Below are 70,188 nucleotides of genomic sequence, written 5' to 3'. Positions count from 1 at the left end.
TATCTCTGGTCCCTCTCGGTAATGCACATCACTATAAGCCTTGCAAGCATTGTGACTAATGAGTTAGTTGCGAGATGATGTATTACAGAACGAGTAAAGATACTTGCTGGTAACGAGATTGAACTAGGTATTGAGATGCCGACTATCGAATCTCGGGCAAGTAACATACCGATGACAAAGGGAACAACGTATGTTGTTATGTGGTTTAACCGATAAAGATCTTCGTAGAATATGTAGGAGACAATATGAGCATCCAGGTTCCGCTATTGGTTATTGATCAGAGACGTGTCTCGGTCATGTCTACATAGTTCTCAAACCTGTAGGGTCCACACGATTGAAGTTAGATGATGATCGGTATTATGAGTTTTGTGTTTTGATGTACCGAAGGTAGTTCGGAGTCCCAGATGTGATCGCAGACATTACGAGGAGTCTCAAAATGGTCGATACGTTAAGGTTGATATATTGGAATGTTATATTCGGACACCGGATGAGTTCCAGGGGTTATCGGATAAATACCGGAGAAACCGGGAGGTTACCGGAACCTCCCGGGGGGTTATTGGGCCTCATGGGCCCAAGTGATGGAAGAGGAGAGGCTGCCAGCTAGGGGCGCGCGGCCCCCCTAGCCCAAACCGAATTGGACTAGGGGCCCCCTTTCCTTCTTCTTCTCCTCCCCTTCCTTCCTCTCTCCTACTTGGACTAGGAAAGACGGGGGAATCCTACTTGGAGTAGGATTGCCCCCCTTGGGCACGCCTCCTCCCCTTGGCCGGCCCTCTCCTCCTCCCCCCTTTATATACAGAGGAGGAGGGCACCCCATAGACACAATAATTGATCTCTTGATCTCTTAGCCGTGTGCGGTGCCCCCCTCCACCATATTCCTGAACTCGGAGGTGCCGTACGTTCGGTACTTGGATCGGTCGGATCGTGAAGACGTACGACTACATCAACCATGTTGTGCTAATGCTTCCACTTTCGGTCTACGAGGGTACGTGGACAACACTCTCCCCTCTCGTTGCTATGCATCACTATGATCTTGCGTGTGTGTAGGAAAATTTTGAAATTACTACGTTCCCCAACAGAAGTCTCGCAAATATATGTGGCGGATCCATACTACATGCATGAGTCCTTCTTGATTCTCGGCGACTTTGAGCGTGAAACTGCTAGGGAGTACCTCTAAAACTTCATGGTACAGAATAAGGACCAGGAAATTGTCCTCTTGCCTTATCATCCAAAGTAAGTCAGTTCCGGATAACCCTTTCGTACATTTCAATCATTCCTTCTCGCTCATATGGAGAATAATTTGAGGTGTCTTTTTCCCTGTAGCAACGGGCGCGTCGTCCTTATCGTTCTTTACCCGCGAGTCTCCCACACCGTGTATTTTGACCCTACCAGAGATTAGAGAAGAAGGACTACCACACATAATGAATATTCTTGATGATACTCTCCAAGGCTTCAGCATTAGGGGTGGCCACCTGCAGATCAGGAAACAAAGGAACAAGAAGTTGGGTTTCTCGCATAAAACTAACTTCTGCTACATCCATGTCCCAAAACCAAGCAAGAAAGATGGATTCTACCTCCTCCATCTCATGATTGAGTCCAGCACGGATCATCAAAAGCTTCGCATGACAACCAGAAACGATGATCATATCCGCAAGTGGGTAGAATCTCATGGAGAAGCGGATTATAAACTTAGAGATGACTTCTTTCGCATCCAAAGGGACATTGCGATGATCATCATGAAAGAAGTCGTCGATGAGTGATACGTCTCCATTGTATCTACTTTTCCAAACACTTTTGCCCTTGTTTTGGACTCTAACTTGTATGATTTGAATGGAACTAACCCGGACTAACGTTGTTTTCAGCAGAATTGCCATCATGTTGTTTTATGTGCAGAAAACAAAAGTTCTCGGAATGACCTGAAACTCCACGGAATATCTTACAATAAATAATAAAAAATCCTCGCCAAAAATGAAGACCAGGGGGCCCACACCCTTATCATGAGGGTGGGGGCGGCCCCCCCTAGGGCGCGCCCCCTACCTCGTGGGCCCCCTGGAGACCTCCCGACTCCAACTCCAACTCTATATAACTGCTTTCGGGGAGAAAAAAATAGGAGAGAAGAAATCATCACGTTTTACGATACGAAGCCGCCGCCAAGCCCTAAAACCTCTCGGGAGGGCTGATCTGGAATCCGTTCGGGGCTCCGGAGAGGGGGATTCGTCGCCGTCGTCATCATCAACCATCCTCCATCACCAATTTCATGATGCTCACTGCCGTGCGTGAGTAATTCCATCGTAGGCTTGCTGGACGGTGATGGGTTGGATGAGATTCACCATGTAATCGAGTTAGTTTTGTTAGGGTTTGATCCCTAGTATCCACTATGTTCTGATACTGATGTTGCTATGACTTTGCTATGCTTAATGCTTGTCACTAGGGCCCGAGTGCCATGATTTCAGATCTGAACCTATTATGTTTTCATCAATATATGAGAGTTCTTGATCCTATCTTGCAAGTCTATAGTCACCTATTATGTGTTATGATCCGTTAACCCCGAAGTGACAATAATCGGGATACTTACCGGTGATGACCGTAGTTTGAGGAGTTCATGTATTCACTATGTGCTAATGCTTTGTTCCGGTTCTCTATTAAAAGGAGGCCTTAATATCCCTTAGTTTCCATTAGGACCCCGCTGCCATGGGAGGGTAGGACAAAAGATGTCATGCAAGTTCTTTTCCATAAGCACGTATGACTATATTCGGAATACATGCCTACATTACATTGACGAATTGGAGCTAGTTCTGTGTCACCCTATGTTATGACTGTTACATGATGAACCGCATCCGACATAATTATCCATCATTGATCCGATGCCTACGAGCTTTCCATATACTGGTTTACGCTTATTTACTTTCCCGTTGCTATTGTTACAATCACTACAAAATACCAAAAACATTACTTTGCTTTCGTTACTCTTTTGTTACCATTACCATCACTATAATATTACTTGCTACTAAACACTTTGCTGCAGATACTAAGTTTCCAGGTGTGGTTGAATTGACAACTCAGCTGCTAATACTTGAGAATATTCTTTGGCTCCCCTTGTGTCGAATCAATAAATTTGGGTTGAATACTCTACCCTCGAAAGCTGTTGCGATACCCTATACTTGTGGGCTATCAAGACTAATTTCTGGCGCCATTGCCGGGGAGCATAGCTCTATTCTTTGAGTCACTTGGGATTTATATCTAGTTATCACTATGAAGAACTTGAGAGATCCAAAAACCAAGATCTATCCCTCAACTACGAGGGGAGGTAAGGAACTGCCATCTAGCTCTGCACTTGATTCACCTTCTGTTATGAGTAAGCTTGCGACACCTAAACCTGCTTATGCTATTCGTTCTGATATGTCGCATGTTATTGATGATGCTACTTCTGCTATACATGATACTTATGATGAAACTACCTCTATGCCTGATACTACTATGCCACTTAGTGATTTTCTTGAGGAACGACTTGCTAGGGCTAGAGAGATTGAAAATATTGAATCTGATTATGAAGATGAAAGTGATGATGAAGAATCACTTGTTACTCTTAAGGGTTATTTATTTAATCAAGATGCGTCTTTAGCTATTTTAGCTTGCAAAGATAGATATGAACTCAAAAGGTTATTAGCTAAATGGAATAAGCAATCTTTAAATGCTAGGATGAGACCTGACCCTGCTTTTGCTACTTCACCTATCTGTGTTGCTGATAAGGATTACGAATTCTTTGTTGATCCTGATATAATTACTTTGGTTGAATCCGATCCTTTTCATGGCTATGAATCTGAAACTGTTGTAGCACATCTTACTAAATTAAATGATATAGCCACCCTGTTCACTAATGATGAGAGATCTCGCTACTTTTATATCCTTAAAATATTTTCGTTCTCATTAAAGGGTGATGCTAAGATATGGTTTAATTCTCTTGATCCTGGTTGTGTGCGTAGTCCCCAGGATATGATTTACTACTTCTCTGCTAAATATTTCCCTGCTCATAAGAAACAAGCTGCTTTAAAGGAAATATACAACTTTGTGCAAATTAAAGAAGAGAGTCTCCCACAAGCTTGGGGGAGGCTTCTCAAGTTACTTAATGCTTTGTCTGGTCATCCTCTTAAGAAAAATGAAATACTTGATATCTTTTATAATGGACTAACCGATGCTTCCAGAGATTACCTGGATAGTTGTGCTGGTTCTCTTTTCAAGGAAAGAACACCGGATGAAGCTGAAATCTTATTGAATAATATGTTGACAAATGAAAATAATTGGGCACCTCCTGAGCCAGCTCCTGCTCCAATTAATGATCCTATTCCTAAACCAACTCCGAAGAAGAGGGGTATTCTATTTCTCAGTCCCGAAGATATGCAAGAGGCAAAGAAATCTATGAAAGAAAGAGGTATTAAAGCTGAAGATGTTAAGAATTTACGTCCTATTGAAGAAATACATGGTCTTAATTTACCGCCTGTCGAAGAAACATATGATCTTAATCCTTTATTTATTGAAGAACCTCCAGACCCCGATAACCCGACAGAGGTAGTAAAGGTAAATTCTCTCTATAGATATGATAAAGCTGAAATCCCTCCTGCTAAAATTGCTAGTCAATGCTTGGATGAGTTTGATAATTTTATGTTTAAACAAGAAGACTTCAATACTTATTTTGGTAGACAATTAAAACAAGATGCTGATATGATTAAATACGGTGACTATATGGCTAATATTAGAGGTGAACTTAAACTTGTTAGCAAACATGCTTCTATGGTTACCACTCAAGTAGAACAAGTACTTAAAGCTCAAAAAGAATTTCTCAATGCGATGAATAGTAAGAAAAATGATTATGTTGTTAAAGTGGCTACTAGAACTGGTATAATGACTCAGGAACCTTTGTATCCTGAAGGCCACCCTAAGAGAATTGAACAAGATTCTCAGAGAAATAAAATTGATGCACGTAGCTCTTCTAAAAAGAAGAAAAAGAAAAATGATAGAACTGTGCAAACTTCTAGTGAACCTATTGCTGAACCACCTGATAATCCAAATGATATTTCCATTTCTGATGCCGAAACTCAATCCGGTAATGAACATGAACCTAATGAAAATGCTAATGATGATGTTCATAATGATGCTCAACCTAGTAATGATAATGATGTAGAAATTGAACCTGCTGTTGATCTTGATAACCCACAATCAAAGAATCAACGTTATGATAAGAAAGACTTTGTTGCTAGGAAACATGGTAAAGAAAGAGAGCCTTGGATTCAGAAACCCATGCCTTTTCCTCCCAAACCATCCAAGGAAAAGGATGATGAGGATTTTGAGCGCTTTGCTGAAATGATTAGACCTATCTTTTTGCGTATGCGATTAACTGATATACTCAAAACCAATCCTTATGCTAAGTACATGAAAGATATTATTACAAATAAAAGAAAGATACCGGAAGATGAAATTTCCACCATGCTTGCTAATTATACTTTTAAGGGTGAAATACCAAAGAAACTTGGAGATCCAGGAGTACCTACTATACCATGCTCCATTAAAAGAAACTATGTTAAAACTGCTTTATGTGATCTTGGAGCCGGTGTTAGTGTTATGCCTCTCTCTTTATATCGTAGACTTGATTTGAATAAGTTCATACCTACTGAAATATCTTTGCAAATGGCTGATAAATCAACTGCTATACCTGTCGGTATTTGTGAGGATGTGCCTGTTGTGGTTGCAAACGTTACTATTTTAACGAACTTTGTTATTCTTGATATTCCCGAGGATGATAGTATGTCTATTATTCTTGGAAGACCCTTTCTGAATACTGCAGGGGCTGTTATTGATTGCAACAAAGGCAATGTCACTTTTCATGTTAATGGTAATGAGCATACGGTACACTTTCCGAGGAAACAACCTCAAGTTCATAGTATCAATTCTATCGGAAAAATTCCATCGATTATATTTGGATGTTTTGAATTTCCTCTTCCTACTGTCAAGAAGAAATATGATATACTTATTATTGGGGATGTGCATATCCCCGTTGAGGTAACTTAGTGTTATTCGAAATTTCTCCGGTTTCATGTTAATCGGAATGAGCTTGTTAACAAGACTTGATCAACCTTGTTAGTGGATTCCTTTTGACGAGCATGAGATGGATGAAACTAGAAGCATAGCCTTCTGTACCCTCTCTATACTTTCTGTTATTTAGTTGAAATAAAATAAAAATAAATAATTCCCTGTCTGTTATCTGATTATCCGTGCAATATAAAAATACCTCGAAAATAAAAGTTCTCCAAATGCCCTGAAAATTAAATATGATTTTTTATAGAATATTTGAGGATTTATGGAACAAAGAACACACCAGGGGGGCAACCACCTTGCCACGAGGGTGGAGGGCGCGCCCCCCTGCCTCGTGGGCCCACGGTGGCCCTCCTCCACTTATTCCTGCACCCATCCTCTTCTTCTTCCTCCCACAAACACGAAAAACCAGCTCAAACCCGAGTCCAAGCTCGTTTTGCTGCCATTTTCGATCTCCTTGCTCAAAGCACCTCTCACAAAACTGCTTGGGGAGATTGTTCCTTGGTATGTGACTCCTCCATTGGTCCAATTAGTTTTTGTTCTAGTGCTTTATTCATTGCAAATTTGTGTTGCTTAGGTGACCCTGTTCTTGAGCTTGCATGTCAAATTTATATGGTCAAAAGTAGTTTTGATGCATGATATAGGCTCTAGGCACTTGTAGGAGTAGTTGCTATCAATATTATTGAGTTTGGTTTACTTTTATTTTGAAGTTACTAAAAATTTCAGAATTTTTCAGAAAATGATGAGGAGATTATTGAGGGGCTCATCGAGCCAAAGCTTGAAGGAAAAGGCACCGAAGCCTAAGTATAATTTGCCGCGCACCGCGGAGGTTCGGGCGTGTGAATGGCCTTCCGAGGATTTCTTGAGAGCAGCCGGGATTTATGAAGATTTTCATGAATTGGCTCATGATGCAGGCCTCACCGCTTTCCTCCACGACCAATGCGATCAGTACGTACCTTGTTCCATTGACGGCTATCCACGCCTACCGGAACCCTGCACCAGCCGAGGAGCCAGAACCGGAACCACAATTTGATCCTTCACGACAGTCTAACTATCAGTGGGATCCGGAGATGATTGCCAGCCAGTGGCAATCGGAGCCTTCTTCTTCCTCATCGCAGTACGACCCCAACAACTATTATTATGGATATCAGCCAGGCCAGCCGTGGCCATAGACCAACTTAGGCCAAAAGCCTAAGCTTGGGGGAGTACGTATTTCTCACCGACATTACATTTATGTTCACACACACTTATTGCTAGATGTCGTTGTTCATACTTTTTCATTGTATCATCCATGCTAGTTTATTTCCTTTTATGCTTTCTTCTTGTGTGTTTAATAAACCTTAAGAAAAACCAAAAAAATTAGTTGTAGCTTTTAATTAATTTACTTTCCATGCTTGTAGTAGTAATTAAAAAGAAAACCCAAAAATATTTCCTGTTCTTCTTTTGCTTATTGGGAGCTTTCCCGTGTAAATAGTTTTATTTCTTTTCTTTCCTTGGGGGTTAGTAGGAGAAGACCATGATTAAATTGTTAAAATGGCTCTTATATGCATTATTGTTTATCTGACAAAAGAGCCCATATTGCTTTGTCTTCTCCTGTTTATTGAATGCTCGCAGATTCCAGCTTAGTCCAATGCATGTGCACTCTTATTATTATTCACATCGTTCGGTCGTGCAAGTGAAAGGAAATTATGATGATATATTATGGACTGACTGAGATGAGAAAAGCTGGTATGAACTCGACCTCTTTTGTTTTTGTAAATATGATGAGTTCATCGTTCTTGATTCAGCTTGTTATGAATAAACATATTTGCAATGACAATTAGAGATCATAGTTGCTTGTGCCATGCTTGATTAGCTATGAGTTATAATGGTTTACCTTGCGTGCCAACATGCTATTAAAATGGTTATGATGTGGTATGATAGGGTGGTATCCTCCTCTGAATGATTTAAGTGACTTGACTTGGCACATGTTCACGCATGTAGTTGAAACAAATCAACATAGCCTTCACGATATTTATGTTCATGGTGGATTATATCCTACTCATGCTTGCATCCAATGTTTATTAATTTTAATGCATGTACATGGTTGTTGTCGCTCTCTAGTTGGTCGCTTCCCGGTCTTTTGCTAGCCTTCACCTGTACTAACCGGGAATACTGCTTGTGCATCCAAACTCCTTAAACCCCAAAGTTATTCCACATGAGTCCACTATACCTTCCTATATGCGGTATCTACCTGCCGTTGCAAGTAAATTTGTATGTGCCAAACTCTAAACCTTCTAATAAATATCCTGTTTTGTATGCTCGAATAGCTCATGTATCAACTAGGGTTGTCTGTATCTTCCATGCTAGGCGGGTTATTCTCAAGAGGAGTGGACTCCGCTCCTCACTCACGAGGTAAATGGCTGGTCACCGGGATGCCCAGTCTCATGCTTTATGCAAACTAAATCAAAATAATTGCAAACAAAACTCCCCCTGGGACCTAATGTATGTTGGAGGCACTCGTTGTTTCGAGCAAGCCATGGATTGATGTTTGTTGGTGGAGGGGGAGTATAAACTTTACCATTCTGTTTGGGAACCGCCTATAATGTGTGTAGCATGGAAGATATCGCCATCTCTTGGTTGTTATGTTGACAATGAAAGTATACCGCTCAAAATGTTATTCACCTCTATCTTAAAACTGAGCTCTGGCACCTCTACAAATCCCTACTCCCCTCTGCGAAGGGCCTATCTATTTACTTTTATGTTGAGTCATCACCCTCTTATTAAAAGGCACCAGTTGGAGAGCACCGCTGTCATTTGCATTCATTACTATTAATTTATATTGGGTGTGACTATGATTGGATCTCTTTTACCATGAATTACAATGTCTAGTCAGTCCTTGATCTTTAAAGGTGTTCTGCATTTATGTTTTGCGGTCTCAGAAAGGGCTAGCGAGATACCATCTTGTTATATCATATTATAATTGTTTTGAGAAAGTGTTGTCATCCGAGATTTATTATTATGGCTTGCTAGTTGATTATGCTATTGATATGGGTAATCATGAGACCTGAGAATTATTGCAAATGTGGTTAGTTATAATCTTTGCTGAAAACTTGAATGCTAGCTTGACATATTTATAACAACAAGAGCAAACAGAGTTTGTAAAAGTTTTTTCTTTATTTCTTTCAGTTTGTCAACTGAATTGCTTGAGGACAAGCAAGGGTTTAAGCTTGGGGGAGTTGATACGTCTCCGTCGTATCTACTTTTCCAAACACTTTTGCCCTTGTTTTGGACTCTAACTTGTATGATTTGAATGGAACTAACCCGGACTGGCGCTATTTTTAGCAGAATTGCCATGATGTTGTTTTATGTGCAGAAAACAAAAGTTCTCGGAATGACCTGAAACTCCACGGAATATCTTACAATAAATAATAAAAAAATCTCGCCAAAAATGAAGACCAGGGGGCCCACACCCTTCTCACAAGGGTGGGAGGCGCCCCCCCTAGGGCACGCCCCCTACCTCATGGGCCCCCTGGAGACCTCCCGACTCCAACTCCAACTCTATATAACTGCTTTCGGGGAGAAAAAAATAGGAGAGAAGAAATCATCGTGTTTTACGATACGGAGCCGCCGCCAAGCCCTAAAACCTCTCGGGAGGGCTGATCTGGAGTCTGTTCGGGGCTCCGGAGAGGGGGATTCGTCGCCGTCGTCATCATCAACCATCCTCCATCACCAATTTCATGATGCTCACCGCCGTGCGTGAGTAATTCCATCGTAGGCTTGCTGGACGGTGATGGGTTGGATGAGATTCACCATGTAATCGAGTTAGTTTTGTTAGGGTTTGATCCCTAGTATCCACTGTTCTGAGATTGATGTTGCTATAACTTTGCTATGCTTAATGCTTGTCACTAGGGCCCGAGTGCCATGATTTCAGATCTGAACCTATTATGTTTTCATCAATATATGAGAGTTCTTGATCCTATCTTGCAAGTCTATAGTCACCCATTATGTGTTATGATCCGTTAACCCCGAAGTGACAATAATCGGGATACTTACCAGTGATGACCGTAGTTTGAGGAGTTCATGTATTCACTATGTGCTAATGCTTTGTTCCGGTTCTCTATTAAAAGGAGGCCTTAATATCCCTTAGTTTCCATTAGGACCCCGCTGCCACGGGAGGGTAGGACAAAAGATGTCATGCAAGTTCTTTTCCATAAGCACGTATGACTATATTCGGAATACATGCCTATATTACATTGACGAATTGGAGCTAGTTCTGTATCACCCTATGTTATGACTGTTACATGATGAACCGCATTCGGCATAATTATCCATCATTGATCCGATGCCTACGAGCTTTCCATATACTGGTTTACGCTTATTTACTTTCCCGTTGCTATTGTTACAATCACTACAAAATACCAAAAACATTACTTTGCTTTCGTTACTCTTTTGTTACCATTACCATCACTATCATATTACTTGCTACTAAACACTTTGCTGCAGATACTAAGTTTCCAGGTGTGGTTGAATTGACAACTCAGCTGCTAATACTTGAGAATATTCTTTGGCCCCCCTTGTGTCGAATCAATAAATTTGGGTTGAATAATCTACCCTCGAAAGCTATTGTGATCCCCTATACTTGTGGGTTATCAATGAGAAGGGATGTTCCACCATGGCCCTATATCGCGAGATGACGTCCGAACTCGCATAGGCATGCAATGTCATGACCTCACGTCGTTCAAGAAGCTAGGGTCCATCCTTGATGATATGGAAGGATGAAACTTGTAGTGATTTACGATGTCGATGATGATGATATGTGTCGATTGAACTTGTATACTTTCTGTAGCGATGAAACTTTGTGATGTCCACGGTCCCTGCCGAATTTGCATAATGCTACTTTGTTAGTTTGGGTACGATGACCTATGTACCTCTAGTTAATTAGTTTGCGTACTATATGTTGCATCTAGTTGCTAACCCTTTCTTTTTCGTGTTGCTCTAGTATATTTTGTTGCATATGATCGTACATTCTCTTGATGAAGATGCATCTCTAACAGGTACCTAGATTCTTGATGGCGAAGAAGGAGTGCTACGTCGTGTACAAAGGGAAGGTTCCGGGAGTGTACGATGAGTGCCCTGAGTGTCAGGCGCAAGTGGAGGGGGTCTTGGGCGCCAGCCATAAAGGCTTCAAAAGCAGACAAGAAGTAGAAGCTAGTTACTTGAGGTTCACGCTAGCGCGAGAGAGGACTCATAACCGCCGCCTCATGTACTGCATAGTTCCGCTATCACTCATAGTGATAGCTCTTCTCACGTATATCATTGTTTAGATGGATGACGACGTAGTTGCAAGTATTCGAGACTTGTATCGCTATTTTCGAGATGATAATGAGAGACCACTTTTGTGTTGGATGATGATTATGATGATGACAATATTTGATGAGACTATTTGGATGTATATACTATGATTACATTTGTATGTGTATGATATGCTAGAGATTATTGTATAAAGCCCTAAAAAAAATTCAGCAACAAAAAATAAGGAGCATAAAAAAATTCAAAAACTAATAACAGTAGCGCGGGGTATGGCTTTAGCAGCAGCGTGCTCTTAGCAGTAGCACTCTTTGTTAAAGGGCGCTGCAGCTATTAGCAGCAGCGCGTGCTGCATACAGACGTTGCTGCTATTCCTAGATAGCAGCAGTGCAGGTCGAACCGCGCTACTGATAAGCATTAGATGTAGCACCGTATCAGTAGCGCGGCCACCCGCGCTACTGATAAGTATTTAACCCGCGCTACTGCTAGGCTTTTCCCTAGTAGTGTATATACCACAATATAACTTTAGTGTTAAATTTCAATTTATGCCCAATGGTGAACTAATTAACGAGGTTCACGGCGGTAAGCAGGCTGCCGCTAGAGACACGCATAAGTGATTCGGGAATAAGTGCAATGGTGATGCCCAGAGGGTGTGTAGTGGTGTGGCGGATCCGATTTGGGCCCTGAGAGGATTGTAGGTGAGGAGTGTGTGGACAGCTATGGTAGGCTCCAGCATTGGTGGAGCTACATGCAACCCTGCAGGGGCCATGGCCTCCCCAGGTTTGGTAAATTTTGTGAAGAAATTTTTATATGGAGGTGCAGATTGGAATAAATACATCTTTTGCCCCCCTAGAATTGGACATTTTCTCCCTTGCCCCCACCCCCCCAACCAATCTTGTGTAGCTCTGCCACTGGGCTCCAGCAATGTATTAGTGGTGGTTGGTGGTTCCACTAGCAATGTGTTAGTGTTGGAACTCAACTATAGGCCTGCATGATCATTTTGTGATGTGAGCTTCCTGTGAGCTTCCTTTGAACTTGTGGTGCTAGTGCAAGTGTTGTGAACTTGCTTTGAACCGGTGGCGTAACTAGATTGATAGATATGTATGTTGTGCAAGTGCATGTTTTGCCTTGTTTGTGATGTTGTGATGATGATGGTCATATATCTTTGCTATGTATGTGGTCATGATGATAGCCATATATTTCTATGTTGAATTGATGACCGGAATAAAGGGGAGGTAGTGCTCAGTTTAGGCTGAAACAATCACCATCACTTGTTCAACAACAATCAACATCACCAGTAACATCAACATCAACACCACATTCAACATCATGTGTTCATCAACATCTCAATATAAACATCATTCTGGAAATGGATAGTTCAACTCACAATTAACTCAATGGAATGGACAGAGATCTTGAAAGCTCTAGCACACAATTAAATTGGGGACATTGCCATAAGAACATAACTACTAGTTCAACAATTATCACATAACTTGGACATAACTACTCATCACAAAATTTCCTTTATCTTCCTAATTTTTGCCATGCTCCCCATCTTTCTCTTTAAGAAAGCATGCAACCATGTACTCAAGTGTTTTCTTCTCAACAGTCTATCACTGTCCCGCTCTCTGCCTTGATCCTCGTCACTTTGCGAAAATTTGAAGTTGCCCCATCTAGAACTCTCTTATGCTCCAATCATGCCCTTACCTCAATCAAGCATGTTCTGCTTTAGTCTTTAGAGCTAGTGTCACTTGATTCTCCTCCACAACTTTCTTAAGTTCGTCTTGCACATTCCTATGCTCAACCTGAAGCTTTCTTCTCCCATTAGATAACTCAAACTTTTCTTCAAGATGCTCAAGACTATCCCTAACTCTACATACTTTCTCACTTTCATACATGTCCCTAGTTGGTCGGTGCTTTCTTTAGTGTTCGTGGCCACTCTAAATCAACTCGTTGAATAAAATCACAACTTTCTCCTTCCTACAAATTAATAGAACAACATCTAGTTAACACAATTGATTGCATAAATTCCTACAACCTCGGACCAACATCACCTACATTGCCTATTCTGAACAAAACATAGTTCGTTCTCTAAGTATGGATGGATGAATGAATAATCAGTGGTCAAAATTCATAAAACTATAGAAATGGACAACTGATAACAAATAAATTCCTACTAGCTACACAACATTGTCTAACTGAAAAACACTAATTAACACAAAATACATTGTCTGGCTGAAGAATATTTAGTGGCCAAAGTAATTCATGAAATTGCCTTCTCTCTAAATGAACAGATCAACTGCATACACACCATGAACATGTCCTGCACATCCCAAAAACCTCCTGCATGTGTGCCATCCACAAAAAATGAAGACATGCATGGTATTGGGGATCTAACAAATCACAATTATGAAGCAAACTAGATGAAATTTAAAATCCCCAAATCACAACTACCCTTAACCCTAGAAATTAGAAATCAAATACTCACATCGCTACAATTCCGACCTATCCCCCATGAACCCAGGCAATTTTTCTGTTACTGAAATGAGTAGAGCGCCTGATTTTTCTGTTAAAAAGGAGCAGAAATAATTGACCAGTACGCTTGCATTAAAGCACAAGAGACACGGCACGGGTGCCGACTGCCGAGACATCATAATCCCCAGGAAGGCAGAACCTAAGCGACTGCCTCACCGACCACCTTCAGCTCCTCAACAGCACAAGTATTGATCCACAAAATGGGCCAGATAACCAATAATGCATTTGCTGCGAATGTTCAAGCCATTGTACACGACTGGCACAGTTCCCAGTCAAGAAGCATGGTACATTTGTCCAATGATGCAACATTTTCTGTCAAAAAAAGGAATGTGGTGCACGTTCAACATAGCAACCAAGCCAGCACTCCAGCGACGGCTGGTCTCGAGTGATGTGGAACGAACACTGCCTCTCCATGGAGGAGCCCCCTTCAAAATCCGTAAGGCTTGAATTTCCTTTGAGCCCGCAGCTGCTGTATCCTCTTCTTGTCCTGCTCGAACTTGCTCTGCAGCATCGCCAGCTCTGCACAACAAATACAGGTAAGTAGCTCTCCTAGCAGTTATCTGTGGCCACACTCAAGTTGCATAAAAATGCACCGAACAGAAAGTCACAAGACTGCCATGGCAAACTACAGCGCTGAACATAGTCTACATTCTAATGCATCATACATGTACTGAGCATTAGGAGTAATTAAAGTTAAACTGCACCAATGGTTAAATAGGGAATCCATAAAAATGCTTTTTGACATACCACTCATTTGAGCTTCTCGTTTCTGATGTCTGTAGAAGTTCCGACCAACTTCCTTGGGTTTCTTCTGAGCCATTTTCTCTTGCATTGCAGCCAGAGATACAGAGCCAACCGCTGTTCCAGTTTCAGCATCTGTAGTCTTCTTCCGACCCTTATGATGCATCACCACTGTCCACCCATCTTCTGCAGCTGCTGCCTCTCTTTCCTTCTTCTCCTGAATTAATCAAATAGGTACCACATGACAAAACAACAATGATGCAGTTGCTATGCCAAAACAAACATAGGGGAAATTCTTCCTGTAATAAATAACTTGTCTCAACTTGCAAAATAACTTCAGATATTCAATGAATATTTACGGAACAAGCTAGCTATAAATCAGGACAGTTGACTTCAGATTCTTGAATGTTCAATGAATGGAAAATACGCACCCGCTCTTGTTGTTCCTCATGTGCAGTTATAAACACATCTATATTTTGCTGCAAGACTTTCAAGCCTGGCCGCTTCTGTCTGTACTCCAAGATCCATTCTGACAAGACACCAGTCACACCACATATCAGTATTTGCCATTTTGGACTTTGGTGGATCAATTTGCAGGTTCCAGTATAAAAAGGAAAGATACATAAACACTGTGGAACTCATTTGAGCACAATATCAACTAATAAGGGCCCTTACAGTCCGCACTGCATATGATTAACAGTTAGGCTGATTGTAACAAGCTAGACTTATAGATCTGTAAGTTTCATGATGAAATTAGCTCGTATGAATCTTTTGATTTAAACAAGTCTAAGAAATGATATTCCTTGGAAGTGTATTTGGACACAATACATTCTGTCCTTTTCATTGTGGACACTAGACAGTGGATCTTTATATATGCTAGTGAAATACATCTTTTCGGCAACAAAAAACCAGAAGTGTAGACATTACTTTTCATTCCTCTGGAACAGTCTTCATCGACTGATGCAATCTCAGCAACATTTGCGGTATCAACTTCATGCACCTCCAAATTGTCCTCTCTAACTGATACCTGCATATCTGTCCTGTTGACTTCCCCAGATTGCTTTACTTTCTCTGCGTCCAATGAAAAGAATGCATGTCAGGAAACACAAATATTTATGCAATAGAGAGCTGATAATTGAGAAAAACTTTGTTTAGGATAAAAGTACAGCAGCCTACTTGTCTTATTTTTCTTTCGTTTCTTTGCCTTTTCTGGTTCCCCAATGTCCATAACTCCACTCTCTGCTGCAACTTGGTTGACATCAGCTGCATAAATTATATGTACATCTACTATTAGTGAAACAAAAATATTTATGCAACAGATAGCTGGTAATTGAGAAAAACTGTGTTTAGGATACAAGTACAGCAGCCTACCTGTCTTTTTTTTCTTTCGTTTCTTTGCCTTTTCTGGTTCCCCAATATCCATAACTTCACTCTCTGCTGGAAGTTGGTTGACATCAGCTGCATAAAATATATATGCACATCTATTATTAGTGAAAAGAAAATTTCAGGAATTACTATTTACCGATAAAAAAAAGGAAAAGGCCATAGTTGCTTGCACAGATGAAAAACTATTTGTCAAGAATAAATGTGAAAAATATCAACATTACTCATCATGATTGAAAGGTAGCACAGCAGACAAAGTGGCAACTCAGAAGCAATCTTACCGTTTAGAGTTTCTTCATCGAGATTTTCATGCAGGATATCATCTGCATCATTGGGCTCAACAGAGCTCTTCCCTTCCTTCACCTTCCTTTTCTTCTTCTTCAGCTTAAGTGTTCCAGCATCATTACTGTCCAATGGACTTTGTACCTCAACAGGACTTTTGCTTTCCTTTAGCTGTTTTTTGCTCTTCTTCTTCTTCAGCTTAGGTGTTGCCTCATCCTCATTGAGAGTCACCAAATTATGAGCCTTGGTACAACAGCTTGTTACTTTGGCATGCTTAATTTTCTTCTTTTGCTTCACCAATACAATCTTCTTGCTTCCTATATGTAAGAAGCAACGATAAGAGATAAACCATTATACTACAAGACATAGTTCCATTTCACGCTTTGACAATAGTTGTCAGTCATAAGTAGGGCCTAATAAACAACTCAAAGAGCTGGAACCAAAAAATTAACAAGCGCTCAGGAAATGAGACGGAACTCAAGCTATTTTGCCGTGCACATGAGACACCGATGAGTTCGAAGGTTATCAGAATGCTTTTCTGTCATACCATTCTACGTTTCTACAACCGTGATTGACGATGTACCACTGGATCATTCTCTTACCCTTTGCTGAGGCGATGAATGGACATTTTTAAGCATAAAAACTTCACTCTAGGATGGGCTTAACCCATAATTATCCAAAACAAAATGGCAGGGATTGCGAATACCTTCCGCGATAGCATGTCCGGCAGCGCCCTCGCTCTCAACGGCAGCATCTAAAACTCTATCCTTCTTCTTCTTCAGCTGCTTCCTCTTCACTCCAAGCCCAAGCGCCAGCTTCTTATCAACCTTGGCTTCCCGCGAGGCCTTCTTGTCTACAAAGCAGCGCATTTTTTTTACTTTCGCCTCACAAATTCGAACTGATTCAATCGAGAAGCAACAGGGTGCGTGCATAAAGGGGAAAGTTTCCGCACCTTTGGATTTGCCCATGCCGAGAACAAATCAGCAACGAAGCGTCCACGAGGAGGAACACGAAGAGAATCGGTGGAGAATAAGCCCTCGTCGGCGTCGGGCGGAGGCGCCGGCGGCGGCTGCTGGGTGTCGGCGTCCGGGAGGCGGGAGCTGCGAGGCGCGGTAGGGTTTGGGCGTCTCAATGGGTTTCTTTCTACCGGGCTCAACTGCCCACGAGCATGTTCTGACGGGTGGGCCTAATTCTAACCGGGCCCGCAGTCCAGGGACCAGTGGAGTCACCGGCCCAAAGCCCCTTTTAATAGCGAGCGGCTTGGCGTGCCGAGTCCTCTCCTAAAACCCTAGCTCCACCACCCACCTAAACCCGCGAAGTCACCAAGGCGGCGGCGGCGGCGACAGCATTAGCGGCGATGGGGAGCGACACGGAGACGGAGAAGAAGAAGACCCCGGTGGCGCTGGCCCCCATCGCCAAGCCGCTCGCCGGCAAGAAGCTCTCCAAGAAAACCCTCAAGCTCGTTCGCCGAGGTTCGTGTGATTGTCCCCGTTCCCTTTTTTGGCCCAAATCAAGCTTTCCTGGGTTCATTCATGATGTGGTTGTTGTCCGCGTGTTTGCCAGCCTCGGAGGCCAAGTGCCTGAAGCGCGGGGTCAAGGAGGTGGTCAAGAGCATCCGTCGTGGGAGCAAAGGGTTGGTATTTCCAGCTCTACTCGTTTACTGTATAGTCCCTGCTGGTAGGAGTAATTAGTACTCCTCTGTAAAGAAATATAAGAGCGTTTAGGTCACCACTTTAGTGATCTAAACCTCTTATATTTCTTTAGATGCAGTAGACTGTAGTATGGTATTGTCCTAGAGAGCTCTGGGCTTAATTCCTCTGTCAGAACTTGTTGCTAAGTGTGGTGCGGGTGATACTTGGTAATAGCAATCAACCAAGGGCAGATAACTCTTCCCTGAAACATGTCGTGCATTTATTTGACTTGCTTGCAAGTTGTGTCTAGTAGTGTAGTGCATATGTCATGGAAAAGAATTCTATGAGACCAGGTCTCACGCGAGACCCATCCTGATGAATGACACGTGGCATTCATCAGGACGGGTCTCACCTGCTAACCGTGAGACCTGGTCTCATATGTGTCATTTAAAACATCCATACAGTGTACATACTGAATGATTTAGTGTGCTACTCTTGTTGATGATGGGATTGCCCATTTGCCACTACATGAAGTCAAGGACTGGTTGTGTCATTATCTATGTTATGCATTCAGTGGCTTGACTTGCCTAATTTCATTGACACATATTGTTCTGTTTCATGCAGGTTGTGTGTAATTGCCGGAAACATCTCTCCTATCGATGTGATTACACATCTTCCCATACTTTGTGAGGAAGCTAATGTCCCATACATATATGTGACATCAAAAGAGGTATGCTGCATTTTCACTCCAATATTTATGTTTAGTTTGTTGTGATCAATGAGTTGTATCTTATCACGCATTTGCAATTACTGTGTCTCCTTATAACCTTAACAACCTAAAATCCTGGCCAGTTGATGCTTCATGCTATGATGACCAAGTCAACAAAGTGGTGCAACTGGCGCACATTTTTTCTTCATTTGTTTGGATCTTTCACATAGTTTTTATTTGGTTATTACTCCCTCCGTTTCTTTTTACTCTGCATATAAGATTTGGTCAAAGTCAAACTACACAAAGTTTGACCAAACTTATATAAAAAAATATGAACATGTACAATACTAAAACTATATGGTATGAAAATATGTTTCATTGTGCATATGATAATATTGATTTCATATTGTGAATGTTTATATTTTTTAATATAAAGTTAGTCAAATTTTACAAAGCTTGACTTTGACCAAACATTATATGCGGACTAAAAAGAAACGGAGGGAGTAGATTCTCACCATCAACTAATTGTTTGAACATCAAAAGAAAGCTCTCTTCTGTCTTTCTGATAGCTAGTAGTAATGCCCATGCTATCGAGTTGAAAGCTATTTGTTTTCTCTACTTTTAGTACCTTGCAATGTTCCCCTCCCTGGGCACATCACATTCTAAGGAGCACCATGTAGTTGTCTTATCATTTGCTTTTCAAGTGTTCTATTCAATTATCTGTGCTGGAACTAATGAGAAAAGAAACATCTCTTGACATTTTATTTGTCCACTTTACTATAGCTGAATTAGAATCAGACAGTTTATGTTCTAAATCATATGTTTGCACCTTGCATTCTGTTGAGTCGATATAGACCTAAGATTGTCGCTTTACCAGCTTATCTATCAGTCTGACACAGAAGATCTATATTGGGTTAAAAAATGTTTGATAAGTGGAGTCACCCATTTGCCTCCGCATGCTCATTTGAGATAGCATGCATGTTTTCCTGATGTATATATTTGTAACTGTATTGCTGTACCAAGCCCACATCACAGGCCAACATAAATCATTTACAGGCCTGATGTTAAAAAAACTTGCATATTTGGCTTTACATATCTACTCTATTGTCCAGCGAAATATATGTCAGCAACCAGTGTGTCTTTATAACCACCTTGGTGTATTTTCCTTGCATTTTACTAAATAACGTGAGTAAACAAGGTAAAAAAATGTTTCTGTGGGAGAGCATAGCAACTAGGAGCATCATCACATAACCTTTCCCCACGCCCGACACTAACCTATTTTTAACATCTAATTAGAGCGGGGAATCATTCCAATTAGGAAGTTAAGGTTGTTGCTTTTTATTTCACCAGAATTGGAGCCAGGCTCTATCCCTGCATTTTAATAAATAACGTGAGTGAACAAGTTAAAAAAAATGTTTCTGTGGGTGCATAGCAACTAAGGAGCATCACATAGTTGTCTTGTCAATTGCTGTTATTTTTCTTCCCAGTGTGTTGTCTAATTGAGAAAAAGGCACACCCTTTAAAATCCTTTTGCAAACTTAGGTACAACTGCCTTAGTACCTTACATGGGTCTTATCTCATTATTCTTCCCTATGGCCTACTCTAAGCTGGGCAGACCAAGATGGTTGCTGGCAGGTCTTGACAGCATAGGGTTCTTCATTGGGTTTGTATGTTGGTCCATTTTTGTTACCCATTTGCCACAGCACTACTCATTGTCTATGGTTTCCTTGAGAAGTCTGTCTTGCGCCTGTACATGGCCCATGTTACATGCAAGCGTGAAACCGTTCCAAGCCTGATGATGTTAAGAAACGTGACACATTTGGAAAGTAAAATGCATAGTATCAGCTACCAGTTATTTGCCTTCATATCACCACAAAATTTGAAGGAATAATAACAAATATGATGGTGAAGCAGAGGAGATGGTCGTCGTATGTTGTGATTATACTTGCACTGATGGATGTCACTGTTGCCTTGAGATTAAGCTAATGTATTGTGGTTGCTTCCCTTTAACAGGAGCTTGCGACTGCGGGGACCACCAAGAGGCCCACCTGCTGCGTATTGGTGATGACCAAGCCAGCCAAGGGGGAGATCACTGAAGAGGTGAAGGAGAAACTGGAATCGGAATACAAGCAGGTTGTATCTGAAGTTGCTGAGGCTACATCTGCTTTGTTCTGAGAACATTTCCATGGGGAGGAACCATGAACATCTTTCTGTCTGTATTATGTAGCATGATTTTGTCACCCTATCCTTGTTAGTGATCGACGTGTTTATCAGGGAGCTTTAAGCATCGTGAGTCTGGTACTGTGCTATTCGGTTGGCGATTAGATAAAAAAATAGTGCACTATTAACTAATATCGGTGAGCAAATCGTTATCGTTGATGTTGCATAGATGTGATTACCTGAGCGCTCGAGCCATGTTCGCTTCTGTGGAGTAGCTAATATTAAAAATTGGTTGTCTGGGACCACCGAGAGCAAGCAATATCTTAGGGTTTTGATAGGAATGGGGAAAATGCAGTGCGAGGTGCCATGGATGTCCTACACAGAAATTCTGCAGTTGTGCTTTTGGACAAACACAGAAATTTTCTATGACTGATAGAGGATGTATAGTGGAAGTGGCATGAAACAGATGTTTCCAATAGGGGGAAAGAGAAGAAATGGATGCCTTTTTCATAGTTGGACCCTCTAAATTTTTGTAGTTCGTTTATCTAGCGTTTGGTTGATCACATTAGGCTCAGACAGGCCCGCGCCGAAGGAAAATGTGCTGTTTGGCCCGTGAGGAACGCATGAATTGGTGTCACCGCCAGCCGATTCGGTCGGCCTCACCGCAGCGGCAAAACTCACGTCATCATTTCCCTTCTCTCGAGCTTTCCCTCCTGTGTGGAGCCACATCAGCGATGAGGTAAGCGGCGCTACTCTCTGGCCATCGGTTGATGGGCGGCGGCAATTCGACTCCTCTTTTTCGACGTGTTCAGCGCCTCCACGGTTGCGCTATATAGCCAGCCTCACCGCAGTGGCAAAACTCCCGTCACCATTTCCCCTCTTGAGCTTTCCCACCGGCACGGAGCCACATCGATGGCGAGGTAAGCGGCGCTAGTGCTCCGGCCATCAGTTGACGACGGCGGTGATTCGACGACTCCTCTTCTCGGACGTGATCAGTGCCTTCATGGCTGCACTATATAGCCAGCCTCACAACAGCAGCAAAACTCCCGTCACCATTTCCCCCCTCTCGAGTTTTCCCACCGGCGCGGAGCCACATCGACGGCGAGGTAAGCGAAGCTAGTGCTCCGGCCACCAGTTGACAGCGGCGGCGATTCAACTCCTTCTCTTCTCCAATGTGTTCAACGCCTCCTTCACGGCTGCTCCGATGGCGTCTGTGAGTTCATTCACCCCCTTCTCTCTACTAGTTCTAGATAGATTTGTGAGTATGTGGTAGGAGTAGATCTTCCGATCTATGTAAGTGTGATGTTCTAGTAGCTAGTGGTGATGGATCTGAAGCATGCTAGAAGCTTTTTCATGTCGGCAACGATTGATTGCTAGTGGTGACGGATGGATTGGTAGTATGTTTGATGTGTAGTACTCCCTCCATCCGGTAAAGAGTATACGTTTGGCTTCAAAATTTGTCCACAAAAGAGTGTACTTCTATCTTTCCAATGCACTTTAAAGTAGAAAAAAAATACTTCTCTCTCATCACACGGTAATTAAGACCAATAACAATCTACACATGATCTTCTTAATTTCTATATGCACTTAGCTCATTGGGGGTTGGTTAATTAAAGAGGAGAGAGATTGATGTCTTGCACTTTTCCAATGCATTTTTTACTTGACTTCATAATTTGTCCTAAAATCTCTAGATGTCCATTCTTCACCGGACGGAGGGAGTATGCAAGTATTTGTGCTAGTTATTGAACTTCTTGCTATGATTTGAGCTGCTGTGTTGAACTAGATCATCCGTCTATGCATGTGGTAGTGCTCATTCGATTTGTCCATATGTCGTGTTCATTCACACTGTACATATTTAGTGGTAGTTCATATTGTCCATGTGTTGTGTGATGTGGTCTTGATGATGCTCCCGCTTGTAGGACATGAGCACGCAAGAGTTTAGTCAGGCCCTTGTCGTGTCCAAGAGCCAGTTCCCGGTGTCCTAAGTCACGGACTCCCAGCCTCCCATCGACCAGATGCCCGTTGATTCAGATGTTTTCGAGGTGTCGGTTATGGTTCCTCCATTTGTGGCTTCAGCACTGGCTCAGCCCAGTGTTGCTACTCAAAAGTCGGCCGCAAAGGATAAGAAGGACGGCAGGGGGAACTCCATGAAGTGGCAGCCGTTCCTGTCGACGCTCGTGCTTAACAAGATGTGTGAGATCGTAACTAGTGTGGCGAGGACTGACAAAGGCTTCAAGGAGGAACACTTGAACGTTGTTGCAAAGCAGGTGTTTGACTTTTATGCACAAGAGGTCACCTTGACCCAGGTCTACAACCACCTCAGCAAGTGGAAAGTGAGGTGGATCACAGTGTCCTAGCTCAGAGACCTGAACGGGGCTTTATGGGATAATGACACTTGCTCGATCATTTTGAAGGCAGAGCACTGCCAAGGCCACACCATGGTTAGCTGCAAACCATGTCATTCTAAGTCACCACCTATTTAAGCCTTTGTAGCATGCCATTCTAACTAAACACTCTACTGTGTTTAATTCTTAGCTTCACCCCAAGCACGCACAGTTTCTCAATACACCCATCCAGAACTACCACCAGATGCAATAAATCTTCTCTTTTGCGCTGGCAACCGGCTAGCATGCCCTGGGCTCCAATCAGCCGCTGAACTCGCCTAGGCCCAAGTATCCAGACACCCAGGAGTCAGAGACCATCAACCTTGATGGTCCTGACAAGGATGGTGATCATGTTTCCGGTGCTTGATAGGAAGAGGAAGAGGGGAGCCTTGATGAAGGACGAGCTGACCGTCTTCACCAGCATGACTCAAGGCGTGAAGGAGGTCGCCACCGCCATCAGGGAGAGCAAGCCGGTCGACGTCCACCTTGAACTCTACATCATCGTCATGGACCAAGGTGGCTTCATCCCAGAGGCTCTCATGGCGGCTCTCAGCCACCTGCTGGACAACAAAGCCCAGGGGGTTGGGTTGTTGCCATGGGAGACGCCCATAGAGTGCTCTGGCTGAGGGCCTTGCAGGGCAAGCACTACTGCTAGTGTTGTTTCTGCTGGTGGTGATGGCGTGCATGATCCTCGACGGCGATGGCGATGTGATGACGACGACGATGTACATTTTGTGGTAGCTAGGGCTTGATAAACTCTTGATGTTGGCATGTATATTTCAATGAGGTGGTATATTAACCCCTCACGCCGATGGCGAACTTGCGGTGGTAGGACACCACCCTCTTTTGAATGTGGTGGTAGGATGGCACCATAGTAGTGATAGGATGAACTTGCTATGCCATATGATCATGAATGCTTACTCATGTTTCATGTCTAGTGTTCTCATTGGCCATTGCTTGTTGCTTGGTCTGTTGCTCTTCTGCAATGTTAGAAAAAGTGATATGTGGTGTTCCACGTGAGGGTTTCAGGGGTTTACAGTTCATGGGAAGCATACAATACACAAGTGTCAGGTTACAACAGCTGCCATAGAGGGTTTAAGACAAGGCATGCAGCAGAGGATTTACTCCAAGGCCGTGCTCAAGCAGGCATGCAATGTTGAACTTGGAATTGCGGATCTACACTTTGGGCCGAAGAACTTCATCATCTTCGTCCAGTTCGTCATGGTTGTAGTATTGTTTTGTTGATGTGATTGGTGTGATGGTTTCTAAGGTGTAGTAGCGGGTAAGCTCACCATGAAGGGTACAAAGTGACTACACCTCTATACTCATATGCAACCAAACACCGTGCGCCAGTATAAGCACAGCCTATGCGAGCAAGCAAACACGGTGCATAAAGGTGTTACTACGATGCAGGCAGCCAAATAACATGCAGATCTATATAGATCCTAAAGGGATCTTCAGTTTGGATGGAACACCAAAAATACAAACAAAGTTATAGCAAAATAAAGAGAGCTCGCTTCAGATTCAGAGTTGTCTGCACGGACAAATGTAAATTGGTTTGGGTTTGGGGTTGGCACTTTTTGGCCCTCATCTGAGGCGCTGGAACACACGACACGGCGCACGTCTATGAAAACAGAGCTGCTAAAAATCAGTTGACTGAGACTTCGTGAAGTCTCAGTCGACTGGTGAGCCGTCCGATCCGTTTGTTGCTTGTAGATTCACGCTGGGTCGTTTTTGTGCCTTTTTCGGCCTGTCTAAGGCGCGGTGGGCTCGGACTAGTCAGTTCGCCTTAGCGCGGCCGAGGGTGAGCGTTTTGCTCTTTCGTGGGCTGGGCTTTTTTGTTTGTCTGTTTCTATCTTGATTTTTTTTTCTCGGTCTGCTTTCTTCTTTTTGACGTTTGTTACAGGGGAGGGGAAGCGGCCACCGGTGGTAAATTAGAGGAGGGGAAGCTGCAGTCATTCGTCTCTATCCATTCCCCTCTCCCCCCTTCTCTCTCTATCACTTTTTACCTCTGTCAAAATCTGAAGATCTCTGCAGCAAACGAAGGAATTGCTGTGCTGCTCAACGTCCAACGAGAGTATGGGGGACGCTGCTGATGGAGTAAGTGCTAACCCCCTCTTTTTCTTCCATCTTTGTTTTTCCATTTGATTTGTTGGACGAGAGTAGTAGATCTGAGGGAGTTTTGGGTTCCATTTTCTTGTTTTTGTTGGGCGAGAGCAGTAGACCTGATTTGAAGCATAGAATCGATCCTTTTTTATTCAAGCAGTGATATGTAGAGTGTCCTCTTTTTTGTATGTGTTGAGGATTATTACTGACCCAGACTACCTCATTTTTTGTTACTGAACCCAAACCCAACCCCCCTGAAATCAGTAGCATGTTTTTGTGAAATCAGTAGAATGGTTGAGGATTCCTTTTTTGTTTGTGGAATACAGTGGCTCAGTCTGTTGTTTTTGTTATTTTTTAGATTGTTTAATGAAACCCCTATTTATTTTACTGGAATCGAGAGAGATACTTACTGAATCTATCATAGGGGAGTGGGTATCTTCTTTTGTTTTTTCAGATTTTGTTATGGGACCCTATTCTTAATCAGTAGCATGTATGTGAAATTACTGAACCCCACCCCCCTCATATATATTACTGAACCCAAACCCATCAAAATGAGTAGCATTTTTGTGAAATCAGTAGTATGTTTTGATTATTTTTTTGTTGAATGGAGTGGCTTAGTCTGTTGTTTTAGTTTTAGTTTTTTAGATTTTAATGAAACCCTATTTTTGTTTACTAGAAACAATAGAGATAATTTACTGAATCTATCAATAGAGAGTGTGGTATCCTTAATTATTTTGTTTTTTCAGATTTTTCATATGGAACCCTTTTTTATTAATGAGTAGCATGTTTTTTGAAATCTTTCCCCTGTAATAAGAGAAAGATTTGTTACTGAATATGTCACTAGGTAGGAGGGGGCATGTTCATTTGTTTTTGTCATATTTCTGGCTGAAACTGTATTAATCAATAGCATGTTCAAAACTCTCTTGTTTTTCTGGAATATAAGAGAATGATTACTAGATTGAAGCATAGAATCTGAGGGCATATTTTTTGTCCAATTTTTTTATTGATTGAAATGTTTGTGTGCCTAATTCAGTAGATATGAGGGGATCTTTTTGATTCGGATTAAGTTCAGAGTACTTGTCTTCTAACTTGGTCGCAACTATGGGGATCTTTGTTTTTGTCGGAGGGGGCGGCGTCGAGAGAGAGAGAGGAGCCTAGTTGCATGCTCAACTTTAGGCATGAAACTACATGTCTTATAACTTGGTTACAGCTCGAGTTTTCATTTTTGTTGTACTGGTAGAGGGGCCAGTTGCATGTCCCACAAAGGCACGCAACTGCATATCTTCTAACTTGGTCCTAACTGGGAACCTTTGATTTGTCAGAGGGGCGGCGTTGAGAGAGAGGGGGACAGTTGCATGGCCCGCACTAGGCACGCAACTGCATGTCTTTTCCCAACATGGTTGCAATTGCATGTCTTATAACTTGGTCGCAACTCGAGTTTCATTTTTTTGCTAGATGAGGAGAGGGGCCAGTTGCATGTCCCATACTAGGACACGAAAAAGCATATCTTCTTACTTGGTCGCAACTGGGGGACCTTTGTTTTTGGAGAGAATTCCTTATTTGACACTGCCTTAAAATGTGATTCCCTATTTGACCCTAGAAACTTTTTTCTTCCCTATTTGGCAGCAGGTCTGAATTTACTTCCTTATTTGACATTGCCCTGCACCCCGTTACAGTCTGCCGTCAATTTTTTTTCCTCCGTGACCAAACTACCCCTCTGTTAGTGCACTGGAAAAAACACCTAACCCAATCATCCCGTCCCTATCCCCAAAGCCCTAACGGCGGCGCGACACATAGTGGCGGCGACGAGAGCTATGAGAGCCAGAGGGTGGCTGCGGAGGGTAGGCAAGGCATGGTGGCGGAGGGAAGGAATGGCAAGGGAGCAGAGCACCCGTCGGCGAGCACAGATGCTAGCTCTGACCATGGCGGGGGAGAGAATTCCTTATTTGACACTGCCTTAAAATGTGATTCCCTATTTGACCCTAGAAACTTTTTTCTTCCCTATTTGGCAGCAGGTCTGAATTTACTTCCTTATTTGACATTGCCCTGCACCCCGTTACAGTCTGCCGTCAATTTTTTTTCCTCCGTGACCAAACTACCCCTCTGTTAGTGCACTGGAAAAAACACCTAACCCAATCATCCCGTCCCTATCCCCAAAGCCCTAACGGCGGCGCGACACATAGTGGCGGCGACGAGAGCTATGAGAGCCAGAGGGTGGCTGCGGAGGGTAGGCAAGGCATGGTGGCGGAGGGAAGGAATGGCAAGGGAGCAGAGCACCCGTCGGCGAGCACAGATGCTAGCTCTGACCATGGCGGGGCTGCAGAGAGCGCGTCCGTGAGCTCTGCTGCGGTCTGGGCCATGGCGCGGCTGTGAGAAAGGGCCATGGCGGAGACGCTGCCGCGGCTGCAGGGTTGGGCGTGGATGCGAGCTCAAGCTCGGGCTTGGCTGATGCTGGGATCCAAGGCTTAGTTGATTGACTAGGTTGTGCTGATACTAGGTAACGACTAGATTATTTTGGAGTGTTAAAAGTTCTTCCATCCCTTGATTTAATTAGTCAACGGTACAGACTATCTGCTTTTAGTGTGTTGCGTGCAGTAGTACCAATTTATCGTGCTTGATTTTAGTGGGGAATTTGTTGCACGACGAGAGGGTAGAAGCCCATGATTTTTTCTAGAGATTTCTATTATCATCATATAATATCTGTCATCGTATCTGCATGGATTTCTCAGTTTGCATGCTTTAATTTGCATCTGCTGATATGCAGGTACAAGGACTTTCAAGAATCAAGTGATATCTCTATAGTCTCAGTTTGTGCTTGGCGCCGTGATAGGTGAACCCGATGAGCGAGCATCGTCCATTTGATTAGCTTGATGGAGGCTGAGATGCACTGGATATACGTGAGAAAGAGATCAGGCTGACAACGATCAAGCCGGATGGCACCGCAACTGTGACTCTAGGCATGCAACTCTTCAATCACAGCATCACGATCTCCATTTTTTTCACCATTAGTTTCTTTTCATTGCGAGTCAGCTTGTTAGCTGTTGACTCAAGTGTACAAAAAAGGAGCAGCCATGGGCTTTCTTTTTCACACTGTTTTCTTATCATCATTATTATCCGTAGGTTTTTAAACTTGTACTAAAGAATGACAACGTTTTGTGTTAGATAATTATGACATAGGAAGGGTGGCGCGAAACTGACGATTATATATGTGTTACTTGATTAAGGCTCATTTGGTCATTTAATCTTTGACTAAATATGTCACAGTAATGTTGCTTTTGTCTTGCACAAAATTTTGGTCACATAACGCACTAGGGGCAAAAGTGTCTTTTCATATCCTTATTTAACACCGTTAGTGCACAAAATGAACTAGAGTGTCAAATAAGGAAAGAAATTTAGATCAAGTGTCAAATAAGGAAGAAAAACTTTTTCAGGGCCAAATAAGGAATCACATTTTTGAGTAGTGTCAAATAAGGAATTCTCTCCGGACGGGGTAGCGTCGAGAGAGATAGGCCCAGTTGCATGTCCCACAACAGGCACACAATTGCATGTCTTCTAACTTGGTCGCAATTGGGTGGGCCTTTGTTTTTTGTCAGAGGGGGCGGCGTTGAGAGAGAGGGGCCAGTTGCATGTCCCACATAGGCACGCAAGTGCATCTCTTGTAACATGATCGCAACTAGGGACCTTTGATTTGTCGGAGGGGCGGTGTCGAGAGAGAGGGGGCCAGTCGCACGCCCCACACTAGGCACGCAATTGCATGTCTCCCAGCATGGTCGCAACTGCATGTCTTATAACTTGGTTGCAACTCGGTTTCAATTTTTGTTGTACGGGGAGAGGCACCAATTACTTGTCCCACAACAGGCACGCAACTGCATGTCTTCTAACTTGGTCGCAACTGGGGACATTTGTTTTGTCGGAGGAGGCGGCGTTGAGAGAGGGGGGCCAGTTGCATGTCTTATAACTTGGTCGCTACTCGACTTCCATTTTTCTTGTACAGGGAAAGGGGCCAGTTGCATGTCCCGCAATAGGACACACAACCGCAGTCTTCTAACTTTGTCGCAACTAGGGACCTTTATTTTGTCGGAGGAGGCAACGCCGAGAGAGAGGGGGCCAGTTGCATGTCCCACACTAGGCACGCAACTGCATGTCTTCTAACTTGGTCGCAACTGGGGATCTTTATTTTGTTGGAGGAAGAGGCATCGAGAGAGAGAGAGAGGGCCAGTTGCATGTCCCACACTAGGCACACAATTGCATGTCTTCTAATTCCGGCATGGTCGCAATTGCATGTCTTATAACTTGGTCGCAACTCGACTTCCATTTTTTTGTTGTACGGGGAGAGGGGCCAGTTGCATGTCCCACACTAGGCACGCAACTGCATGGGTTCTAACTTGGTCATAATTGGGGACCTTTATTTTGTCGGAGGGGGCTAGTTGCATGTCCCGCACTAGGCACATAATTGCATGTCTTCTAACTTGGTCGCAATTGGGGGGGGCCTTTGTTTTTGTCGGAAGGGGCGGCGTTGAGAGAGATGGAGCCAGTTGCATGTCCCACTACAAGCACGCAACTGCATGTCTTCTAACTTGGACGCAACTGGGGGACCTTTGTTTTGTCGTAGGAGGCGGCGTCGAGAGAGGGGCCCATGTTGAGTGATGCCAACAAATGGTGCAAATGGCATATTGTAACGGTTCGTCTTGTATGTCGTGCCAAAACTCAAACAATCACCATATAACTGATACACTTTTATCGAGTAGCCATCCGCCCAGGATAAGCACAACACCTTGTTGATGTCCTCATCAGCAACTTTGAATGCATAGTAGAAATTTGTGTATAACACAAGCTGGAAGCTGCAGAGTTTTATAGATGGCCATGGTTATAACATATCAGAATAGAAGATGCATAAGCAATCATTAAAGTTTCACCTGTTCTTGTTGTCCTGTTTTTATAACACAAGCATCAGTAAAGTTTGTGTATTCCTGAAGTAGAGTTGAGAACATTCCTGAAGTAAAGTTTGTGTTCTTGATAAAAGGAACTAAAACTGTCTGATGATTTGTGCTAGTGGCTATAATGTTTGTCCAGTTCATATCCTTAGTTTTTTCTGCCTTTTTGTTTGTTTTTTGTTTTTTAGTCCCCTTGTTCACAACACTAATGTCACATATACATTTTGTGAATACAGCAGCACACGAGCACTGACACGGATGAGAAAGGAAGCGACCCTGAAAATAAAACAGACAACTGAAATGCAGAAGGCAAAGAGCGGTGTCTTGGAGATCCAGCTTTAGAAGAGAAAGGATATCATGAAGAAATCACTGACACAGAAGCATGAGAGGGTTCACTTTTTGAAGAAGTTGCTACAATGGTTAGTGACCTTTTTCTATAAATATTCATGATTTTTTAGTTTTATTTAGTTGAAACAGTGGGTTAACTAGGTAACACAGGATGTTAACTAGCTGTGTCGCCGTGTCTCCATACTCATGCTAAAGTTTAAACTAGCTAATACATGAACTTTTGTTAACTAGCTACTTAATGCAGGGAAGTTAACCAGCCGTGTCAACATGTTATGTATTCTTGTTGAAACTAGGAAGAGGAGCATCTGCAAGTTGCTAGTCAACTTTAGTACTAAAAAACATCTATAAGTTGCTCTGATCAATTCCATAAACAATGGACAGCACGGTTCTGTTTAGCTAGCTCTGAACAACAACTCCCCTCCTCGTATGTACATTCATAATTTTTTTGTATTGATATTGGTTGGGCCTAGCCTCCAACTTTTTTGTTCAATAACTTTTTTCGGATGTGTGTACAAACAAACAAATAAATCATAATCCAGCCCATCCCAAAGTAGCAAACAAACAAACAGGAAAACGAAAATAAGCCCAGTTTCTAGCCGGATACAACCCAGCAGTACAAGAGCTAGTAAACAGACCTAATCTACTCGTGATGATGTCAGCCGACTGAGACTTCGCGAAGTCTCAGTCGACTAAGACCTAGACAGATCCCTATGGAAATAGCTGTGGCACGGACACATGGAAATAGCTTTCGGGCTATCATGCTTGGAAGTTTGTGGCAAATGAAGGACAAAATCTGGTTAAAGGCTCTCGAATTCCAGCGAATCTTATCCTGTACATACATACATACATACATACCATGCAATCATCTACTAGCCGGACACCTGTCTGCTCCGGTTACATCAGCCATTGTCATCATCATCAGAAACCAAAACAACCTCAAATCACAAAGGGACTGTATTCGGGGCAAGAAAGCGCAAACGGAACCAAATTAGGCCGGCAGGCTTACATGAAAAGACGGGGAGCGGAGGCGGGAGAGCCTAGTGCCAAGCATGTGCAGCGAGCCAAAGGCACGCCCCTCGAGCTTCCCAACTGCTACAGTACTACAGTAGTAGTACCACCACAAACTAAAACCCATTTGTGTACCACACCACCCATCCCTGTTCCGGCCAAACATGCTACTACTACCGGTGGATTTGGGACGCTAATGCGTGGACAAACCCGAAGGTGCACAGATTCTCTCGGGATAGCCACGCTCTCGCCTCGCTGATGCCCGAGTAAGACACCGGCGTAAGGCCTCTTGGTCGCCTGGTCACGTGTACTTTGGGGCTAAAATTAAAAGGGGTTACTGAAGCTGCCTGCGTTTGGCGTAGCGTGATGAGAGGTGAGCTCGACTCTCAGAGACCTTGATGGTTCCCTGCCATAGAAGTTAGGACAAAAAGAAATACAATATATGTTGAGAGATGTACTTATAGCACATCAAGGCGCCTTGTTTGAGCCTTTGTCATGCACGATCCGTCGACATCTTGCCGAGATCAAAGCGGCTCCAAAAATGGCCCGTCGAAGCTGACAGTTTGCGTGACGTCTTGGCTGTGCAACTGGGGCTTCGGTGGTGGTCAAAGGCAACCGCTTTGTACCGCCCGGTGATGGAGGATCACACATTTCACACTCACTCACATACACACAAGATGAGCAGCAGCATCTTTGGCTGATGGGCTTGGTCGCCCTAGCTCGCCCAGTCAAACACAGTATGTGTGCATGCAGGATGATGACATTAGCAACGGCAGTGGATGCACTGAGATTCATAGCGTAGGGACTGTGGGCGCAAAGATCTTCTGCTACTGTACTGTTCTGTACTGCCTGAGTATGTAGCAGTGCTGGCTGGCCGGGCAGATGTGGGTGTACGTCGTATATTCACACAGATACGTCTTCTTTCTTTCTTTTTGTTTGTTTATTATGTGTGTACCCTGACCTTAAAATATGGCTGTTGTGCTAATTGTCTTGGTTGCCACTAAGTGCCATCATTCAGATCAGACGGTGGCCATGGAGACGGCAAGGAAAATGTAATAAATATCAAAAGCTCATCTCCGAAAAAGCGGAAAGCCGATCATGCGGACCTGAGGAAAACACAGATTTGGACAGGCATTATGATCCCATGCCCCCTTGCTCCGAGCTTTATCGGACACGCTTAATTTCTTCCGCTAGTGCGTGCATCCAGAGCTTCGAGGGGGCAAGCTGTGTCTGAAATTACCCAATAATTATGCCGCCTTTTTTCTCTGTTTAAGGGTGGCATCTCATGAGTGTTCATAGTCATAGGGATAAGCCCGGAGATGGCCTTTTGATGGCCTCGTATACGTACGTTTGTGCAGTCTTTCTACTATAGCACACGTACACGGGGCATACACAAAACACAAGGAAAAGCGGGCGGGAAAAGGGGAGAGAGGAAAAGGTGTGGTGTAGGGGGAGGGGGGGCAAAGGCAGCACAGCAAGGCAAGGCAAAGCAAAGCAAAGGCAAAGCACCCCTCATTTCACTGAAAAGAGAGGTCACGTCTTTCGTGCTCGTGCTAGCTAGACTGCAATGATTTCTGGCCCCGAGGAGGGAGGGGGTATGGGCATGGCCATTTGATTTCTGGCCAGGCCTCCCTCCCTGCCGTCCCTGTGGAGAGAGAGAGAGAGAGAGAGAGGTGGCGCATCATCAGAATAGGAATAGCAGCCAGGTCACCATCCCCCTAAACATCACCCCAAATCTTCTGAATTGGTTGCCTCAGGCACAGCTTGTACTCCACCACACATCAGTACATACACATACATGCCATGCTTGCTTCTGAATCACAAGTAATACCATGCGATGCATGACATGACAAGGCCTAGCAAGTAGTATGGGCGGGCTGCCATGGATTCCATATCATATTCGAGCCGCGAGGAAAATACCTGCCATTTGCCCGGGAAAAAAGCTTTGCCTCCACCACCGGGTGCCTCCGCAGCCATCCATCCATCCATCGATCTATCCTGTGGAGTACTCCTTCCTCTCCTACATGGCACTGTTCATATGATGCCGCCTACTGATTTGATACGAACTGAGCTGATGTGCGCAAAGCACCACCCAGCCACCCAGGAGGGACGCTCGCCTTCTACAGTAGACGACAGCGCCACCGGATGACGGCTTGCGTTGTGTTTATCTTCCCGACTGTCACTGGGATTTCACTCGCTTTTACCACCACCTAATCTGATCCTCGATTGATTGATTCTCCATCCGTAATGCATGGTGACCAAGGTTTCCTTGTCCATTTGCTGCACACACTTCAGGCAGGCCGGGCGGGAGGGAGGCGCTTCCTCCCTGTCATCTTCCGGGCCTTCCTCCGGCCAAAGATACTTTTGATCCCTTGTTTATTCCCCCCAATGGAATTGGCGCGCTGACACACGCCTCCCGAGCCCCTTGTCCAGCCGCGGAATTCTTTTGCCGCAAGAATCCCTCAAAGGTGTTGGCCGCCGGCCGTGGTGGTCTGTGACAGTCAGTCGTGGCGCAGTACAACCACGCTCTCCTCCGATAAAGCTAATGCCTTTCTCGGATGGGATCAATACTAATCTGCTCCTTTTAGGGTAGGATTAGCCTAGGCCACTCGAGTTAGCAGCCCACTCTCACTGTTTTTCACAAGTACTAGTAGTACTAGCTTGGGTTTTCACACAGGCCCCGAGAGAGAAGGCCAGGCCATAAAAGGGTGGAAAAGAAGAATTTTCTCGCCTCCCCCCTTTGCCTTGCTCCGATATTGAGGTCCCTCCAATATTCTACTCCTACTCCGACGAGCGAGCGAGCAGGGGCCAGGCGGCAGGCATGTCTGCCCCCTCCCTCCCTCCCCTGCTTTTGTACCTTTGCTTGGAGCCAGAGCGCAGGCATCTTCCTTTGTGTCATTTGCTGCTGACAACACATCAGAGGTGAGTGAGGTGAGGTGAGAGGCATCCCTCCCTCCCTCCCTCCCTCCCTCCCTGCCCACTGCCGCTGCCACTGGCAACTTCACTCGACTGCTTGTGCGAGAAGAAAGGCTGCGAGCGCGCTTCCTTTCCTTGGCCTCACCCTCGCCCTTTGCTTGCCTGCTTCCATGTTTGAACACACACCAGCCAGCAGCTCCTAGCCAGAGAGAGAGAGAGAGACCTTCCCTGCCAATGGAGGCGGTTCCCCTGCTGCTGCTGCTGCTCCTCTTCTCCTCCCCTCTCGCGCCAGCGCCGGCCAACGGCCTCCTCTCGCCCAAGGGCGTCAACTATGAAGGTTAGTTGATGATGCTCCTTCCTCAAATCAAGAGCCCCATTAGTTATTCTCCTCTTCTTTTTTTTTTGGTTTTCTTGCATTGGAGCTCGCCACCTTGTTTTGTTTGTATTGGATTCTTCTCCCGGACCAAGAACTACTGGCTCTTCTTCCTTTGTTTGTTCCTCTTGCGCTGGCGACTGGTGTGTGACACACTGGCAATCTCTCTTCTGTTCTACTTGCAGTGCAAGCTCTCATGACGATCAAGAACTACCTCAAGGATCCCCATGGCGTGCTCAAGAACTGGGACCAGGACTCGGTGGATCCTTGCAGCTGGACCATGGTCACCTGCTCCCAGGAAAACCTCGTCACCGGCCTGTAAGTTTCCTGTCGCGGCTAGGCCATGGTTCCATCACATAGCAATCATTTCCGTCGCAAGTTTTCCTTTGGATCCTAACCCTTTGTCATCTCTCTCCCGTTTCAATTTGTTCTCTCAGGGAAGCCCCAAGCCAGAACCTCTCTGGCCTGCTCTCCCCGAGCATAGGCAATCTGACCAATCTCGAGATAGTGTGAGTTTCTCCTGCCATCATTAGCCTTGCAAACCACCACTGTATGTCTGTTCCTTTTTCTCTTGAGAACACATGGGAGTATGCTTCTTTTGGGCTGGAAGAGATCTTCCTTACCTTTTCTTCTCTCCCTCTTCTCTTGTTCACAGCCTGCTGCAGAACAACAACATCAATGGCCGAATCCCGGCAGAGATTGGCAGGCTCACGAAGCTTAGGACGCTTGATCTCTCCAGCAACCACTTCTCCGGCGAAATCCCCGGCTCCGTGAGCCGCCTCAGGGACCTCCAGTACTTGTGAGTGCCCTTCTCTTCTACTGTGCCACTGCCAGCCATGAATGAATGATAGAATACTCTGAAGGTTTCCCAATCATGGCCTGTTGTTCCAACATGAGCCATGATACATGCCAGTGGCTCTTCTCATTGTTTGCATTGTGCTGCCTGCTAACAGGAGGCTCAACAACAACACCTTGTCCGGCGCATTCCCTTCGTCGTCGGCTAATCTGTCGCACCTTGTTTTCTTGTGAGTATCCTCTGCTTGTTTTGCTGTTATTATGTGGTTGTGTACTGCTCTGTGGTGCTCTGCTCACTGTCAGACGGACTTCCCAATTCTCAGGGATCTGTCCTACAATAATCTGAGCGGTCCAGTTCCAGGGTCTTTGGCAAGGACATTCAAGTAAGGCCGCAGTACTGCTGTGTCATTTTATCTTTGACCAAAGTACCATCTCCAGTGGAGACATGTTTACCATAAATAAGACTGACCTTATGGGAAAATTAATTGGTTTTCTTGCAGCATAGTAGGGAATCCACTGATCTGCGGAGCAGCTACAGAACAAGATTGTTATGGAACTTTGCCCATGCCGATGTCCTACAGCCTGAATAACACACAAGGTTTGCTCAGTCAGTCGATCTCATCCATCGATGATTAATTTCTACCCTGCACTGATATTATATAGATGGTAAGTGTTGTAATAACAACTCTTTTTACAAAAAAGGTACCATACTGCCAGCAAAATCTAAGAGCCACAAAGCCGCAATTGCATTTGGTTCTACGATAGGCTGCATCAGCATCCTTTTCCTAGTTACGGGATTGCTGTTCTGGTGGAGGCATAGGAAAAATCGGCAGATTCTTTTCGATGTCGATGGTAAGTAAAAAGTCTAAAATTACTCACCGAGCTGATATTGGCCAGATGCTTGTTTTGCTTGGGTGGAATCAGTTACTGAGCGTGTTGGTTATTTTGCAGACCAGCACATCGAGAACGTCAACCTTGAAAACCTGAAGAGGTTTCAGTTCAGAGAGCTCCAGGCTGCAACAGAGAACTTCAGCAACAAGAACATGATAGGAAAAGGCGGTTTTGGAAATGTTTACCGAGGGAAGCTCCCAGATGGAACTATAGTAGCAGTCAAGAGGCTGAAAGATGGAAATGCCGCAGGCGGGGAATTGCAATTTCAGACTGAAGTCGAGATGATCAGCTTGGCAGTGCACCGGAATCTCCTTAGGCTCTGCGGGTTCTGCATGACTGCAACCGAGAGGCTACTGATCTATCCATACATGTCCAATGGAAGTGTTGCATCACGCCTGAAAGGTAAAACACATCAGAATTTCAGGATGGTTGTTTCTTAAAACATAAATCTGAATAATCACAAGCTAGTGACATAGCCACCATTCATCAACAGATATAAGTCGGTCTTGAAGGATTATTTTTTTCTGAGTAACTGACATTCTGCCAATGCTCGTTCGAAACTTCAACTTGAAAAAATGATTACAGAAAGATTTGCATTTGATTCTCACATTATATTTCTTCTCCTTTGGGCATAGCTTTAGAACAAAGAATCCCACATGACCAGATATTAAATTTCGTTCTTACATAACCAATTACAGGGAAGCCACCACTGAACTGGATCACCAGAAAGGGAATAGCCCTCGGTGCAGCAAGAGGCCTACTATACCTGCACGAGCAGTGTGATCCCAAGATCATCCACAGGGATGTAAAGGCAGCAAATGTACTGCTCGATGACTTCTGTGAAGCAATTGTTGGAGATTTTGGGCTTGCCAAGCTCCTGGATCACCGTGACTCGCATGTCACCACAGCTGTGAGGGGAACTGTAGGCCACATTGCCCCAGAGTACCTCTCCACGGGCCAGTCATCTGAGAAAACTGATGTCTTCGGCTTCGGGATCCTGCTGCTAGAACTGATCACCGGGCAGACTGCACTTGAGTTTGGAAAGTCATCAAATCAGAAGGGAGCCATGCTTGACTGGGTAAGATCATTGTCATACTCATATGGTACAGTGTGGTTTCATGCATATGATCTCATCATACTAGAGGTCTTACTTATATGGCATTGGCTTCTATTCAGGTGAAGAAGATGCACCAGGAGAAGAAGCTCGACGTGCTTGTCGACAAGGGACTCGGAAGCAGTTACGACCACATTGAGCTAGAGGAGATGGTGCAGGTGGCGCTGCTGTGCACCCAGTATCTCCCCGGTCACAGGCCAAAGATGTCGGAGGTGGTCAGGATGCTCGAAGGTGACGGGCTCGCAGAGCGGTGGGAGGCGTCGCAGCGTACTGACTCGCACAAGTTCAAGGTGCCTGACTTCACCTTCGGGCGTTGCTACTCCGACCTGACAGACGACTCGTCGTTGCTGGTGCAAGCAGTTGAGCTCTCTGGACCGAGATGATAACACGACAGAGAGTTGAAGAAGGAAACATCATCAGTTGTTTCCAGCAGGACCTGTACAGCAAAACCTGCTTAAAATGGCAAACAACATAATGTAGCCAACATCTAATGATGCATTCTGTCAGGAAGTGGAGCACATCTCAAATGAACTGTACAAAGAAGAAGGGCACAACCTAGTTATCTAGGCATGGTATATTTTACATTAACAGATTCTGTAAACTGTTGGTACAATAAAGATGACAGAGCAATATTTTTTGAGATGCAAGTTTTGGTCCTTTTCCCCCCTTTTGTAAAACTGTTGCCATTGGATTGCAACAACCTGGCAGTGTCATGTTGTCTTCAACTGATAGAGGTCCAAACTCTAGTCTACTTATTTCCTTTGTACTCCCTCCGTTCCTAAATATTTGTCTTTTTAGAGATTTCAAATGGACTACCACATACGGATGTATATAGACATATTTTAGAGTGTAGATTCACTCATTTTGCTCTGTATGTAGTCACTTGTTGAAATCTCTAGAAAGACAAATATTTAGGAATGGAGGGAGTAACTTATAATCTAGCAAATCTTTGTCAAGAAAGTAGTGAACATGCTATGTGCATTTCCATCTCAATGCAACTGACATCATAACTTGATGGCAAAGATCTGCATTAATTTCTCTAGAAAAGAAGATCTGCATCAAATACAGCAGCAAACAAAAGAACAGGCATGAAACAACCACAGCAAATGGAATGAGGCTCTTGAGTGATTTTATGTTCCACCAGCATTGTCAGTGATATTGCCATGTTGACTTCTTGACAAACTCCACAGAGTCAACCCAGCATTGGACCATATTTCCTCGCTCAGCCACTGTATGATAGTGCAGGAATGTGGCTCGGGTGCAAGCTATTTTAATTCATATAGCTGGAATTTTGTGGATAGGTTTGGTTTGCGTTACCAGAAGGCCGTTCCAGGGCAAAGAGCTTCCAGTTTTTATTTGATGTGTTAATTCTATGTGGGGCACGGCTAAATAGCAGTCGCCCGTTAGAAAAGAGCAGTACGGTCACTTGAAGGACAGAACGAGCAGGCGACACGCTCCAACCTGGTTTTTCCCCCCTTTTTTTCTCCCTTCCGTTTCCAATCGACGGAGGCATCGTGATCTCCGGGGCATCAAACATGAAAAATCTTGGACTTTCAGAAAAGAGGATTTTCAGAATTTTAGGTCAACGTTCAAACATTTTGTTCAAACTTTTGCAAAGAAGACTTCCACAATTTTTTGGTGAAACTTATAGAAAGTGGACTTCCACAAAAAAAACTTTTCAAAAACGGACTTCCACAAATTTTTGGGTGAACTTTCGGAAACACACACACAAAACTTTCATAACATCAGAAAATCTTAGGCCCAACTTTCAGAAAATCTGGGGAAGCTTTCAAAAAATTCAAAAATAAAAACTTCAAACAAATTAGCCTTAGTGGATGCGGCAGCCCACTTTGCCACTGCGGAATCCGGTAGCCACGGGGACCTGGCCGGTGGTCGGATCCGGCTGAGCCCACCACGGGAGCGCCAGGATTCGTCTGTCATGGCCCATCACCAAGGGTACTATCGTGCCCCGCAACCGTGGGCTTTCTGGTTCGCTGTCGGGGAGTCCAGATGTGCCATGAAGGATCCTTGGACACAACGGCACTGTGGCTTGCCAGCTGTCGCAGGTGGAGTGCTAGCCATAGCCTAGTGTGGCGGTGCCACATGTAGCCAGTGCAGGGTAGCGACCGTTGAAGTGTATATGTGGATTGCCTAGCCCTTTCCATCAGTTCGGACTTTTGGTTGTGTTGACTAGTGCATGAAGCTTGACATGGTGTCAGAGTCTAAGGTCTTGAGTTCAAGTCCTGGTTTTTGCAAGTCATCCAAAAATTGTTGTTGTCCCCTCTGTGTCTACATATAGGCCTCTTGAGCCATACCTCAGAGGGGGTGTTGAAGTGTATGTGTGGATTGCCTAGCTCTCTCTCCATCTCACACGACATTGAAAATAAGCCACTAGAGCTACTAGAGAAGGCTATAGAGCTGAGAGGATAAGAAGCATGTGGAAGGGATAAGCGGAATAAGTGGATGAGAAAAAGGGAAGGGAAAAAGATAAGGTGGTGAGCAAGGTCGTTCTATGTGTGGTTCTTAGATCAGAACCAAGTGAGCAAATGCAGCGAATTCGTCAAACCAGATTCCTTCATTTAAGTACACAAATGAGAAAAGTAACCTACACCAAACAGTCATGAAAATGAAAGGCAGGGAATAAGCACACAAGGGTTAGGCGGATCAGCACACACTGTGCACCCCATCTCAGTCTGAATGACATGCTCTACAGTTGGGCGTGATACACATACTCACTTTTGAAGAGTTATCCGCCTGTAAAATCGCAGCAAGTAGATAATAGGATAAGAGGGTGGAAAGCCTAAAGCGTGATGCAGCATGGTCATTTTCATCACAATTTTTTCTGTTCCTCTATTTATTAACAGAGATTTCCATGCAAAAGTTACAATTTCTGACCATTATAATAAGGAAATGATAGAAGACTTTAGAGTATATGTAATGCAGTGAAAGTAAGTCAAGGGAAGATGAACGACGACATACCAATTGATCAAAAGTCTCCTGTGTTGTTGGCTGGTGGTTTGAGCTCACCGATCTTGGAAAATTATAGGAGATGTATGTTACATGCACACACACAGAAAAACTTAGGCATTTCCAGTGCTGCCTATGGCAAGAGGAAGGAAATAAATGTGCTCAAAGCCAGCATGGTACACTGAATATTATTTTTAAGGATGTACACTAAAACTTGCTAACACCCTATACTATAATTCATAGTCATGGTTGGAAGTTGGGACATGTTTTTCAGTGATGTATCCTTGGCAGCCATGCCATTCACACCAGCACATGTGAGCTACTAGCAGTGAAGGATGCTAAGAGAATCCCTCACAAAGGGTGGACAATGGGCCAAAGACAACCCTGATGTGTTCTTATAATTCAAACTGGCATGACCCTACTGCAAATCAGTCACACTGAACTTCATATATTATCTATTAAATCTAGGCGCAAAACAAAGCAGTGTGCCACATCATGACATTCATCCGTCGTAATCCTATTCCAAATTTCCAATCCAACGAACCAATTGTAGAGAAAAAGGCTCTCAGTAGAGTGTTCATCACATCACATTTATATGAAACAATAGAGCTTGGTAATAATCTTTCCACACTAAATTGCAAACAGAGAACAGAATTACCACAACAGCACGCAGGCACAATCATGGTAACATATATGTAGTCCATAGTTATGCCACTTAGAAAAACGGTTACTGTTTTCTATTAGCTGTATGCATAGGAACTACATGTAGGGAAAGATTATCAGAGTGCTACTGTCTATGATGAGCATAGCTTGTATAGAAATTAAGATAGTATAGTCCTGTAAGCTTTTCTGGAACTGAATATATTCTGTACTCCAATACATCCAGTATAAGTTTGTTGACAGGCTTGAGTCTGTTTCAAAAGATCTGATGGACAAGATTTGCTCAATTATTTATAGTATTCACTATGTTCATATATGAAGCAAGTCGGCTAAGACTTCTGAACTTATTATGCAGCAGCCAAGATGATTATGTACTCAGATTATGAAGCCACCATGCAACAGTACCCACCTTGGCCATCCTATCTCAAAATAGTAACACAGTATTAGCCGTCCACAATCAACAGGAGTATATTTGGTAAATTTCAACTGTACTAACCACCCAACATCAAACTATAAATCATCGGTAACATGCTTAAGCTCAAGCCTTTTTTCTAACCACAATCAACAGGAGTATATTTGGTAAATTTCAACTGTACTAACCACCCAACATCAAACTATGAATCATCGGTAACATGCTTAAGCTCAAGCCTTTTTTCTAACAACAAGCTCTAAGTTTGTCTGTAAATTAAGCTCAAGTCTTTCAGCGAAGTTATTTCAAGACTTGGATCCATAAGAACAAGTCATTTCAAGACTAGCCTGCAATAACGCAAGCTAACAGCTAATTAACTGGACTTCCAGTCACAGATAGTCGAGTCATGGAAGAGATAGGTTAGAGATTTAACAAACCAAACCATATGAATAACTGCAGCGAAGAAAATGCAGAAGATGCCAGTAAATGCACTTCCTAGGCTGAACATCACCTTAGATATTTGCAGATCTATATGGTCCCACTGAAACTATCTAGTGACATGGCAGGGTGCTTTAAAACTTTTCTCGTGTATCTTCCGCTTCCTGCCTCTTGATGAGGTTCCAAAAGGTAGAACAGCTAAGGGGAGTACGAACGAATGGCACAAAACCTCAGACTTTGGAATCCAGAGACCCCTTTTGCAAAAGATGTGCACAAAGAGAGCAAGGAGCATCTCCCACCCTTTGCCTGCTTTTGTTATACCACAATGCCTTCTAATTCTCCTATCTTTGGGTTTATTCCAGTAATCTAGTTCAAGAAACAGGCAGTTCCTTTTATACAAAATCTGTACGATTTGCTTCAGAAAATTCTTAGTGTGCCTATAATTACGAATTCATTAGGAAAAGATGAATACACATGCATCCCTAAAATGGAAACTAGCTAAAATACAACATAAAGTGTAACCCCTTATACATTAGTAAGTCTCCAAACTGGGTCTCTCAAATGTTTTGACTCCTGCTCAATTAGATGATTCCAAATTACGTGAAAGTTGTTACCCTTTTATTCTCTACCTGTGCCAAATTCCAACGAATAATTGACAAAAAATGATGTAGTATTTGAGAATTGGCATCGAGACAAGCAGCGTAGCAGCAACATCCGCGTGCAACCACAAGATGCACAGCGGCATTCATCGCCCCCACAAATGACACCACCTGTCACTCACTGGATTCCACTGCCACCCTCCTATTAGTACTCCTCACTGAAATTCCAACACTGACTGCTTCTGCTCACTCCCAAGTAAGTTCAAGAAAAGGATCAAAGGCCACGGGAGAAGAGGAACATGAGAAGATATGTATTCTCCTGAATAGGACACACTAGAGACTAGCCAGAGTCTTCGGTAAGACCCCTCCACCTACAAGTTGCAAGATTTATATGTTCATGAATTGCAATTTCAACAGCAACCTTTTGGAGAACGAAGCTGGAAGGATAAGTTTTCCATGGGCCAGGCCATGCGATGGATGCCATGCAGCACCAAGCGCAGTATACTGCTGTGCTGATGCTGCATATCTCTGTGCATCTTGTGACACACAGGTTCATTCTGCTAACCGTGTGGCATCACGCCATGAGCGTGTGCGTGTCTGCGAAACCTGTGAGAGTGCACCAGCGGTGCTGGCATGCCATGCAGATGCAGCAGCACTATGTACCGCCTGTGATGCACAGGTGCACTCTGCCAACCCAATTGCTCAGAGGCACCAACGAGTGCCTGTGCTGCCACTCCCAGCTGTTGCCATTCCAGCTGCCTCTGGCTTCGCGGAGGCAGAAGCTTCTGTCACTGCCCATGGCGATAAGGAAGAGGGAGAGGAAGTGGACTCTTGGCGCCTCAGAAGAAATTCTGATGACAACAATTGTGCCAACAAGATAGATCGATACTACAACCTTGTCGGATACAATATGTATTACAACAACATCACTTGTGACCCAAGACCAGAAGAACAATACAGAATGCAAGAACAGCATGTGCAGAACAGGTACATCGAGAAGCAAGGGTGTGAGTGTGTAGTACCTCCACAAGTCGTCATGGCAAGTGAGCAGCAAGAGAGCGATTATGGAACTAGAGGAGCAGGGCAGGCTGCCTCCGTTACCGCTATCACCAGTACCTACACAGCTTCCATCAGCAATGACGTGAGTTGATCTATTACTTTGCTTAAATTATCATTCGGCGATCTATTTATGTTTTGAGTTCGTACCACTTCAAGGCAGCTCAGGTTAGTCCATTTCTGTGTTAAAATAATATATCATACAGATTGATTGAATTAATTATTGTCACATCTCACTTAGGATACAAGATGCAGATTATTTGCCTATTTTCTCCTTCCTCTTTTATCTCTTCTCTGCTTTTTTTCGATCTTCTAGGTCAGGCTTTTTAGCTTGATATTTTCCGCAAGTTCTTTTCCCACATACTGTATCCAAAAAGGAGCTGTCCAACAGAATGTTTGAATGCTCTTTATTCCCTCAGACCTAAAATAATGCAGAAGTCACAAAAAATATAAATGTAGAAATAACTCCGAGAGAACTTAGGCAGCTTGTTCCTCTGCAACTAGACTTTGAACTGCTGTTTTTCGAGAAAACGCAAAAGAGCTTGCGTTTCTTTGTATTGAAAAGGGGGGGGGGGGGCTGTTAAATAGTTACAATCCTCCTAGTAGGCGGTTACAACTCTGGATGGTAGTCAATGGACTTTGAACTGCTGTTAGTTACTTAAGATCTCAAACTCATCTACCGACATATAAGTGCAGGTTTTATAGTTTGGGGGGTCAAGGTCTCAGTTTCATCTTATTGCAGGGTGTTCAAAACCAGCACTTCTCATATTATTGAAGTATTTCAGTGACTATTTGGCAATTCTATCTCAGGTATCTTTCTCATCAATGGAGGTGGGTATAATACCAGACAACACCAGACCAGATATCTCAAACAGCAACATCCTGACTGGCAGTGAAGCCATGGAGCTCTCAGGCCATTCACTTCAGATGCCAGTGCACTTCAGCTCCATGGACAGAGAGGCCAGGGTCCTCAGGTACAAGGAGAAGAAGCAGACAAGGAAGTTTCAGAAAACCATAAGGTATGCAACAAGGAAAGCTTATGCAGAAGCACGACCACGGATCAAGGGTCGATTCGCTAAAAGATCAGATATAGAGCATGAGGAGGACCACATGCTGTCACCACCAGCCCTACCAGATACTAGTAGCTATAATACTGTTCCATGGTTCTGATGTAATGAGATAACAAAAAATGTGTTGACAGACACATGGAATGATGGACACCGTAATCATATGGTTCAATGCATTGTGCAAGTGTCCAAAATCTCTTGTAAATCATTTAAGTTTGCTCTGAGACCATATGAAGACAAATCATTGTGTGGTCCAACGTAAATGTGAAGTGTGACATAAGAGAAAACATCTAACAACAATTCAAGTATTTCACGCGATTATCAAGAGTAGCAACAAAGGTTGGGACTTCTACTGTTAGTAGCATTTTTACATGTCAAGATGAACAACTCTGCTTTGCCTTGGGTAAACAACATGGAGCATAGTAGTTATTAATAACATAACATATTTTGAACCACATAGGTCCAATATCAGTGATCTGCGAGGACATTAAATAAGAAACATCATGGCTTAACATTAACAGACACACATAACAATAAACCATGGTTACGCACTTCTGGGAGAATAATTACTACTATGGGCTAATGATATGTGCAGGTTCACACACAATTTCGATAACGGTTTACGACATCAGTTTCGAAACATGCAAAGGCACCAGAATGAGATTTCTTGGCTAGTGCAGTATGGATTATTAAATCCTTCTCTGAGAAAGGGGCGTAGTTGCACTACACTCCCTTGCTATGTCAAGTAAAAGTGATCATGAATTCTTTCTTTGAGAAAGGCGCATAAATTTCAATATGCTGTCGCGCTATGTTGAGCAAAAACAAATTGGCGTTGTATGTTGACCAATTTGATTAGAAACCTTGCAAAGATTTGAAAGTTTGAAGGGGGTAGAGGCAGATATATACACAGCTCATACTTTCCATGAAGTATTGTATCTGTGTGATACTATTCAGTTTGACCTAAGTATGCATAAATGTAAAATGCTCGCGTGACATCTATTTGGGAAATTCACAGAGAAGGACTAGCAGAACAGAACAATGATTCAGGGACATGGCACAGCATGGTAATATATCAGCTTTATATGCAATGATGAAACGGTTAATACAGAAACAGATCAACTAATCATCATGCTCCTCTTGACCTCCAGAATCTACACGGTTCAATCAATCCTCGTGTTATGTTCTTGAAAATAATCAATCATCATGTTCCTCGTCAGATTCCGAATCTAAGCAAAGGAGGAAAACAGTAAACATCACAACACATAAGCAAATCTGAGCCATATATTATGTGACTTAGACTGATGGATAATAAATGACCATAAATACAAGTATATACAAGGCTGAGACTGAAGTGACAGGTAATATATTAACCAAATTTAACTCGGAAAGAGAAACCTACCAGATCTAATGTCATCCCCAACATGCCCTTTAGACTGAATTTGCTTCACGAGCATTCGCTTCATTAAGACAAACCAATATATGTGTAGAACAAGGAGGGAGAACAGAAGACAGTTGAACACATAGTAGTATATCGGCCCATAAAATTTATGTCTCTCCTTGTTCAAAATATGAACAATTTCATAGCTGAAATTTACAGAAGAAATGCACAAGTTTTAGCGACATTCTAGAGTTACCTAAAGTATAGAACCCCATGTAAGAACAGAGTTACTGGTATGTACCTAGTGCTCCAGAGAATCCAGAATGGAAAATATATCAGGCGAAGGATCACCCAAGAAATGACGAAAAGAAGAAATGATACATCAGCAAGCAACTGGCGTCCACTGTACTTAGAAATTTTTCCAACCTCCAGGAACACATCACTTGCATCATGAACGGCAAGCACAACTGAACCCACTCGTGCAAACCTGTTAAGGAAACTACTCAGCTCAGAGTACCAAAGAAAAACATGTGCAGGCGTTCCAACAACTGCTAGTATTATTAAAAAAACTGCTAGTAACAAAGAAGCATAAAAAAAAGGCAGACAAATGCTTGATGTTTATGTTCTCTACCAGGAGATGACAATCAGCTGGGTATAACTATAAGATGACAATCCGACAAACAGAGTTGCATATCTAGCTACTGTATTCTCTACCAGGAGAAAAATACCAGCCACCAAAACAAGTAAACATTCGTAAATATCTTTTTACAGTTGCAATCCATGCTTGTTCTATCTATCCATCATTCTTCCATTACATTCTAGAAGCAGAAAGCTGTTCCAAATCCACACTTTTCTCAACTATTGGCTCAATGAAGGCTGTCATGTAAAATCCCCCAAGATTATGGAGGTATGTAAAAGAAAGCTAGTAGCAGGCAAATTACTAATAAACAAGCAAAGCTTTTCTCTAGGGAACAAGCAATGCAAGCATGGATTAACAGTATATGATATATGCAGCTATATATGAATTGAGAGTATGGAGGAATGTAACAGAAAGCTAGTACATGCAAATCTTACTAATACAAAAAGCAACGCAAATATGGATTAACAATATATGATATATGCAGGCATGCAGTTATATATGAACACTATAGAAAGAATAACCAAATGTATACACAGTTTGTATTGCGGAGTCTGCATTTTGTCATCTATATGTTACAGACCAGCAGGGATCTACCTTCCACATTCATTGGAAGATGCACAGGTTTACATGCGTGCACCACTGCCCAAATAGCCAAACACTGACATGCACATTCATTTGCTATTGCACCCTAGCAAGTATAATTCTCACCACTTGAATCATGACAAGAATCAGATTAGCTAAATAGTGTGCAAGTAATGATTGCAATGTATAAGAAGGCACTAAACTTGAATTAACATAAACCAGCTTGACAAATATTCAGATAGTTAAAAGCCTAATCACCTGAATATGTACGACATTACAATGAGAAATACAGATGCTATGTGATGAGTCATTGAAAGGCCAAAGTCTGAACGCCTTGTTTCCCAAAAGAGAAGGGCAATTATTGAGTACATGTAAAAACCAGCAGCATACATGTAAACCCCCTTTAGTTTAAACCTGGAGAAAGGAATGAATTTATTAATAATTTGGTACCAAAAAAGAACATTCTAATAAACATGGGGAAACTGAAGTTTATATTACTTCATTGTTTGATCTGGCCAAATCTGGTCTCCTGGTCCAACCCAGAAATTCATTGTGTTGGTGAACCATGGCTCGTTGTACATCACAGCTAATGCCAGAAATTCCGCGGAAAGGAAATAAACGCCTTTCCAGGCGGATTCCTTAAACTTTCTGATCTTCATCCTCTCTGCATCTGTCTCGGAGCCAAGCCTCGCATCCCACTTCCCAAAAATCAGACGCCTTGCTAGCCTCTATACACAAAATACAGGTGATAGTTAGCTCATGAGTTTCGTCTACTATGACGAGCCCACATTTTTTCGTGAAAATGGAGTAACTCATAGAGGAAGATGCCAACTCGCAGGTAATAGTGTTCAGGTTTGTTTGCACAATTAAGTGGCCAGGTGCAGGAATGTGTGCATGCAGAAACTGATGCATCCCCTTAATTACAAACCCCCATTTCAACTCGGATTATTTTACCAAAATGATAAAACCCAGTCATTAACATTTTCACTGTCATGACAGCATTTCTTCGTTTAAAAACACCAGTTAATCATGACCACGCTAGCAGATGATCATAGATAGATTTATAGCAAATAATTACCACGAGAACTCACCGTCGGCACCCCATTCCCTTTAGAAACTACCATTTGTACTACTAGTAACAAAATGACTCGAGCATCACCTAGGTGTTGGATCGTGAGGGCAAACGACAAAGGAAATTATTCGAAACTGAGCGGGGCGGGGGGAAACTGTCTGGAGTGTCACAACCTCGAATGCGAAGCGGTCGAGGAGGAAGCGGGCGGCGAGGAAGAAGGTGGCGAATAAGGGGAGGGCCGCGAAGTCGGCGTAGGCGGGGTGGCTCTCCGCCTCCCAGTCGATTGACGGGACGCCCATCGCGGCGGCTCGTCGTCCGGGATGCTGGCCCGCTGGGTGGTCGGCGGTCTCTTTTCTGCTCGAGACGAGACGGGCGGTCGGCGGTCGACGGAGAGGGAGAGCGGAGGCTATATGGTGCGCGGTGCGAGAGGAGGCGCCCGACGGTCTGGGTGACCGGCGCGGCGGCCGAAGGCGACGGGTGGTCGGACCGGACACCGGAGCCGAGATGAACGGCTGAGCCGGGTTCTGCTTCCTGGGGTTGGCGGCTCCCTGACCAGTACTATTCTAATTTGACCGGCATTTTGGGGCTCTAGAATATTGGACTTTCCTCTTTTGTGGAGAGAATCTCGGACTTTGAAGTAGCGCTCCCTATTTTTCTTTGTTTCGATAAAAGATCGATTTATTTATTTAAGATGGAGCATCAAGAGAATATAAATACAATAAACATACACACTGGTCTCTGTATAAATAAAATGCACAAAACCAACATCAATGCATGCACTTAAAAATTAAGTCAGCAAATAGTAAAGTAGGCAAGGAAAAAAGAAAAAAAAAACCAAAGCGATCAGATCCATCACTGGCAAACTACATCTCTACTTCTAATGGAGCAGTTGGTAGTCTTCGCCGGTTAATTTTCGTCCCACCACTTTTATCCGGTTTTTTTTTAGGTTAACCTTCTTAGATTTTTTTCGTCGTTTTTTTTATGGTTTTCTTTCGTATCTCAGGCCGCACGTAAGAAAACAGTCAACCAGGCTCATCAGATCTCGATCTGCTTCATCTCTCAAAGGACGCCCCAGCCCCGAGAGGAGCCGCCGCCGCCGGGGAACGAGAGGAGCCGCCGCCTCCAGGTCACCGCTGCCCTCGCCCTCGCATCCATACCTTCGCCGTCGCCCTCGCGCTCGCGGATCCCTGAAATGCCGCCGATCCGAGACAAGTCGTCGCCGCGAGGAACGAGACGAGCCGCCGGCGCCGAGGAACGAGACGAGCTAGGGTTCCATACGCCGCCGCCGGTATCTCGCCCCCTCACCATGTACGCACCTCTCCTTTCCATCCCCATCTGAGACCGAAACCTACTCATGCCTCTCCTTGTTCGCCCACGCCATTGCAGTCCCAACCACGAACGCCGACGCCGGCTGTAGCCGTCACGCCGCCAGCCATCCATGCCTCGTAGCCGTCGCAGCCAGTGCTTCCCCACTGAACGAGCGCCAAGGAGAAACACCGCTGTCTTTCTACATGGTGGCCGCTCCCCTCGATCCCCTCCATCGCCTCCGCCGCCGCCGAGGTACGAGATCGCCTCCATCTTGTTCCTTCCCTGGCCACGCCCCTCCCAATTTCTTCCCCTCATCCAGCTAGGGTTCTCACCCGCCGCCGCTTCCCTGCTGCTACCCGCCACCGGATGCCCTCCACGGACACCACCACCATGATGGCGGAATGAAGAGCAAGAGGGGTCGTCGAGGATGGGTGCCGTCGTGAGGATGCTGGTGCCCGTGTGCGGTGATGGCATTGTGGCGGAAGAAGGTCTTCTTCCTGGGGAGCCGCTACCAGCCTCCGTCTCCACCCGCGGCCACGCTAAAAAGACAGGTACGCCGCCGCGCCCTCGACATATTCCCTACTGCACGTATGGTCAAGCATGTATCGCTTATCTTGCCCCATACGGCCTTGGCAGATCTCAATACTTGCTTGCTAATGTGCATGTGTGGATGTTGCTGGTTGCTGCTGCTGTGCACGTCTGCTTGGTGTGCCCCTGCTGTTTTGTGTTCTCACCACCACATCCACGACAAATAAAATTTTAGTTTTCTTAGAATGGTGTGTGCCATGATCTTCATGCCCGGCAGGGTTTAAATTACGCCTGTGGACAACGGGATTTTGATGTCCAGTTAAACTATCACTTGGTTGTGCATATGCACTATCTATTAAACCGACAATCGTTGTTTTCAGGTTCAGGTTCGATATGTCAGGTCTGAAGTACGCTCCTGAGTTAAAGAAAGACCTCGAGAGACTCTGTAGGTACGGTGCTATTGTTAGTGTGTTGTTGTCAGTACTACTCCAATACTTCGGTGTGGGGTTGCATAGTACTCCAATACTTTAGTGTGGGGTAGTAAAAAATGTATTCGTGGTGGGAAAGCATCAGTCGTTCGTATTTGCAGAATATGGAAATCAACAAATATTACCATTAAGAAAGCATGCATGTTATAGTGAATACTTAGTATACCAGTCATATTTTCTTGTCAACATGCACCTATTTGGAGGCTTATCCGATATTATTGCAATCTGGTAGAACTAACATATACTACTTTACTGGAGCTAGCACCTCATGCATAGTTATTGTATCAACCAGAAAGAAACTTCCGATCTACCATTTTACAGAACCAAATTGTATAGTGAGTAATTGAAGTGAAGTTGTTTTGGGCACCCAAAGATAATTCTGTTTGTATATTCCTGCCACTTGTACGGTTACGAGAAGCTAAATGTTGTTTTTCTTTTTTATGTTCTATAAATTATTTCCATGGTTATCTCCGATACAGTTTTAAAATGACCTTTTTGGACCAATTATATTAGCTCAAGTAGCCATTTAGTTGAGTTCAAGTTCAGATTTGGCTGCCATCTTAGTTCAGTTCAGTTAGGAGCAACGTTTAGCATTCTAGCTGTATGATATGATGTCTACACATTTCCCTGTTCTCTTTTTGTGTACTGTAATTCCAGACTCTTTAGGTTAACCACTGCCACTAATTCTCTAATGGATATGCCATGTGCATAGGAAGGGTGCACCCGTTTTTCCTTATCTTCATCTGAATTAAATCCGTTCAGTGTGTATGCAGGAACTAAAGACATGTATTAGAGAATGAAGCATCAATCCTCTTCTTGCTTATTGTTTGTCAAATGCTATATTAAAGCACTGTATCAATTCCATTGTTATTTACACGAAGGGACGGATTAGGACCTGTGGGATCATGGCTCTTTCAGCTTGAACGTAAGCCTCTCCGGTTGTTGCATTTACATAATAATATCTTCATTTGACAATTATGTTTATTTTTCATCCTTTTTCAGAGTATTTGTGATGTATCCTTCACTTACCGTGCCACGGGGTTGTCGCGGATATTGGTGGAGGACTTGGTGGACTAGCGCAAAATGGAAATCTATAAAGAAGTGAAACTAATCAGCTATGGTTCTTCTGGAGTATTTGTGCAACCAGCAGGCCGCCCATGAGAAATATGATGTTCTTTATGCATTTAAAAAACTACTAAAGGGAAAGTTGTGAATGTGTAAGTTTTGCACCAGTAGATTCTGAATTATGTTGTTTATGCTTTTAAAAGATATACAATTCTTGAACCTTTTCAGAATTATGTAATCATCCCCTCAAACTCAGTGTATTGCAGAGCGTATGCGTCAGAGGCCAGTCGGCAGAGGTGCATGCAGGTTTGTGCTTGAGGGTGCACGCGAGCCGGCGGCTACAGGCAGAGGGTGCAGCCTGTGTGTGCGTGTTGTGGCCGCCTGATTTGATTGTAAATCGTGTAGAGCAAAGGCGGCTTCTGTGGCGCCGGAGCAACAATTTCAGTGAGCACATGGACTTGATGCAGGGAGGGTCGTCGAAGAGAAGGACGGCGGCCCGGCCTACACATGATGGAACACACATTGCCGACGATGCGGTACCAGGCCTGGAGAAGAGATCCCGAGGTATGCATGAAGCCTTCTTAGTTAGTTTTTTAGTTGAGCGACTGCATAACTGAAGAATTTTGTGTGTGTAGTCTTTCAAAGTTGATTCAGACATAGCCTTACAATTCAAGAGCAACAGTGTCTGAACTTTTCAAAATTATATCAATTATTGTACTGTTTTTGGATTGTTGACGAGAGATGTAGATTTGTGATACTGATTGCAATGAAATTTGGTTCAGTTATTCAGTGTTTAGACATACAAGATACTATACTATAGCTTAGGATTAAAAAAATTGGTCGCTTTGTTTCATTCTAGAATGCCCGCTGCAGTACTGCTTTGCCACTATCTGCATGATATCCCTGGCAATATTTCTGGAAAGCATTACAAACTATATAAGTTTTGCCGTCACTGCTTGCCTTGCCTGTGCAGTTTCCATTCTTCTGCAACGACAGGGAGTATGTTATCGGTCGCAGGGTCTAGGCATCTAGAAAGACGTACTACTGCGCTAATAAGGTATCTGATGAAATAGTACAACTTTATATGTCAGGGTTCCTTTACGACAGGGAGTATGTTATCGGTCACGTGATTGCTTTTACAGCCATTTTCAGGGTTCCTTTACTACTGTACATGAGATGGAAATACTGCTTTTGTTCCATGTTTCCATTTGCAAATTTTCATCACGTGGTTGCTTTTACAGCCATCGCCGCTTTGTCCATATTTGGTTATGATGCACTGCATTCTATATCCATCAGTGCCGTCACTGCTTGCCTTGCCTGTGCAGTTTCCATTCTTCTGCAACGACAGGGAGTATGTTATCGGTCGCAGGGTCTAGGCATCTAGAAAGACGTACTACTGCGCTAATAAGGTATCTGATGAAATAGTACAACTTTATATGTCAGGGTTCCTTTACGACAGGGAGTATGTTATCGGTCACGTGATTGCTTTTACAGCCATTTTCAGGGTTCCTTTACTACTGTACATGAGATGGAAACTCTTACTGTTTTTGTTCCATGTTTCCATTTGCAAATTTTCATCACGTGGTTGCTTTTACAGCCATCGCCGCTTTGTCCATATTTGGTTATGATGCACTGCATTCTATATCCATCAGTGCCAAGCATATTTCTCCTTTCTATCTGTAGTTCCTCGCACTAGATAAGCGAAGGACGATGCATACTATGATCCCTCCCTCTCTCTCTCTCTCTATATATATATATAAATTCATGGTAGCAATAATCACTATGTACTGATACTAATTAAACTATACCTTTCAGGTGTTTGATGAAATGACCTTCGTCCGGAAATACTTGTCATCAAAATGAATAAAAGGAGATCACAATGTTGGACACGACCACCTAAGAATCAAATATTTTTAGTTGGAATACTATTTTAATGATCAATCACAATGTTGGACGCGACCACCTACTTATTCCCGAGACTTTAAGTCTTTGGTGGCTTAAGCACAATATGCTCCGCATATGTTCTACATCTGCGGCATGTAATGACCCTACTGGCATTTCAAGAGGTCTGTAAATACAACACTCTTCCAAAGTATTTCCAAGTAAGTGTTCACCTCGTGAGATTTATTAAATGTTTTAGATATCTCGCTTGTGAATGCTCATCGGTAGCTAATATCCCGAGTATTTTGATAACGGGTTTAGATCTGGACAGTTATTGAGCCTGCATTGATGAAATAGTTGACAAAGAAGGAACTGAAATGAGGTTATTGAGGCTGCATTTAAGAATTTTGGTTGATGAGCTGATATCTGACCAAAAACTCAAGAACTAGAAGCAAGCCTGACATCCTTTTTCTGTAATCGGTATATTCTCGGTAGCAAGCCTGTCATCCTTTTGTATCCACATGAGGCTTAGGGGCCGTTTGGATTAGCACCAACGTCGATACTATGAGCAGTGAGCAAGTCATGTATAAAGCAAAAACAAAATATTGGTCTGCTATCAAATGGTACATTTATTTGAACTCTAAGGGCAGGTTCAGGGTCTCATGAAGAGGGCATGTGTTTGTATTAGGTGAGATCTGAACTGATTCTGACTAATGTGAAATTAATTTTGTTGTTGATGGATCTGCAATTATTTATGTGCACAGAAGTGTCGTAGTTGAGAAGCCTGAGAAGAATATATCACTTAGGTACAGATTCGAGCTAGGGTTTTTCATTTTCTCCTTCCAATCCATTTATTATGCGATAATTTGCCCATAAAAGACATACATGATGGTCGTCGTTGGACAGACTATATTTGTTTACTTCTACCCATAAATTTAAAATCCTGAACATGTATATTACACATCTCTTGAGGATACATTAATATTAAACTATGTGTGCGTTCCACTGCATTCATCTATTTAAGGCATGATATTTGTAAGCTTGGTTCAGGCTGCCGCGCATCTATCTATATAATGCACAATATTTCTATGCTTGGTTCAGGTTGTTTCCGACAACCATTGGCAATCTGTCCCTATGTCATTCCTCTTATATATACATAAGAACTGTCTACACAGATCAGAGTGTGTGTATGAGGGTCGTTTCCATTTGTGTTCTGTTCCCTTTATTGTTTTATCAATGTAAAACCCTTGAAAAATTATCCATTCCTTTTTCACAGATCAGAAGGTTTTGCAGTTGACAAGCTTACAGGTTTGAGCACCCCAAACAACGGGGTGGGCCCTTTGACCTGTGGGTTCTGCTGGTACCAAGAGAAGGAGGTTCCTTTTAACCTGCAGGAGCTCTGCCAATGGCAGCGTGCTTTCCTTGACAATGATGTGGTACTGCACGTACGCAACATGCAGCAAGTGAAATCGGCGCAAGAGGGCATCTTGCAAGCAGCACCAAATCCTATATTATGGGACCGAGTGAGTATCTCAAAGAAGAAATAATTTTTTTGATGTAGGAATATCTGTAGGCTGATTATGCTTTGATGTATAGATCGCAGTAGCACTTAGATAAAATATAAGTTCTTAGCCAGTTCAATAGTACTTTTGTCGAACAAAGCTCAATTGACATTACGTGAAAACCTTGAGAATACCTGAGGGGACAAGGCAAGTGTTGTTTGTAATGACTTGTGTTATGATATTGCAAAATAGATTAGACGGAAAAGTACATAGCATTGCCATGGAATATTTAATACTTTTAGATCTGCCTGTTCATATGATGGCATCCACAAAATCCTTTCTACCACGTGGGTGTGTTTGTGTTAGAGTTGTTTCACACAAATAGTCAAATTATTTTCTATGTGTATGCTTCTCCTTTTATCAACTTATGAGAAATTATATTAATGGGACATGCTTTATTTGCAAGATATAGATGTCTTAACTTGATAAAAGAACTTTATATCGAATGTGTTTGTGCGACTGAAGATGAGGCATGCTTTATTTGAAAAATTATATTGAGTGTGTTTGTGCGACTGGAGATGGAGGATGGCTTGTGCTCTCGCTTGTGCGGTTACCACGGTGCTCCAGCCATTATGAAGAGGTGTTATGGCGGTGATAATGTGTTCCAACTTGGACGGCGTTGCCCCCATTGTGGTGTACGGAGCTAGAGATGTGTAGTGCTATGGATGAAAGTCATGTGCAGCTTAGGTCTGTGCCGGTGGCGACGACGCATGTGGGTGCCGTTCCACTCCTTGGAGGCGTCGTCGAGGTGTGTCGGCATCTTTCCCCTCACATTGGTGTTTGGTGGTTGTCTCCGGGCGAAAGCCTAAGTTCTCATAAGTAATGTTCAACAAACTGGAATTCATTTAGCAACCGATTTTTATGCTCCGTTTGAACTCATCTATCTATCTATCTATATATCTATCTATACCCCTCTCTCTCTCTCTATATATATATATACTAATTAAAGACTCCCTACAATTCCCAGGTTAATCAGTAATTAGGAGTCGTTGATCAGGTGGGACCAAATTATTACGGTGTAGATCTCTCATGAATCTCTCCCCAAAAGAAAAAAAAATCTTATAGATATTTCCCTCACGATTGAAATTCCTCAATGTCTTGTGCGTTGAAAAAGTCTCACGTATCTCTCTCCCACAACCCCATTCAATCTCAGAAAACAATATAAACAATCTCTCACGTATCTCCAAATAGGAAAAAACTCTCACGTATATCTCTCCGCACGTGTAAAGAAGTCTCACGTACACATCTCTCCCACAACCACACTCAAACAATTTGGAAAAAAAATCCACCACATGATCCTAATGCATAATTTTTTTCCTCCTCTAATTAAAGCAATTTCTATCTCTTCTGGGAAAAAAACTAAATCTACTCCACGGTCTCTTCCTCATTAGTACTCCATGATATCTTTCTCCATACTTCATGGACTCCTCCTATTCTCCATCGGACTTTCCCCACGTGGAAAATAATTCCATCCACGGCTTCTTCCTCTTCTCCATGATCTCTCTTTCTGTCTCCGCCAATGAAAAACAAATGCATAGCCTCTCTGAAGCTGAACAAGGTAGGTTTGGAAATTGATTTCATGTGCTTAAGGAGATTATCACCCTTATCCATTCCCCTTCGATGCCGGCGAGGTGGTCGGGCGGGAGTTCGGCTCTGTAGCGACGCGGCTCGAGGAAATATAAGTTGTGGTGGCAAATATAATACACATAATCCATATTGTTATGCACTAACGCGTGTGCGTGTGAAATAGATGGATTATGATCCCGTACCCAATAAGATGGATATGTGTGTGTTAGAGAGAGAGGGGGGGGGGAGAGTGAGGAAGAGAGTGTGTGTGTGAGAATTTGATAGTAAAAAATGTCGCCAATGTCACTTGATATGTATGAGAATATTAAATGTAATATTAATATAACTGATATTGAACTCTTAAAGTTAATGTGGCCGCGTTGCAACGCACAGGCGTTCTTCTAGTCAACTAATAGAATGCCCGTGCGTTGCCACGGGGATTTAAAATATTTTATTAGAGTTATATATAAGCATAATGCATGTTAAGTTTCACATGTATAGAAAAGATATCTAGTAATAATTGTAATCTACTTCACTTGCAATGTTGGTCATTACAAAAAGTAATTTGACGATGTATACACAGAGAGCGATGATCCAACTAATAATCTATTAGGAATTACGATCTACTTGATGTGTTTAATATATTCTCGTGCAATATAAAGGAATGTTGTCTTTAGCTTCATTCGCACAATATTTGAGTAAGTATAATAAAAACTTCTTTCTCAACTCATAACCATCATTCACGGGCAATATATGTAGTTAACACGAATATTTCATACAAAATGTCTAAAAATGTGCAATGGAGAGTATTCACTGTGCAAATTGGACAAGCTAGTTCTTTACCGTTCTAAAAATGACAATTGAATAAATTAATATTATCTTGAATATAGTGATACAAAAATAAATGTTTCTATCTTGAGTAAATTAATATTACTTACATGTGAAGTACTTCCTCAATTCCTAAATATAAGTCTTTTTATATATTCCAATGCGAGCTACATACGGTACAGAGCAAAATGAGTGAATGTACACTCTAAAAAATGTCTATATACATCTGTATATGTTCTTATTAAAATCTCTAAAAAGACTTATATTTAGGTTAGGTTGTAGGAAGTATTAGGTACTACGATGTGAACACTACCTAGCCGGACTACTTCAATAAGCACAGACCGAAACAACCAGAGTTGAAAAAATGTTGAAACTAACAATACCACACCGCATACAAATAGTCATGCCAATTGAACAAAGAACAATACGGTCCAACACAAACGGTGTACTCTGACTTAGGACTATGAAGTGGTGCGCTTCTTCCACTCTATCAGTAATTTTTACATAGAAATTACATTTAGGATCAGTATCTAGTAGTTTACATAGAAGACCAGGGTCCTCATTATACCACAGTTTTCTTTATTCCCTAGAATATTAACTATATGCATTGGTTTTCTAGTATTACACTTGGTAGCAGTGCGTTCTGATGCATCCGGAAGAAATTAGAGCGGTGCATTCATCAGGCCCCTGAAAAATAATACTTCCTCCATCCCACAATATAAGAACGTTTTTGACACTAGTGTAGTGTTAAAAACGTTTTTATATTTTGGGACAGAAGGAGTAGAATTGTAGATGGAATTCTTACACATACACAACACCTGACTCTATATCCTAGCTACCACGTTCTTCTCGCCGGTACTCACATCGATGTCGTCATGCCGCCGTCGCCCTATGTTGCAGCTACTCAGCTTCTCATGTTGATGCCCACATGGAGGCACCACTGCACCGTCATAATCTGGGGCTGCTTAGTTACCTTTGTGTCCCCCGCCTCCAGCTCACCGCCTGCAAAAGGATTACAAGTTCCCATTTTCAGAAGGTAAATCATGAGAATATTAATATTCTTAGAAGGTATAATTTGGTGTGCACCCATATAGAAACAACAAAAGTGGATCTCAACTATTTTAAAATAAGTCTGCTAAAAAACAACACCCACTCAAAAGGAATGTTGTCGTTGAAGCTATTCTTGTCCGTAGTACTCCCTCTGTTCCAAATTACTTGTCACTCAAATGGATGTAACAAGTAGTTCAGGGCGGAGGGAGTACAAAACAAAGATCAACACAATTCAAATTATCACCAGACCATGAGAGTGTAAGACAATATAGGCAATGTTAAACCCCAATTTTTCATGGCTTGTGAGCAATTCGCAGAATAGCCATCGAACATTGCCACGGAGTTAGATATCTCCTACACTGTCAGATTTTTAAAATCTCGTACCACCACCTCCAAGTGACGATTCAACAGATACATTTAAGAAGTTTGTGTGTGGCGTAATCACTGGTGGGGGCTGGTGATGACAACCATGGTATAGTGGTGCCTCTTGGTAATATGCAGGACACAACAACGTCTATTCGCGACAATTGGACCGGTGGTGTCACATCCCCGCAAAAGAGTGTTTTCGTACCAAATATTAGACAGGTGAACCAGAATAAACATGAAAGGTTAATTATTTTCATAATACACTGAATTACAATAGGGGTGTACGAAAGGCAGGGCTCACTGGGTGGACAGAATCCAGTGGTTGAAGGAGTGAAGGGAGGCCGAGGCCCGCGTTGGGTGCCTCTGGCATAGAATGTAACAAGTGTACAGACCGACAGGCTAATATATCTGGTAAAGCTTGTGCAAACGCAACAAGAGGAAGATAAAACTTGATGAGCATACCCAAAGATGGCAACCCAATATCTATAATAATGTTCTACAATGATAGAAGCATGTAGGTCAATACTAGAAAAAGGGCATGCGGATGGAAGAGGTCTAGTAACCTGAATTTGTCTGGATACTGCTTAAGCCATATTGGGGAACTTGTACTACAATAGGAAATATTTTTTAGTAGAGAGAGAAAGAGAAGAGGAGCACTAATATGCCACGTTCCATAATGTTCGTCAAACCAACAACATTCCAAGCCATGATATGCCCTTAGTATTCTGAAAATCTGTAGTACAAATTATGAAACACCGAGTACCCTACATACAGAACAAGACCAAAAAAAATACATGATATGACCTAAGGTTTATCAATTCGTGGGAGGCGTAGGTTGAAGATGGTCTCTCTCAAACAACCCTGCAACTAAATAACAAAGAGTCTCTTGCGTCCCCAACACACCCAATACAATGGTAAATTGTATAGGTGCACTAGTTCGGCGAAGAGATGGTGATACAAGTGCAATATGGATGATAGATATGAGTATTTGTAATCTGAAAATATAAAAATTAGCAAGGTAACTAATGATAAAAGTGAGCGTAAACGGTATTGCAATACTAGGAAACAAGGCCTAGGGTTCATACTTTCACTAGTGCAAGTTCTCTCAACAATAATAACATAATTGGATCATATAACTATGATGCGGAGTATCCCAAGATCATCCCCATGGACGCACCTACACCTCCAACAACACCACTTGGACCAATGACACGAGCCCAAGCCAAAGCTATCGAAGATAAGGTGAACTCACTCCTCTCCGAACTTCCACTTTCTATGCATGAGACATGGCTACTACCTAAGTCCGAGATGTTGTGCATGATTAGGTACCAAGAGGGTCCTCCCGAAGATGCGCATGAAGACGGACAAGTCCCCAAGTCCACGGATGAGGAGAACCAACAGAAGGAGCCAAGAGCATCTCCCAGGCCCCGGACATCCAGCCAAGGCCCCGGACATCCGGCCCCTGGAGCGCCTTCCTCTACAGCTGCTCAGCCACCAAGTGCCTACAGGCCCCGGACATCCGGCCCCGCAAGCCCGGACATCCGGCCCTTCCCGAGGTCCCGGATATCCGGCCTCCTGCCCGGAAATCCGGACACCCCCGAACCCTAGAGCAACATGGCCAGCTTCACCAGCCCGGACATCTGGCCCTCCGCGAATGCCTGGACATCCGGCCCGACGCCTGGACGTCCGGCCTCCCTGTCTGCGCACAGTAAAGGGCCGAGGCCCGTGTACCCCTTTTACCCCCCTAGACTATATATACTCCATCCCGTACAACTTTCTAGGGTTAGCAAAGGATTAGCTCATATTTTGTGTGAGAGCTTTGCTCATCCACTTGGTTACCTTCTCCTCGGAGATTCGAGCCTCCACCGGAGAAGATCCCCCAAGCGGATTCAAGACCCCTCTTTAGGGAAGAACATCAAGACCTCCTCACGGAGAAGAACCGGTTACCCTTTTGTATCTTCCCTAGTTGTCCGTTGACCGTGTATCGTTCTATGTATCCGAGGATCTAGCACATGTGTGACTTGTTCTTGTTAGTTTGAGTGTTCCTCTTGTGTTTTCCCTTGTGATTTCCCTCGTTTTCCCTCGTTTCCCTCTTTGTGTTCCTCGTGTTCTTCGCGGGATCCGCTCCTTTCGTGAAAGATCGGGCGATTAGGGTTCTACCCTACATCATCTTGGTATCAGAGCCACGTTGATCACGATTTCGGAGCCTCCCCGTTGTGTTTCTAGCCTTGTTTTGTTGTTTTTCGTCCTAATTCGAAAATTCCCCACCCAAAAATAGCCCAATTTTTTTTGTGATTTGTTGGTGTGTTCAGATTTTGTTGGTTTGGATCCGTGGATTTGCTTTGTTTTGAGTGGATCTAGCTTCCCATCCTTTCTCCCCCAATTTCCATCCACAAATTCCTCCGAATTTCGCCCGGATTCAACCTCTCCACGCGGTGTTCATCCCGTTTGTCCCCGGATCCAGAGCCCGGACATCCGGCCCCACCCGGACATCCGGCCTTCCACCCGGACATCCGGCCCCTGGCAGCAACATATCCATCCACCGCCCCAATTTCCACCAAATTTTGTTCCGGTGCTCACCATATACCATATATACTTCCGCATACCTCCACCACTTCCGCATATCCCAACCAACTTTGGACTGTTTCGCTCTCCGACACAATTGCTACTTCAAGGTTTGAGAATTTGAGTTGTGGTACCGTATCCTTTTGTGTTTCGACTATCTAGGTACGGTTCGACATCGACATCACCGCCGCTCATCTTTGCCATGGACGAATCATCAACAACGACCACCTCGACTACATCTTGGTATTCGTGCCAACCATTTTGACACCATACCGGAAGCAAGACCGGTAACCTCATCTTGGTATTGGACATATCATTCTTGCCATTACATTGATAGCCATCATAGCCTTACTCCTTTGCGTTGCTTACCCATTGAGACTAGCCATTGAGTATTGCCGGCAACGAGACTTGTGCACATTAGTGATCATACTTCCCATAGCATACATACATCATTGTTGCATATATTGGTATCATCTCTTGTGTCACAAAGTTGTCATTGCATACTCATTTGCTAACTTGGTTCGTCAAGCATTGCATGAGAAAAGGGCTCAAACATCAAAGAGCCAAACAAGCTTTTAAGCAAAGAGAAAAGATAAGCAAAGAGCTTTTAAGCAAGAACCATAGCATCTTACAACATAAGATTGTCATACTCGATCATCTTGGATCATATCATAGCAACACCTTGCATAGAACATATTTGGGATAGAAGTCGTTGCATTTTTGCTAAGTAGGTTGTGCACAAGTTCTTGTATCCGCCTATTGTGCAATCGTGCTAGCGTCTCTCTAGTGTTGTGCAACAAGAGCATTTTTGTGGATTCCACATTTTGGCTCACCCTTGGTTGCACAACCCCACTTATCTTTTTGCGCGTGTGTTTCCGTGTACCTTATATGCTTGGTCTACTTGTTACATTGCATCTTGCGAATCTTTTCCAACATTATTGAAGCTCACTTACAAATTGCATCAAATTTTGTGCCACCATCCTAACCAAGCTCCACCAAAAGCTTTTACTTGTGTAGGTGTGAGAAACCGACAAGAACTCGTACCAATTGTGCTATTTCCTTGTCCTACATTGGAGTGATCCTCAATCCACTTTCAACTTCGGTGAAGGTACATTTGGTACTCGTTCTTCTCTTTCTACCACTCACATTTGTCTTGGAATGATGGATAGGCCAAGTACTTCTACCAACCCACTCTTCATGGAGCAAGACGACGACATGAACTCCTTCATCACCAAGAGTCACCTCTTCGGTGCACAACGTGCTTTGCATCAAGAGCAACAAGCTATGAGTGAACGCATCGACAACCTTGCCGCCGACTTGCGACTTTCCGAGCAACGTACAAGGGACTACTTCGACCACAAGCTCGACGATCACAAGCAAGAGAATGACGCAAGGATGGACGAAATTCGTGCTTTGTTGCTCAACCGCTCGTCTTCCACTTCAAGAAGGGGCCGTTCAAGCCGCCACTCCGACTTCACCCTCTCCGGCTCTAGTACATCGACATCGAACACTCTTCGTCGAGCCGCGCGCACCGACCATCAAGCAAGCCTCAATCCCCTACGAGACACCGACTCTCAAGAGCGCCGACAACGTCAAACTCAAGAGGCCTTTGCGCTAGCACAAGAACGGCAACGACAACGCCAACATGAAGAGGAAGAGCGAGCGCGTCTACACCAAAATGCTCAAGATGCCGAGGCACAACGTCAAGAACAACAACTCCGTGATGCTCAAGCACTTGCGGTGCAACAAGATCTACGTGATTCGAGTCGAGCCGTTGTCGACCGAAGCCGACAAGCCCGTGAACAAGAGGAAGCATTTCGCGAAGAAATTCAAGAACGAAGATTTCAAGCTCGCGTGCATCAGCAAGTTCCTCCTCGAGCTCGACAAGCTCCTCCACAAGCTCGCCAAGAACAACAAGTCAATCAAGAGCATGAAGAAAATGGAGATCCTCCATGACAAGAACAACATGGCGATAACAACCCTCCGTGCCAAGAGCACCACGAGTTGATCAATCATCAACAACATGGGCGTCATCATCCCCGACCCCAACACAATGAAGAGCAACGTTATGGCAAACTCAAGTTCACCATGCCCAAGTTCAACGGAAGCAATGATCCCGAAGAGTACCTTTCATGGGCATTGAAGGTTGACAAGATCTTCCGTTTGCACAATTTTGAAGAAGAGAAGAAGATCGCGATGGCATCCCTTGAGTTCCAAGATTATGTCCTCATTTGGTGGGAACAAATCATAGAGCGCCGAGAGGTAAGAGGTGAACCACCCATCACTACTTGGGCGCAAATGAAGGATGTCATGAGAGCACACTTCGTACCTACCTACTACAACCGCGACCTCTTCAAGAAACTCCAACAACTCAAGCAAGGAACAAAGAGCGTTGAAGAATACTACAAGGAGATGGAGATTGCAATGATAAGAGCCAATGTCACGGAAGATGATGAGAAAACAATGGCACGTTTCTTGAACGGACTCAATCATCCTATCAAGAAGATCGCCGACTTCCAACCATACTCAAATCTCATCGAGCTAGTGCACCAAGCTACCAAAGCGGAACAGCAAGTGCAAGATGATTTCAAGTATGCCAAGTTCTCATCCAAGTCCTACGGCTTCTCCAATAACCAAGCTTCAACGACTCCAACACAGACTACAAGACCTTCTACTTCCAACATCGACAAGTCGACTTACAAGAAAGCTTCGTCAACTACAAGCCATCCTCCTATGAGCAACTTCAAGCCGAGAGCTTCATCATCATCAACCCCAACCGATGAGACCGTCAAGACGAGTTCCTTCAAGTGTTTCACTTGCGGAGGCCGAGGCCACAAGTCCGACGAGTGCACCAACAAGCGAACCATGGTCTTCAACGACGATGGCACTTATGACTCCATGAGTGAAGGCGAAATGGAAGCCCTTGAGCAAGTCGCCATGCACCGCCAAGTGAACAATGAAGAAGAACAAGTCTTTTGCGATGAAGACTCAAGCCCCGCACTTGTTGTCTCCAAAGTCTTGACTCTCCAACATCACCAAGAAGAAGACCAACGATGCCACATATTCCACACCAAGGCCAGCATCAATGGACGGTCCGTCAAGGTCATCATCGATGGAGGGAGTTTTCATAATCTCGCAAGTGAAGAACTTTGCTCCAAGCTCCAATTGCCCAAGACGAAGCATCCACATGCATACAAAGTGCAATGGCTTAGTGACTCCGACACCATCCAAGTCGAGCACCGGGTACAAGCCTCCTTCAAGATCGGCGCCTATGAAGACATCTTGGAGTGCGACGTCGTTCCAATGACCGTTTGTCATCTTCTCCTTGGACGGCCATGGCAATTCGATAGAGGAGTCGTCCACAATGGCCGAACGAACCACTACATCTTCAAGATGAAGGGCAAGGAGTACGTCCTCCGTCCAATGTCGCCAAGTCAAGTGATCGCTGACAGGCAAGCCACCCATCATGGAGATCATAGCGAGAGAGCGAGCCACCAAAAAGAGAGTGAGCACCACAAGCCAAAATTGAGTGCCTCCACGATGAGCGAAAACAAGAACCTAGTTCTATTTGCCACCAAACATGAGATGAGAGAAGTGTGTGAGAACCCATCTAGTGTCCTACACTACGTCCTCGTGTGCAAGGACAATGCATCACAAACTAACACTTCTCACACTCTTCCTCTAGTGTTGTCTTCTCTTTTGCAGGAATTTCAAGATGTTTTCCCCGATGAGCTACCTCCGGGTCTACCTCCTCTACGAGGCATTGAGCACCGAATCGACCTCATCCCCGGAGCACCTCTTCCGAACAAAGCTCCTGAAGGAAATATGCCCTAGAGGCAATAATAAAAGTTATTATTTATTTCCTTATATCATGATAAATGTTTATTATTCATGCTAGAATTGTATTAACCAGAAACATAGTACATGTGTGAATACATAGACAAACAGAAAGTCACTAGTATGCCTCTACTTGACTAGCTCGTTAATCAAAGATGGTTAAGTTTCCTAACCATGAACAAAGAGTTGTTATTTGATTAACGAGGTCACATCATTAGTTGAATGATCTGATTGACATGACCCATTCCATAAGCTTACCACCCGATCGTTTAGTATGTTGCTATTGCTTTCTTCATGACTTATACATGTTCCTATAACTATGGAGATTATGCAACTCCCGTTTACCGGAGGAACACTTTGGGTGCTACCAAACGTCACAACGTAACTGGGTGATTATAAAGGAGCATTACAGGTGTCTCCAAAGGTAGATGTTGGGTTGGCGTATTTCGAGATTAGGATTTGTCACTCCGATTGTCGGAGAGGTATCTCTGGGCCCTCTCGGTAATGCACATCACATAAGCCTTGCAAGCATTGCAACTAAGATGTTAGTTGTGAGATGATGTATTACGGAACGAGTAAAGAGACTTGCCGGTAACGAGATTGAACTAGGTATTGGATACCGACGATCGAATCTCGGGCAAGTAACATACCGATGACAAAGGGAACAACGTATGTTGTTATGCGGTCTGACCGATAAAGATCTTCGTAGAATATGTAGGAGCCAATATGGGCATCCAGGTCCCGCTATTGGTTATTGACCGGAGACGTGTCTCGGTCATGTCTACATTGTTCTCGAACCGTAGGGTCCGCACGCTTAACGTTACGATGACAGTTACTATGAGTTTATGCATTTTGATGTACCGAAGGTTGTTCGGAGTCCTGGATGTGATCACGGACATGACGAGGAGTCTCAAAATTGTCGAGACGTAAATATTGATATATTGGAAGCCTATGTTTGGATATCGGAAGTGTTCCGGGTGAAATCGGGATTTTACCGGAGTACCGGGAGGTTACGGGAACCCCCCGGGAGCCATATGGGCCTTAGTGGGCTTTAGTGGAAAGGTGAAAGGGGTAGCCCAGGGTGGGCTGCGCGCCTCCCCCCTCCCCTAGTCCTATTAGGACTAGGAGAGGTGGCCGTCCCCCCTCTCTCTCTTTCCCCCTCGGGGAATCCTATTCCAATTAGGATTGGGGGGGGGGGGAGTCCTACTCCCGGTAGGAGTAGGACTCCTCCTGCGCCTCCATAGGGCTGGCCGCACCCCTCCCCCTTGGCTCCTTTATATACGGAGGCAGGGGCACCTCTAGACACACAAGTTGATCATTGAGATCGTTCCTTAGCCGTGTGCGGTGCCCCCTTCCACCATATTCCACCTCGATCATATTGTAGCGGTGCTTAGGCGAAGCCCTGCGACGGTAGTACATCAAGATCGTCACCACGCCGTCGTGCTGACGGAACTCTTCCCCGACGCTTTGCTGGATCGGAGCCCGGGGATCGTCATCGAGCTGTACGTGTGCTAAGAACTCGGAGGTGCCGGAGTAACGGTGCTTGGATCGGTCGGATCGGGAAGACGTACGACTACTTCCTCTACGTTGTGTGATCACTTCCACAATCGGTCTGCGTGGGTACGTAGACAACACTCTCCCCTCTCGTTGCTGTGCATCACCATGATCTTGCGTGTGCGTAGGAATTTTTTTGAAATTACTGCGTTCCCCAACCAGTGGCATCCGAGCCTAGGTTTTATGGTTTGATGTTATTTGCACGAGTAGAACACAAGTGAGTTGTGGGCGATACAAGTCATACTGCCTACCAGCATGTCATACTTTGGTGGTATTGTTGGACGAGACGACCCGGGCCAACATTACGCGTACGCTTACGCGAGACCGGTTTCCCCGACGTGCTTTGCACACAGGTGGCTTGCGGGCGACTGTCTCTCCAACTTTAGTTGAACCAAGTGTGGCTACGCCCGGTCCTTGCGAAGGTTAAAACGGAGTCTATTTGACAAACTATCATTGTGGTTTTGATGCGTAGGTGAGATTGGTTCTTGCTTAAGCCCGTAGCAGCCACGTAAAACTTGCAACAACAAAGTAGAAGACGTCTAACTTGTTTTTGCAGGGCATGTTGTGATGTGATATGGTCAAGGCATGATGCTAAATTTTATTGTATGAGATGATCATGTTTTGTAACCGAGTTATCGGCAACTGGCAGGAGCCATATGGTCGTCGCTTTATTGTATGCAATGCAATCGCGATGTAATGCTTTACTTTATTACTAAGCGGTAGTGATAGTCGTGGAAGCATAAGATTGGCGAGACGACAACGATGCCACGATGAAGATCAAGGTGTCGCGCCGGTGACGATGGTGATCATGACGGTGCTTCGGAGATGGAGATCACAGGCACAAGATGATGATGGCCATATCATATCACTTATATTGATTGCATGTGATGTTTATCTTTTTATGCATCTTATCTTGCTTTGATTGACGGTAGCATTATAAGATGATCTCTCACTAAATTATCAAGAAGTGTTCTCCCTGAGTATGCACTTTCGAAAGTTCTTCGTGCTGAGACACCACGTGATGATCGGGTGTGATAGGCTCTACGTTCAAATACAACGGGTGCAAAACAGTTGCACACGCGGAATACTCAGGTTATACTTGACGAGCCAAGCATATACAGATATGGCCTTGGAACACGGAGACCGAAAGGTCGAGCGTGAATCATATAGTAGATATGATCAACATAATGATGTTCACCGATGAAACTACTCCATCTCACGTGATCATAGGACATGGTTTAGTTGATTTGGATCACGTAATCACTTAGAGGATTAGAGGGATGTCTATCTAAGTGGGAGTTCTTAAGTAATATGATTAATTGAACTTAAATTTATCATGAACTTAGTACCTGATAGTATCTTGCTTGTTTATGTTGATTGTAGATAGATGGCTCGTGCTGTTGTTCCGTTGAATTTTAATGCGTTCCTTGAGAAAGCAAAGTTGAAAGATGATGGTAGCAATTACACGGACTGGGTCCGTAACTTGAGGATTATCCTCATTGCTGCTCAGAAGAATTACGTCCTGGAAGCACCGCTAGGTGCCAGGCCTGCTGCTGGAGCAACACCGGATGTTATGAACGTCTGGCAGAGCAAAGCTGATGACTACTCGATAGTTCAGTGTGCCATGCTTTACGGCTTAGAATCGGGACTTCAACGACGTTGAACGTCATGGAGCATATGAGATGTTCCAGGAGTTGAAGTTAATATTTCAAGCAAATGCCCGGATTGAGAGATATGAAGTCTCCAATAAGTTCTATAGCTGCAAGATGGAGGAGAACAGTTCTGTCAGTGAGCATATACTCAAATGTCTGGGTATAATAATCACTTGATTCAATTGGGAGTTAATCTTCCAGATGATTGCGTCATTGACAGAATTCTCCAATCACTGCCACCAAGCTACAAGAGCTTCGTGATGAACTATAATATGCAAGGGATGAACAAGACTATTCCCGAGCTCTTCGCAATGCTGAAAGCTGCGGAGGTAGAAATCAAGAAGGAGCATCAAGTGTTGATGGTCAACAAGACCACTAGTTTCAAGAAAAAGGGCAAAGGGAAGAAGAAGGGGAACTTCAAGAAGAACGGCAAGCAAGTTGCTGCTCAAGAGAAGAAACCCAAGTCTGGACCTAAGCCTGAAACTGAGTGCTTCTACTGCAAGCAGACTGGTCACTGGAAGCGGAACTGCCCCAAGTATTTGGCGGATAAGAAGGATGGCAAGGTGAACAAAGGTATATGTGATGTACATGTTATTGATGTGTACCTTACTAATGCTCGCAGTAGCACCTGGGTATTTGATACTGGTTCCGTTGCTAATATTTGCAACTCGAAACAGGGGCTACGGATTAAGCGAAGATTGGCTAAGGACGAGGTGACGATGCGCGTGGGAAACGGTTCCAAAGTCGATGTGATCGCGGTCGGCACGCTACCTCTACATCTACCTTCGGGATTAATATTAGACCTAAATAATTGTTATTTGGTGCCAGCGTTGAGCATGAACATTATATCTGGATCTTGTTTAATGCGAGACGGTTATTCATTTAAATCAGAGAATAATGGTTGTTCTATTTATATGAGTAATATCTTTTATGGTCATGCACCCTTGAAGAGTGGTCTATTCTTATTGAATCTCGATAGTAGTGATACACATATTCATAATGTTGAAGCCAAAAGATGCAGAGTTGATAATGATAGTGCAACTTATTTGTGGCACTGCCGTTTAGGTCATATCGGTGTAAAGCGCATGAAGAAACTCCATACTGATGGACTTTTGGAACCACTTGATTATGAATCGCTTGGTACTTGCGAACCGTGCCTCATGGGCAAGATGACTAAAACACCGTTCTCCGGTACTATGGAGAGAGCAACAGATTTGTTGGAAATCATACATACAGATGTATGTGGTCCGATGAATATTGAGGCTCGTGGCGGATATCGTTATTTTCTCACCTTCACAGATGATTTAAGCAGATATGGGTATATCTACTTAATGAAACATAAGTCTGAAACATTTGAAAAGTTCAAAGAATTTCAGAGTGAAGTGGA

At 43.7% G+C, this 70,188-nt stretch overlaps 5 protein-coding genes and 3 long non-coding RNA genes across 25 annotated transcripts; 5 read left to right on the top strand and 3 right to left on the bottom strand.

Annotated features, from left to right (window-relative positions):
• Positions 1–14,111: 14,111 nt before the first annotated feature.
• LOC125514481 lies at positions 14,112–17,474 on the bottom strand. 2 transcript variants are annotated; one of them, XM_048679820.1, is made up of 9 exons: positions 17,267–17,474; positions 17,021–17,167; positions 16,314–16,637; positions 16,021–16,107; positions 15,826–15,912; positions 15,577–15,720; positions 15,081–15,178; positions 14,656–14,866; positions 14,112–14,427 (listed from the first exon to the last, which is right to left on the bottom strand). In XM_048679820.1, the coding sequence occupies exons 1-9, from the start codon at positions 17,280–17,282 to the stop codon at positions 14,336–14,338; spliced, it is 1,206 nt and encodes a 401-aa protein (XP_048535777.1). In that variant the 5' UTR covers positions 17,283–17,474; the 3' UTR covers positions 14,112–14,335. The 2 variants fall into 2 exon arrangements, with proteins under 2 accessions (XP_048535777.1, XP_048535778.1); XM_048679821.1 differs by having other exon boundaries at positions 16,314–16,631; positions 17,267–17,472.
• A 97-nt stretch (positions 17,475–17,571) lies between these two features.
• Positions 17,572–21,006, top strand: LOC125514482 (H/ACA ribonucleoprotein complex subunit 2-like protein). The gene is made up of 4 exons (XM_048679823.1): positions 17,572–17,786; positions 17,878–17,947; positions 18,570–18,675; positions 20,668–21,006. Exons 1-4 carry the CDS (start codon positions 17,672–17,674, stop codon positions 20,827–20,829), a joined length of 453 nt encoding a protein of 150 aa, XP_048535780.1. The 5' UTR covers positions 17,572–17,671; the 3' UTR covers positions 20,830–21,006.
• A 2,182-nt stretch (positions 21,007–23,188) lies between these two features.
• LOC125514483 lies at positions 23,189–28,546 on the top strand. The gene is made up of 2 exons (XR_007286474.1): positions 23,189–25,298; positions 28,069–28,546. It is a non-coding gene; the product is annotated as an uncharacterized LOC125514483 (long non-coding RNA).
• Positions 28,547–33,481: 4,935 nt separating this feature from the next.
• Positions 33,482–38,360, top strand: LOC125514475 (LRR receptor kinase SERL2-like). Its single transcript, XM_048679816.1, has 11 exons — positions 33,482–34,847; positions 35,069–35,201; positions 35,321–35,392; positions 35,539–35,682; positions 35,837–35,908; positions 36,002–36,061; positions 36,179–36,276; positions 36,381–36,530; positions 36,630–36,971; positions 37,268–37,647; positions 37,746–38,360. The coding sequence occupies exons 1-11, from the start codon at positions 34,745–34,747 to the stop codon at positions 38,064–38,066; spliced, it is 1,875 nt and encodes a 624-aa protein (XP_048535773.1). The 5' UTR covers positions 33,482–34,744; the 3' UTR covers positions 38,067–38,360.
• On the bottom strand, positions 35,896–36,894 carry LOC125514480. The gene is made up of 3 exons (XR_007286473.1): positions 36,755–36,894; positions 36,558–36,661; positions 35,896–36,260 (listed from the first exon to the last, which is right to left on the bottom strand). It is a non-coding gene; the product is annotated as an uncharacterized LOC125514480 (long non-coding RNA).
• Positions 38,361–38,546: 186 nt separating the features above from the next.
• LOC125514476 (zinc finger protein HD1-like) lies at positions 38,547–45,323 on the top strand. The gene is made up of 2 exons (XM_048679817.1): positions 38,547–43,897; positions 44,623–45,323. The coding sequence occupies exons 1-2, from the start codon at positions 43,148–43,150 to the stop codon at positions 44,980–44,982; spliced, it is 1,110 nt and encodes a 369-aa protein (XP_048535774.1). The 5' UTR covers positions 38,547–43,147; the 3' UTR covers positions 44,983–45,323.
• A 615-nt stretch (positions 45,324–45,938) lies between these two features.
• Positions 45,939–49,108, bottom strand: LOC125514477 (ASC1-like protein 2). Its single transcript, XM_048679819.1, has 6 exons — positions 48,725–49,108; positions 47,978–48,207; positions 47,738–47,893; positions 46,559–46,744; positions 46,279–46,463; positions 45,939–46,105 (listed from the first exon to the last, which is right to left on the bottom strand). The coding sequence occupies exons 1-6, from the start codon at positions 48,848–48,850 to the stop codon at positions 46,074–46,076; spliced, it is 915 nt and encodes a 304-aa protein (XP_048535776.1). The 5' UTR covers positions 48,851–49,108; the 3' UTR covers positions 45,939–46,073.
• A 459-nt stretch (positions 49,109–49,567) lies between these two features.
• Positions 49,568–55,598, top strand: LOC125514478. 17 transcript variants are annotated; one of them, XR_007286465.1, is made up of 9 exons: positions 49,569–49,859; positions 49,938–50,410; positions 50,768–50,836; positions 51,638–51,800; positions 51,878–52,092; positions 52,197–52,504; positions 52,914–52,997; positions 53,266–53,349; positions 53,756–55,598. It is a non-coding gene; the product is annotated as an uncharacterized LOC125514478 (long non-coding RNA). The 17 variants fall into 17 exon arrangements; XR_007286466.1 differs by having other exon boundaries at positions 49,568–49,859; positions 49,938–50,111; positions 50,183–50,410; positions 52,197–53,349; XR_007286461.1 differs by having other exon boundaries at positions 49,568–49,859; positions 49,938–50,111; positions 50,179–50,410; positions 52,197–53,349.
• The last annotated feature ends 14,590 nt before the right edge of the window (positions 55,599–70,188 follow it).

The sequence above is a fragment of the Triticum urartu genome, chromosome 6 (genome assembly GCF_003073215.2).
Source record: "Triticum urartu cultivar G1812 chromosome 6, Tu2.1, whole genome shotgun sequence".
Taxonomy (NCBI): domain Eukaryota; kingdom Viridiplantae; phylum Streptophyta; class Magnoliopsida; order Poales; family Poaceae; genus Triticum; species Triticum urartu.
The sequence above is the reverse complement of the archived record's forward strand: the minus strand, read 5'-3'. Positions and strand labels throughout refer to the sequence as shown.

Coding starts and splice junctions, on each gene's coding strand:
- LOC125514481 (XM_048679820.1), bottom strand. Junction 16,108..16,313: donor CGATGAAGAAACTCTAAACG/GTAAGATTGCTT, acceptor TATTTTATGCAG/CTGATGTCAACCAACTTCCA. Junction 14,428..14,655: donor ACGAGAAGCTCAAATGAGTG/GTATGTCAAAAA, acceptor TTTGTTGTGCAG/AGCTGGCGATGCTGCAGAGC.
- LOC125514482 (XM_048679823.1), top strand. CDS start 17,672: ATGGGGAGCGACACGGAGACGGAGAAGAAGAAGACCCCGGTGGCGCTG. Junction 17,787..17,877: donor CCTCAAGCTCGTTCGCCGAG/GTTCGTGTGATT, acceptor CGTGTTTGCCAG/CCTCGGAGGCCAAGTGCCTG. Junction 18,676..20,667: donor TATATGTGACATCAAAAGAG/GTATGCTGCATT, acceptor TCCCTTTAACAG/GAGCTTGCGACTGCGGGGAC.
- LOC125514475 (XM_048679816.1), top strand. CDS start 34,745: ATGGAGGCGGTTCCCCTGCTGCTGCTGCTGCTCCTCTTCTCCTCCCCT. Junction 36,277..36,380: donor CAGCCTGAATAACACACAAG/GTTTGCTCAGTC, acceptor TTTACAAAAAAG/GTACCATACTGCCAGCAAAA. Junction 36,972..37,267: donor TGTTGCATCACGCCTGAAAG/GTAAAACACATC, acceptor AACCAATTACAG/GGAAGCCACCACTGAACTGG.
- LOC125514476 (XM_048679817.1), top strand. CDS start 43,148: ATGTTCATGAATTGCAATTTCAACAGCAACCTTTTGGAGAACGAAGCT. Junction 43,898..44,622: donor CAGCTTCCATCAGCAATGAC/GTGAGTTGATCT, acceptor ATTCTATCTCAG/GTATCTTTCTCATCAATGGA.
- LOC125514477 (XM_048679819.1), bottom strand. CDS start 48,850: ATGGGCGTCCCGTCAATCGACTGGGAGGCGGAGAGCCACCCCGCCTAC. Junction 48,208..48,724: donor TCGACCGCTTCGCATTCGAG/GTTGTGACACTC, acceptor TTTTGTGTATAG/AGGCTAGCAAGGCGTCTGAT. Junction 47,894..47,977: donor TGGCCAGATCAAACAATGAA/GTAATATAAACT, acceptor TCCTTTCTCCAG/GTTTAAACTAAAGGGGGTTT.